The 64195-nt window shown below is 32.8% G+C and overlaps 6 protein-coding genes and 1 non-coding gene across 11 annotated transcripts; 3 read left to right on the top strand and 4 right to left on the bottom strand.

The window, feature by feature from the left end:
* The first annotated feature begins 14262 nt into the window (after nucleotides 1–14262).
* LOC127739689 (RNA polymerase II C-terminal domain phosphatase-like 3) lies at nucleotides 14263–15666 on the top strand. The gene is made up of 5 exons (XM_052261100.1): nucleotides 14263–14376; nucleotides 14461–14499; nucleotides 14708–15050; nucleotides 15162–15221; nucleotides 15440–15666. Exons 3-5 carry the CDS (start codon nucleotides 14788–14790, stop codon nucleotides 15528–15530), a joined length of 414 nt encoding a protein of 137 aa, XP_052117060.1. The 5' UTR covers nucleotides 14263–14376; nucleotides 14461–14499; nucleotides 14708–14787; the 3' UTR covers nucleotides 15531–15666.
* A 56-nt stretch (nucleotides 15667–15722) lies between these two features.
* Nucleotides 15723–18749, top strand: LOC107483499 (uncharacterized). Of its 3 annotated transcripts, XR_002373626.2 has the most exons (9): nucleotides 15723–15812; nucleotides 15975–16054; nucleotides 16629–16714; nucleotides 16914–17014; nucleotides 17127–17184; nucleotides 17307–17367; nucleotides 17456–17539; nucleotides 17627–17733; nucleotides 18433–18749. XR_002373626.2 is itself a non-coding variant. In XM_052261101.1 (4 exons), exons 1-4 carry the CDS (start codon nucleotides 17357–17359, stop codon nucleotides 18548–18550), a joined length of 312 nt encoding a protein of 103 aa, XP_052117061.1. In that variant the 5' UTR covers nucleotides 17200–17356; the 3' UTR covers nucleotides 18551–18749. The 3 variants fall into 3 exon arrangements, 1 of the variants encoding a protein (XP_052117061.1); XR_008008527.1 differs by having other exon boundaries at nucleotides 15766–16054; XM_052261101.1 differs by lacking the exons at nucleotides 15723–15812; nucleotides 15975–16054; nucleotides 16629–16714; nucleotides 16914–17014; nucleotides 17127–17184 and having other exon boundaries at nucleotides 17200–17359.
* A 6624-nt stretch (nucleotides 18750–25373) lies between these two features.
* LOC107483483 (uncharacterized) lies at nucleotides 25374–27813 on the bottom strand. The gene is made up of 4 exons (XM_016104099.3): nucleotides 27738–27813; nucleotides 27467–27645; nucleotides 26360–26582; nucleotides 25374–25513 (listed from the first exon to the last, which is right to left on the bottom strand). The coding sequence occupies exons 1-4, from the start codon at nucleotides 27811–27813 to the stop codon at nucleotides 25374–25376; spliced, it is 618 nt and encodes a 205-aa protein (XP_015959585.1).
* Nucleotides 27814–29672: 1859 nt separating this feature from the next.
* LOC107483484 (uncharacterized) lies at nucleotides 29673–30777 on the bottom strand. Of its 2 annotated transcripts, none has more exons than XM_052261226.1 (2): nucleotides 30656–30714; nucleotides 29673–30401 (listed from the first exon to the last, which is right to left on the bottom strand). In XM_052261226.1, exons 1-2 carry the CDS (start codon nucleotides 30701–30703, stop codon nucleotides 29775–29777), a joined length of 675 nt encoding a protein of 224 aa, XP_052117186.1. In that variant the 5' UTR covers nucleotides 30704–30714; the 3' UTR covers nucleotides 29673–29774. The 2 variants fall into 2 exon arrangements, with proteins under 2 accessions (XP_052117186.1, XP_015959586.1); XM_016104100.3 differs by having other exon boundaries at nucleotides 29676–30404; nucleotides 30656–30777.
* Nucleotides 30778–38709: 7932 nt separating this feature from the next.
* Nucleotides 38710–38781, top strand: TRNAP-UGG (transfer RNA proline (anticodon UGG)). Its single transcript has one exon. It is a non-coding gene; the product is annotated as a tRNA-Pro (tRNA).
* Nucleotides 38782–38900: 119 nt separating this feature from the next.
* Nucleotides 38901–40541, bottom strand: LOC107483489 (uncharacterized). Its single transcript, XM_016104105.3, has 4 exons — nucleotides 40424–40541; nucleotides 40105–40328; nucleotides 39555–39780; nucleotides 38901–39274 (listed from the first exon to the last, which is right to left on the bottom strand). Exons 1-4 carry the CDS (start codon nucleotides 40497–40499, stop codon nucleotides 39153–39155), a joined length of 648 nt encoding a protein of 215 aa, XP_015959591.1. The 5' UTR covers nucleotides 40500–40541; the 3' UTR covers nucleotides 38901–39152.
* Nucleotides 40542–50618: 10077 nt separating this feature from the next.
* On the bottom strand, nucleotides 50619–53544 carry LOC107483500 (uncharacterized). Of its 2 annotated transcripts, XM_021140130.2 has the most exons (6): nucleotides 53359–53544; nucleotides 53155–53187; nucleotides 52861–52920; nucleotides 51021–51083; nucleotides 50885–50932; nucleotides 50619–50745 (listed from the first exon to the last, which is right to left on the bottom strand). In XM_021140130.2, exons 1-6 carry the CDS (start codon nucleotides 53488–53490, stop codon nucleotides 50662–50664), a joined length of 420 nt encoding a protein of 139 aa, XP_020995789.1. In that variant the 5' UTR covers nucleotides 53491–53544; the 3' UTR covers nucleotides 50619–50661. The 2 variants fall into 2 exon arrangements, with proteins under 2 accessions (XP_020995789.1, XP_015959603.1); XM_016104117.3 differs by lacking the exon at nucleotides 53155–53187 and having other exon boundaries at nucleotides 53359–53522.
* Nucleotides 53545–64195: the final 10651 nt, after the last annotated feature.

Below are 64195 nucleotides of genomic sequence, written 5' to 3'. Positions count from 1 at the left end.
TTCGGTTTATAAATTTTAGGGGTTTGTACTAGTGACAAACAACTTTTTGTATGAAAGGATTATTGATTGGTTTAGAAACTATACTTGCTACGAGAATTCATTTGTGAAATTCTATACCATCAAAAATCTATTCATCAAAATGGCGCCGTTGCCGGGGAATTGCAATGGTGTTGTGTTATTGGTTATTGTATATATATGAATATTGTAAATATGTTTGCTTTTTGCCTCTTTGTTAGTTTTTAGTTTGTTCTCTTTATTTGTTACTATTTTTTTGTTTTTGCCCTCTCTTGCTATCATGAATTCTCACTTTGGCTATGAGTGTGATTACAACTATGTTGTAGGTAATGAGAGCTTCAATGAGAATGTGTATCAAGAATGGGACAACCAAAGGTGGGAGGAGCCATATGCATATGATCAATCCTCATGGCAACAACCCCCACCAATGCACTATGAAGAAGAGACATTCTATGACGCATATCAATCCAATGGCTATAATGGCTATGGTGAATCCCGTTGTAACTTTCAAGAACCACCACCATATGCCTATGAGTCATATCCTCAACATGACCCTCAACCACACTCACAAGCCTATTTTCAACAAACACCTCCATATGACCATGATCCTTACCCACCATACCAACCTCCTTTTGAACCATATGAGCCATACATGGAACCACAATTTCAAGATTACTACTCCCAAGAACCACCTCAACATACACCACCACCTTACCAAGAAGAACCACCTTCCTATAATGAGCCCTTTTCTCCAAGACAATGAACCTTCTTTTCCACCCCAATCCTCAATGGATGAAATCCTTAGCCTTATACTTCAAGGGCAAGGAGAAATGCAAAGGGAGACACTAGAATTTATGGTTACCTTGGCCAAGGTAGTAAGCATTTTAGCCTCCCAATGCTTGAGCACTCAAAGTACTCCCATGGTCACATGTGGGGAATCGATTAAAGAGCATAGCATGAAGGAGAGATTGGAAACTCCGAAGGAAAATGAGGAATGCCACTTTGTATTAGAACAATTGGAGAAGCCTATGATTATTGAAAAAAAGGAAGAAGTGGTTGAAGACTTAGGAGATGCGGAACTTCCATGGGAAGCAAAAATCAAAGAAAATCCCTCCAAGAAGAGTAAATTTGATGTTGAGGAGGAATGTGCACAACCTCCAAGGCATATTCTATATGAAGACCTGGAGAGAATGAAGCAAGAATTGAGTTCCCTTGGTGATGAAGATCATACATCCAATCTTCTTGGTGAAGAATTCTTTGAATTTGAAGAACCTTCTCCCAATGAATTTAAAAGTGATGTGGAGGTAGATTTCTCTTAACCTCCCATTTATGACTTGAGTGATGGAGAAGAGTTAGATGAAGTTGATGAACAAAGGATTGAGAATGAAGAAGTTTATGAAGAGGTGGAGATTAACGAGGAAGCAAACAAGGGAGTAGAGCTTGCAAGCACATTGGAGATACCTCTCCCCAAGCCACCACCATCCACTCCCTCATTCAAGTGGGTAAATTCCTTATACTCAAGCTTTATTATTCCCCTTGAATATGGTTTGCTTGAAACGGATGGTCAACTTAGATATATTTGTGGCTTTAAGAGTAAAAAGGAGATGGTTAGTGGTTGGAGGCATCATTCTAGGTTCATTATGGTCACATGTCAAAAGCTTGATAGCAAATGTTGGTGTATAACTAGAGTACATGGGTCTAGAAGGATGTTTGGTCACTTTGTTGAGAATTCACCTTGCTCACCACCCACATGGACTAATGATAATCAACTTGGAGATGGGTGTGAAAACAAAATATGGGATCCGGGAACACATGAGGATCAACTTTGGGCGCCCATGGTGTGTGTAGAACTCCATCAAGGCTTGGAAATATTAATTTTGAAGAATGGAGCTTATTGGAAGTCCAAGCATTGGTGGAAGTTCAAAGATGAATACAAGCACAAACCACCTTGATGAGGAGCTCCCCATAAGTCCAACTTAAGGACAATAAATAAAAGTGCTAGGTGGGAGACACCCCACCATGGTAATATCTTTTCATTTTTTTCTCTTTTGTACATATTGATAAAAGTAGTTTAATTTCATGTTTTGATTAGTTTGTTGAAGTTTAATTAGTATTTTATCATGGTAAATAAGGTTTTAGGGTGTTATGATAGCTGTTTGGAGGTTTGGAATGCTTGGATTGGTGCAAAAATATAGAAAAATTTTGAAAAACAGAGCACCATCCATGCGTACGCGCACTTCACGCGTACGCGTGCATCAAGCATTTTGGACCATCCACGCGCGCGCGCCATGCACGCGTACGCGTGGATTGAGAAGTTCCACATTCCATGCATTTTCCAGAGAGTTGTGCCTGCGCCGCGCCAACGTTGTGCCTTTGGCACAAACCTATTTGTGTGCTCGCGCACATGACGCGTACGCGCCACTCTCGGAATAAGCCATCGATGTGGACGCACCCTGTACGCGTACGCATCGCATCCATTACACAACCATCCGCGCTCGCGCGCCATTCGTGCCTACGCGTGGATGCCCTTTCTTCCAACCACATTTCTTTTCTTCTCCTCTTTCCATTTCTTTCTTTATCCTTACTTCTTCCCTCCTCCTACCATTCCTTCAACACTTCCAAACACCATCGATAACCATTTATTTTAGTTAGTTATTAGTTAGTTAGTTAGCTAATTAGTTAGTTAGTTAGTCGATTAGTTAGTTTTAGTTAGTTTTCATTTCATTTTTTCCTTTTCATTGTAAGTGTTGGATTGTTATTCTTGTTTACCATTAATTGTTGCTGAGTATTAAAATGGGATGTTTTCTTAACATCATTATGTTTATAGCCTTTGTTGGATTCTATGATTGAGGTTATATTTTACTACTTGGTTTTGAATTTTTCATGCTTACCTTTTGAAAATACAAAGTGATGAGAATTGCCTTCAAGCTTGTAACTCCTCTTGAATTACATGATTTGGCCACCATGTGGTTTGAGCCTTACTCTGTGATTAGGCAACCTCTTGATGGATGTTGTGCATTTACCTTAATGCATTGTATTTCATGATCATATGCATCCACATATGTTTGACTTGAATGCTTTCATGCTTCTCTAATGCTTGTCTTACCTTACAAGTTTACTTAAAGCATCTCAAGCACACTAGGATAAGTGATGTACATGCTTCTTTTGTGACATGACTTCTATGCTAATGTGTGTTCTAAAAGGCGCCCAATTTAGAATTCACAAACCTAATATTTCTCAATGTCACACTAATTCACTCACTTATTTCTAGTGATTTACCTCATTCCAACAATGTATGCTTCCTTGCTCTTATATCTTCTCCTCTTATGGTGTTATATTTTTGTTTTCCATGAACAATGCACCACAAGCAAATATGGAAGCAAGACTAAGAACACGCAGCAATCCGGAGGCTCGCTGTACCCCCTTGCTCATCCTTCAATGCACCGAGGACGGTGCAAACTTTTAAGTATGGGGAGGTCGTCCGACCGGTCGGCGATTTTGGGTGATGAATTTCTAATTCCAACACTTTTGCATTTCATATTTTCTTAGGTCTCTTAGGATTTTTGTTTCATTTTCTTATTTTTTGCATACATGTACACAATAGCTTAGTCAAAATAATGAAATTTTTTCAAGAATTCTATCTATAGGGCACCAATTGATTTGAGTGAAAACTTTTCATAGAACTTGCTTGAATTATATATATCTTGTGGATCATGTTTTGAGCTAAGAACACAAGATTGTGAGTTTTGAGCCTAATGGTGTGGTTACATCTTATAACCACTTATTTTCCTTCTTGTGTGCATTATTCTCTTTCTATGAATGTAATCTTTGATTTGTTTGATTCAATATGTCCATTATTTTGTGTATTCATGCATTTATATGATTGAGGCCATCATTTTATTTAGCTCACTTACCCAGATAGCCTTACCTTTTATCTTCCATTGTTAGCAAATTCGAGCCTACGCTTAACCCACTTGTTCTTTAATTTAGCACATTACAAGCCTTAAAGCGGAAAACAATAAAAGTCCTTATTTGGATCTTTGATTAGCTTAGGCTAGTGTGTGTGAGTATCATTCAAGTGTGGGAACCTTGGGATATTGGGTGAATAAAAGGGGTAGTTTTGTATTATTATTGGAAATATTGGGAATCGGGTATATGCTCATGTATTGATCAAATGTAAAACCGTATGCATTGATTTTCTTGTATATAGAAAGAAAAAAATGAGAAAAAGAAAAGAAAAAGAAAAAAAAATAAAAATAATATGAAAAAGAATAAAAAAAATAGAAAAAGAAAGAAAAGAAAAAAAAGAGAAAGAAATGAAAAAGGGGACAAAATGCCCCAAAGCAAAGTGTAGCTTAATAAAATCAATGCATATGTGTTGTGAAACGAAAATGGATACATGAGCATGTGAAAAAGTGAGAAATGGATAGTTAGGCTAGCTTTAAAATTGTATAGGATGTCATAGGTTAGGTAGAAAGTCTAAGCTTATCAAAGATTCAAACTTCAAGCTCACTTGACCAAATATGCATCCTACCTTGACCCTAACCCCATTACAACCTAAAAGAAAAGACCTCATGATAGATGTATGCATGCATGAAATATATGTTGATTGTTAGAAGAAGAACAAATCTTAGAAAGCATGATTAGGGGAGAATTAAGAGAATCAACCCTAAATACTTGAGTGAATAGAGTGCAAACACATCCGGTGAGGGTTTGATGCTCAATTACATGTCTCCACCTATGGTCATCTCCTTTCATGCAAGTTTGTAAAAATATTTAATAACTCAATTCAATTGCGGATTAGACTTGCTAGTCCTTAGCCCTTGTGCATATATGCTTCTTGGGAATTGATTTATTTTGACCAAGCAATTGCATTCATATAGATAGTTGCATATAGGTAGATTGTATTTAGTTAGTTTCCATTGAATAAACGCCATACCCTTACTTCATTCTTGGTTTAAGCATGAGGACATGCTTGGTTTAAGTGTGGGGAGGTTGATAAACCCTATTTGTAGGGTTTATCTTGTGCTTGATTTAGGAAATTTTTTTTGGATGACTGTAATAACTTTGAATACTGATGCACTTATGGTTGTTTAGTAAGTTATTTTAACTGTGCACTAACCTTTCTTGCAGGTTTTAGAGTACTGTTTTTTTGTTGCTTGGTCTTTATTGTCCACCCTTGATGACAAAAGGGGGAGTAAAAGCAATAGCGTTTGCAATAGTTTTTTTTATTTTAGCAATAATTTTTTTAGTAGTTTTTAGCTGTTTTTGGGTATGATTGATAAATCCCATTTGTAGGGTTTATCTTGTGCTTGATTTAGGGGATTTTATACCCTTTTATAACCTTTTTCCCCGACAACGGCGCCATTTTGATGATTAGATTTTTGACAGTTTAGAATTTCACAAATGAATTCTCGTTGCAAGTATAGTTTCTAAATCAACAATAATCCTTTCATACAAAAGATTGTTTGTCACAAGTAACAAACCCTTAAATTTATAAACCGAAGTATTGAACCTCGGGTCGTTCTCCTTAGGAATTACAATAAAGTGTCTTGTTATTGGTTAGAAATGTGTTTTGGGGTTTTGGATAAGAAGCATGAAAGTAAATGGCAATGAAAATAAACTAACAACTATAAAAGGCTCTTGGCAAGGTATGAAAATTAGAAGTCCTATCCTAGTTATCCTTCTCAATTGTGATGAGAATTGTTCATTGCTACCACTTAGTTAACCCTTACTAAATAAAGGAAAGTCAAGTGGATGAATTGACTTGAGCCACAAGTCCTAGCCAACTCCCAAGGAAAGACTAGCTTTAGTGCATTCCAAACCAATTAGCAATCTCTCCAATTACCAATCAACAAAGGAATTAGATAACTCAAGTGTCACTAATTACTCTACCTAGGCCAAGAGGAACAAAATCTATACTATATCTAGAAGAGGCATTTCAACAAACACATAAAAGGCAATAAAAGTAAACAACATAAATTGCAAGAATTAAAAAGAGATCCAACTACAAAGGCAAGAGATCAACAATAGAAAAGCAAAGAAGAACAATTATTATTAATTACCTCTTATTGAATTGAAAGAAAATGGAAGGAACAATAGTAGATCTACAACAAAGTATAAGAACAACATAAAGGAAATTACAACAAAGGAGTAGAAGAATGATGAATGTAACAACAAAGAATTGAGAAGTAAAAGTAGAAGAATACATGAATTGAAACCTAGATCTAAGAACTAAACCTAATCTTAATCCTAATCCTAGAGAGAAATGAGAGCTTCTCTCTCTAGAAACTAATTCTAACTACTAAACTAACCTAAACTAAACTAATGGTAACTAACTTTTTTCATCCCTCTTCAATAATTGGCTTAAATAGCATCAGAAATGAGTTGGATTGGGCCCACAAGGCTTGTAAATTCGCTAGCCACGAGTTTGCATGAAGTGAATCACGTGCACCAACGGCGTGTACGCGTATAGTGCGTGTACGCGTCCTTATACGTATTGCAACTATGGCAAATCTTATATCATTTCGAAGCCCCGGATGTTAGCTTTCCAACCCAACTAGAACCGCATCATTTGGACCTCTGTAGCTCAAGTTATGGTCGATTAAGTGCGAAGAGGTCAGCTTGACAGCTTTTGCGTTTTGGCATCTAATGGAATCAAGGTGAATTAAATTTAGCTATTTTAAGACCTAAAAAACATGTTTTCACTCTTAAGCACAATTAAAGGAGAATATACAAAACCATGCTATTTCATTGAATAAATGTGGGTAAAAGGTTATAAAATTCCCTAAATCAAGCACAAGATAAACCCTACAAATGGGGTTTATCAATGATTTCACTTGCTGATGATTTTAGCTTGGTTTTAGCTTAATGTATGTTGGGCTGACTATATAGTGTTGTTTGCTTGATATCCCTTAGCCAAGAAAATTGTGTACAGCTCTATATTGTGTTATCTTTAAGTACAATGTAAAATAGGAATAAAGAAGAAAGCATAAATCTAGGGGGAGCTAATCTTGAAAAGGAAAGGGGGAGCAACACTAAAGCAAGAAACATCAAAGGGAAGTTCTCTAATTTTTTCAAAATTTAATTCCTCTGATCATTGCTTGAATCATGTTTGTCATCAAGGGGGAGATTGTTGAGTTAAGAAATTAATTAATAGAATTGATGATGACAAACATTTGATTAGTGGGCTAATCACACAATTATTTTTTGATTATCTTTGATTAGTGGTGTAGGCTAAAAACAAGTGTTGCAGCAGCCCAACATCAAACAAATGAAATATGCTAATGGGCTGAATGGTAAGCAAAAATAAAGACAAGCCCAAATCATTCATCTCAAGCAAAAACTCTTCAAAGAAGCAAGGCATGGCACCAACGGGCTGAACTTGAGAAGAACCTAATCCAAGCCCGAATTGATTTTCAATTCCCACCATATTGCTCCAACCAAAGCAACATTCCTCTCCTCTCAAACCAAGTCAAATCAAATCTTCAGAAAAGTAAGAAAGAGAAAGAGCTTCTTCACCAAGCAAAATACCAAAGAAGCAAGAGAGAGAAAGGCTAAGCTTGACATATGAAAATCTAATCAGAAAATCCAAACCAAATCAAGCTTAGGTTAAAGGTAATCCATCTCATCTTGCTTGCATCAAATCTTCTTCTCTTCTCCCTAACTCTCTGCTCTATCCGAAAATGGCATTCAAGGAAAAGTTGTTCTCTACCCTATTCTGCTTCACATCTACGGTCACAAGTGATACTTGGGGACCAATTAGTTTTTTCAATGGCTAAAATCAAGTTGACCATGAGAAGATTTCCATGGTTACTGCTTTGTGGCTTTCGGTCAAGATGAGGAAGTCAGAGAGAAAGTTTCTACTCTGAGGATTAAAGAGGAAAAGTGAACATGTGGGTTGGTAAAGCTCAAGGCTCAAGGTGTTGACCTTGGAAGAAGAACCTAGCAACATGCAAGGAGATAAAAAGAAGCTTGCTGTTCATTAAAAGGCAAGGAGAGAAAAACCAGAGTTTGAGAGTTGTGTTCTGTGAAGTATTCCCTGTGAAGTTCCTCTACTTGGATAATGCTCTCTATCAAAGAAGCATTCGGCCAATACTGAAGAACTAAATCAGAGGTTTGCAAAGCTGGTTTTTCACATAGCAAAAGAGGCTGTTGATGAAGTCAATCTCCTTCATGTTTTACTAATTGTAATGTACTTTTCTATGTTTATCTCTCTGTAATTTCTATGAGAAAAGGCATTGTGAGAAAACTCAAGTAAAAGCCATGAGTGGAAAAAGGCTAAGTGAAACACTTGAGAGAAAAGCCTAGAGTTATTTTCTGATTTCTTTAGGTATGTTTATGTCTTGTATCTTGTACATGTTTGGTATCCCTTTCTTAGTTGGGTTAGCACTAAGAATGAATAGTTAGGTGTTAGCATAGCCAATGTCAAGTTAGGTTAGAACTTGAAAATGAAATTGGTGTATGTAATACTGTTAACTATAGTGAAAATTTTTCCATAGTTGTGGAGGAGACTGGATGTAGGTTGCATAGCACAAGGCAACCGAACCAGGATACATGCTGGTGTTCACTTTTCTCTTCTCTGCTGAGTTCTGTTTTCTAATTTTCATGAGACAAAAATAAATTGTCTCATAAATTTCCGCTGCTGAGTTCAAACAGAATCAGAATTGTAATTTTGATTAAAAAGGGTCAAAATAGCAACTTACTAGGAAGGCATAGATTCAACCCCCCTTCTCTAAGCCTACCACAACCTTCATATAGTACTGCTGACTTATTGTTACAAAATATCTTCAATAGCCTTTCAATGTCTTCTACTATACGAAATTCAGTGATAAAGTTTCGTAACCATATGCCATGAAATCGGAATAAGAGTATCCAATGATCTCCAAATTTTTTGATCTCCGATAAGTAAGCATGTAATCCTTTACTTTCTTCAGATAACGCATTACGCGTTTAACAGCTATCCAATGATCCATGTCCGGATTGCTCAAGTATCTACCCGACACTTCTACTGAACTTACGGTACACACATTCATCTATAATATTTACCTCAAAACCGTATGAGGTAATGACTTAATAAAACTTGTGATACCATTGACAGAAAATTTGTTTGAGATCATAGATGGATTTCTTTAACTTACAAACCATAGATTTTGAATCGCCTGATACAAAATTTGCTGGTTGTACCATATACATCGTATTAACAATGTCACCATTGAAAAACATTGTCTTCACATCTATCTGATGTAGCTCCAAGTCAAAATGGGCTACTAGTGCTATTATGATTCTAAAAGAGTCTTTCGATGATACCGGAGAGAAAGTCTCTTTGTAGTCTATGCCTTCCTTTTTAGTAAAGCTTTTAGCGACTAGATGAACTTTATATCTCTCGACATTACCCTTAGAATCCCTTTTGATTTTAAATATCCATTTACAACTAATTGGTTTCAACATTTAGGTAATTCTAAGAGGTTCTAAATGTCATTGTCTTCCATAAACTTCATCTCTTCTTTCATGGCATCGATCCACTTTTCAAAGTTAGAACTTTGCATGGCTTGAAGAAAATCGATTGAGTCATTTTCTGTCAAATCAATGACATCTTTATGTTCTTGGAGATAGACTACATATTCATCTGAAATTGCACTTTTTCTTTCTCTATTGGATTTCCTTAATGGCACTTCTTGAGGTTGTTGAGCTTGTTGTATGGATTAGGGGAGGATTCACATTATTTTCCTGTGCTATAGCAGCATCTTGAGCAATAACGATATTCTCATTGTACTCTTATACTATAACTGTATCTTGAATAATAATAGTTACAAAGACTTAATCATTATCAGTTACAGAATCCTCATCAAAAGGAATATTCTTAATATTTTCTTCCCCTCCAAACTCAATATCCTCAAGAAATCTCGCATTTTCCGTTTCAAAAAAAGACCTTGATGCAAGATTATAAAACTTGTACTCCCGTGAATGCTCGGCGTGACTAGCAAAGTAGCAACTAATTGTTCTTCAATCCAATTTTTTTTCATTCGGCCTATAAGGTCGCGCCTGAGCTGGACATCTTCAAATGTGCAAATACTTATACTGGACCTTTTTCCAGTCTAAATTTCATAAGGGGTTTTGTTAACTGCTTTGCTTGGCACCCTATTAAGGATGTACACTGCGGTCTTTAAGGCTTCTCCCCAGAGTGATTCAAGCAAAGAAAAATGACTAATCATACTTCTCACCATGTCCTTAAGAGTTCAGTTCCTTCGCTCTGCGACACTGTTCATGCTAGGTTTGCCTGGCATCGTGTGTTACGGAACAATACCGCACTCCTCTTGGAAAAGAGCGAAAGGCCCGAGACGTTACTCATCTAAACCGTCATATCTTCGATAGTATTCACCACCACGATCAGATTTGACAGCTTTAATTTTCTTTCCAAGTTGAAGTTCAACTTCAGCTTTGAAAGACTTCAAAGCATCAAAGGCTTGGGACTTTTCATGAATTAAATATAAATACCTATAACGAGAGTAATCATCTAATAAAATACTGTTGTCCATTCCAAGCGACAGTAAGGAATGGGCAACATATATCGGTATGTATCAGCTCTAAGACATCTTTAGCTCGCTCGGCACCTAATTTCCTTTCATTTGTACTTTTTTCCTTTTGGGTCCTAGAATTCTATCTGACAAAGCCTCTGAATTCTCTATTTAGATATGTGACCTAGACATTTGTGCCATAATGATGTCGAATTCTCATTTAGTTTTCGTTTTATGCCTGTTTGTAGTATTTCATTATTATAGGAATTCAAATCAAGGCTATATATATTATCCATCAAACGTCTAGAACAAATATTATTCAAATTATAAAAGAGATTGACTTTATTATTTTCGAACAAAAAAAAACCTTACTTGTCAAAACGAGAAATAAAAGCTAAATTCTGTCTAGATGACGGTACATTAAATGTCTCAAATAAATCCAAGTAAAATCCACTCGTGGAATATAATCTAAAGGTTCCTATAGCTTCAACTGCAACTATATTACCATCTGCCACATAGATGTATCTTTCAGTATCACTTGGCAATCGGCTCTACAGGCAACCTTGCATAGTAACACTTACATAAAATAGCAGCAAAATCTACCATCCAAGTATCAACAGGTGCATAACTTAAACTAGTCTCAGAACAAACGAAAGTAAGAATCATACCATTCTTTACACGCCAAGTAGCATATTTGGTACAATTCTTTTTCATGTGGTCCACCTTCTTACAAAAGAAATAGGTTGAAACTTGATCCTGTTTCTTAGCCTTTTTCTGCTTAGAAGGTGCATCCACAGTAGTATCACGCTTTCTTTTATACTGAGAAGATGAAACCATGTAAGCACTTTTAGTCTTATCTTATTGCAACCTCTCTTCTTCTTGCACACAGTGAGATATAAGATCATTTAGGGATCAAGTGTCTTTCAGAGTGTTATAACTCACTTTGAATTGCCCAAAGTGTGCAAGAAGGGAGATCAAAATAAAATGCACGAGTAAATCTTCAGAAAATTCTAATTTTAGTGCTTTCAATTTAGAAGCAAGATGAGGTATTGTCATAATGTACTCTCCTATGTTTCCTTTACCTTTATACCTCATGGAGACAAGTTTGCTCAAAAAGCTACTTGCCTCCACCTTTTCATTCTTAGCAAAGAATTTTTCTACATCTTTCAAGAACTATTTTGCATTTTTATCCTTGGTAATTGAGCCCCGAAATGTCTCAGGAATTGAGCGTTTCATGATCATAATGCTCATTAGATTGGATATCTCCCACTTCTCTATTTTAACCTCATTGAAATTTTCTAGAGTAAAAGTGAGTTTCTCCTCTCGAAGAGCTATATACAGATCCATAAAGTTTGAACCATTCAGCATAAGAATACTGCTAATTTGTGCAGAAACATTGATAGATGAAGTCATAGTTTTTGGATTAGAACAAAAAAATATGCAATAAATATTAGTTAAATAATGAAAAAAATCCATATTGAGATATCTAGAACGACATTAATTTTCAATCTTTGGATAGAAAAATTAACTGCAAGTGATACTCTCATTGCAGTAATCAAATATTGTCAAAATTCCTGTCACACATTAAGCCTTTCTTTGGATTGACTGAATGCGCACATGAAAACTTAAACTTCGCAACTTATTTATTACTGCATATTTTTTTATTAATTGGCCAAATAATAATCTTCCTTTGGACCGATTATTTATTGCATAATTAATAGAAAATACACAAAAGTGTGTAATACTTATTATTTGGCCAAACAATAAACTTCTTTTTGAGCCGATTACTATTTGCATAAATAATAAACATTATTTTTTATTACTCAAATATTATTAATGTGTATACATAATTCGGCCAAATTTAAATTTTTCTTTGGATAAATTAATATTTGCATAAATGATATATATTTTATTATATATTTAATAAAATCGGTTCAACCTCAGTTGGACCTTAGTTAGACCATTGAACTATTGAATCTGTCATCTGATCAGTTTAATGACCGATCCGGTTCTCGCAACTTTGATTGATGGTCTTAAAAAATACCTCAAAGGAGAACCATCACTAGGTCTGATGTTTCAGCAGAATTTGATCTTGAACCAACTAGATTTTCAGACAGTGTTTGAGGACATGCCCTGACACAAGAAGATCAATATCAGGATATTATTTTTTTATGGGAAATTCGATATATCATGAAAGAACAAAACACATAATACAGTTGCTTGTTCATCTAATGAACCTGAATATAGAGCTCTAGCTATGGCAACTTGAGAAGCACGATAGATCACCTACATTTTAGAAGACTTGAAAGTGAAATTGAGGAGGCCAATTGCAATTTTTTGTAATAATCAATCAGCTCTTCATATTGCAGCCAATTTAATGTTTTACGAAAGAACAAAACACATAGAGATAGATTATCATATTGTAAGGAATAAGTGGCAAGAACAAACAACTAAGTAGCAAATATTCTAATAAAGGCACTAAGCCCCAATCACTACTAGAAAACTAGTTATTACAGACGGATATTTCCGACGGATTTTATCCTACTGAAATACAGAGGGAATTTCAGAGGGATTTTTTGTCGGAAAACAAAAAAAATGAATTAGCATAAATTACAGACGGAAATGAGAATCCGTCGATAATTTCGTCGAAAAAATTATTTTTTTTCCATAAGAAATGGTTACAGACAGAAAATCCGTCTGTAATTAAATAGACAAAACGCTGCATTTTATTAAATTATTACAGACGGAAAAATCCGTCTGTAATTTAAAATTTTTCGTCTGAAAATTTTAACTTTCACCTAATCTATCCCCTCTCTCCTGAAATCCATTCACAAATAAACAGCTGCCAACTCCTACCTACCTTTATGTGCTTCTTCCTCTCTCCGTCGTACAATTGCTTCTTCTCTCCATCACACGAGCTGCTTCCGCCGCTGCCGGTTCCGCCGCCGCTGGCATCGCACGATCTCTCTCTATCATCCCTTGTGTCACACGAGCTCCCTCTGTCACTGTTCTCATCGTGTCTACTCCCATCGTCGCAGAGCTTTCTCCGCCGCCGCTCTCATCGCGTCTGCTCCCTCTGGCGCCTCTTCCATCTAATCTCAACAACTCGCTCTCTCGGTTCTTCTCGTAACCCTCACGAATTTCAGGTATATATATCCTGATTTTGTGATTCTGTTCTTCGTGATAAACCTTAGGGCTCAATTTTTCTGTGCCAGTTTTAGCTAGGTTTATCATACTCTGCTTTTGTGCTTCGTGAATCTATGGATTTACTCTGATTTTGATGAATTTTTTCTGCATTCGGAAGCTTTTTTGACCTAAATGCAATATTTTGTGTGATTCATGTGATTCATGTGATACTAGTGTGTAACTTTATTATATAATTGTTGATTGACAGAGTTGTTGAATATCAAGTCAAATCTGCAGCACAGCATTTGATTAAGGATATATATATTCCAAACTACCACTGTTTCATTATGCATATAACTAGTATTTTGTATCACTAATTAATCTCTTTGACAGTTTTAATTACCAATTCATATGTAAACTAATCTTGACTCTAACAACAGCAAGTTGAGAAATCTAGAGAAGGGTCTTCCACATTACAGAGCAGCACCTTTGTTTGATAAGGTATGCTTTAAACTTAATCAATACTTTACTAGCAAGATAGAAAACTCATGAAAGATTGAATTAAAAAGCGAATACATTATTGGTTTGAATAATTGGTAGACAAAACAAGCATTAGGTGGACGAGTTCGAATCTTGTTATCAGGAGCTGCTCCTTTGCCTAGACATGTTGAGGAGTTTATGAGGGCCACTAGTGGATCTACATTATCACAAGGATATGGTATCAACTTTGATATTTGATCTTTCAGTGTCTTTGAATAGAGATGAAATTGTTGATGATTGTGTATTCATTTTGATGTAACAGGTCTTACTGAAAGCTGTGCTGGGTGTTTCACAGCAATAGGTGATTTTTATCTCTGATTTTTGTTCTTGAGACAGTTACCAGAAACAAAACACAGAATTTCAAAATTCATAATTTGATATCAGCTTTAAGTTTGACTCATTCTGCACTGAACTTACTCATCTTAACGTCACATAGGTACCACTTTCTTTCTTTGTTAACCCCTTTTTTGTTTTGTTCTTTAAACCTTATGATTCTGTTTTTGTCTTAGAGTAATATCCACCGGGGAAGAATATATGAAATAGCATCTGTTTAGTTGATTCAAATGCAAATGTTAATGCCAGTGCTGCCATGTCTTCCAATCAATCATCTTCTGGGTCTGCTGGTGTTAAGGAGAATGCAAGCGAGGTGGTGATTGTGGATGATGATAAAGAGGAAGGAGAGTTGGAGGAGGGTGAGATTGATGATGATGGCGCTGACCCTGAAGCATCAGTAACAGAGAGGGTTCAGAGTGTTGCTGAATGTGGTGTAGTTGCTTCAGATACTGATTCCACATCTCATAAGCTCAGTGTTAGGGAGGTTCTGGAGGGTGTTACAGTTGCTAATGTGGAGGAGTAAGTGAAGAACTGTTGATGGGTTTTTGTTTGTTTCAACTAATTTGCTGACATTGGAGTTTATTCTCACTGAATCGATTTTGTTTTATTTGTGGCTATTTGTTCTTGTAGATCCTTTGAGGGGACTTGCTCTACTCATGGTGCCATCAGAAATGATTTCACTGACTTGACGTAAGCTTACATTGCATTGCTTTTCAATCTGCTCTCTTTACATTAGTTTCGGAACTTTGCACGGAACCTGTTTGTGATAATGCTCTTTTGTATTCGTTACTGAAATTCTTAATTGATATTTATCATTTGATAATTAAGTTAAAAGCTGCACTGGCATTGATATTGATTTTATCATTTTATGGTTCTGAAGCCTCATGATTGATTTTTGGTTGTTTTAGCTCCCCTCATACTTGGTATCCACCGGCCAGAAGGAAACATCGCAGGATTATCCTGCATGTTGGTCCCACAAATAGTGGTAAAACGCATTAGGCGTTGAAGCAACTTGAGTCAAGTGATTCTGGTAACTCCATTTTTACAGTGTAGGATGATAGCCAAGAAAGAGGGAGGATAAGAGCTTTGTAAATGGGTTAAGTATTTTTGCACTATGCAGGTTTTCCAGTTTTGTGATATAAACATAAATATATTTGTTCACCATAATAATATGAGTATGTCTTCAGGACAGTTTTCCAGTTCACGCGGCATGGATTCCAAGGACCTGCTTTTTGTTTCAAAACTAGGATCCCCACCAGTGAAGATGTTTCTAAATCCTATGTAACTTAATCTGATTTATGCAGGAGATTTCTTCATTAGTAAAATACGATTTTGGGTTCATTTCCCTCATTTCTGTATGTTCATTGAAAGGACAGATTAGGGTGACAGAGATTAGAATAAATAACTTAATAAATTATAACATCTTCTATTTTTATTCATCAGGTATCCAACTGAGCTGTCTAGAAGAGCCAAAATTAACTTAGTAATGGATTGGCAACATTCTAATTTACGAAATGGAGCAGGTAGATACATTCTAATTTCAATTTTGAACTCCTTTAAGTAATGTGACTAGCCATGAGCAGTTGATTTTTTTTATAGACTTGTATGCTAGTTAGCGATTAATTACTAGAAATGTCAAAGTAAAAAAATTGGAATTGAATGTTTGGAGTTTTTGGTGAAACTTTGGTGTATGTACACAAGGTTGAAGCATTTGGTGTTTTGGTCTTGATTGATTTTTAAGGTTTCGGCTAAACTAAGTAAGAAAAAGTGCTATGGCAATGCATTTTGTGTGCCAAAGAATTTTTGGTGTCTTTGATTGGTGCAGATGGGAAGTTCTTACCCTTGACTTGGGATAAGTTAGCTTGTAATGAGAGAGATTGGAACACTTTTTTGTATTGCTATTGTTAGTTTGGTTGTGACCTCTTGTGTCCTTTTCTTTGATTATCAGTTCAGAGCAATAGCTTACTTAGGAAAAGTATAATTACACGAACTTAATGCCTCATCATCGCACGTGGTTTGTATCTGTATTATTTCACCATGCCTCTAAAATAGTAATACAATATGATATGTCCTAGTGAAACTTTTGAACCGTGCCAGAGCCTGTTTCAAACCACATGGAGCTTCAGGGACTAGAATTTCTTCAGTTTGCTTTCTACTGATTCAACTGCCTTCTAATCCGCGAGGTTTACTCCGAGAACTACTATTTTGTCTTTATAAGTGCTTATTGATTATGAAAAGCTTCATAAATGAATCTTAAAGTGATTTAATATCAAGTCCCAAGCACTTCGAAGTCTGATGGTGAAAAACTAAAATTAATAAACTACACAAATTTTGCATGATTTAACGATTTTGCCTAATCTGATATCTGATTTATGTAACCAGATACCCTTCCACTTGTCACACGTCTCTGGGACACGTATCTAGTCGATGGAGATGCCTTACCAGATTTTCTTGTGTATATATTTGCCAGTTTTCTTCTAACGGTGAGCAACAATATGGGGTAGTTTTCTGTGTTCCATTCTTCTCTGCTATTATACGACAGGGAATTATTTGTATCCTGAACAACTTTATGGTCGTCATTGCATGTTATATTAGGTACTATCTATCTATATAACAACAATATGAGCCCGTTTCTATGTTGTTATTGAAACAGGTTAGAAAACTTGAATTCTTGATTGCATTTCTAGTATTTACAATTACTGCATGCTTTTTTTGTTGAGCTTGGATATGCAAAACCTGTTGCTAAAGAAGTTCTGAAGGGTCTTTTTGTGCCAGAACTAAAAGGAAGCGGTGCTACTGGTCTCGCGATTTCACTCTTAGGGGCTATGGTTATGTCGTGCGTTCTCCCTGTCTTCTACAGCCATTTGATTTTTCTTTCCTTTTGAAATGTATTCTCAAGCTTTGTTTCTTTGTGAATTCTGCAGATTATCCAGTATACCACTCACTGTATGATGATTTCATCTGGATGCAGAAATTTGGAGATCCTATGTTTCATAGGCATGTTGCAGGTTGGTGGCATTCAATTTCCTTTTTCAGTTTATGTCACATTAAACTCCATCTCAGTTGTAGTTGACCTCACATATGTCTTCGTTCAGAGCTCTGCAGCCATTGGAGCCAATGTCTTCTGTTTCATCCTCCCCACATATTCGATTAAATGCTCCTTTTGCTGGTCTTGTTATATGCGTTACTGGGCTATCCAAAGGTGAGAGTTTGTCTCAATTTCATCTTTAGTGTATTGAATTTGGTTTCAATTTTGTCCAGTTTTTTTTCAATTTCATGCATTTAATGAAAAAATAAATAAATAAACTAAGTGATCCATATTCTCTTCAGAGTCTGGCCTGATTCGTTGAGTTTTGGTAATAAGGTCTGGATACTGTTCCCTTGAGCAAAAGGAAAAGAATCATTTGTTCATTGAAGCAGTGAACAGGCTCTCTGTCCCTTTCCCTTTTGTTGTTTTGTGAAAGAGAGGAAGAGGTGAGAGAGAAGGGGATTAATGATTGTGCTTCTTGTAATATAAATTGTAAAATAGATGTCAAGTAAATCTGGAAGTCTTCCAACAGCGTATATGCAAATCAAGACTGCTGATATAAGCCGTTTCTATTGGAAAAAATGTTCATATATAACTTGTTCAGAAGGATTAACTTAAGTTGTTAAAACAAACATAAGTTCTTAAAATAACAACTATCATATAATAAAGTGTTTTCTTTTCTTTTCTTTTGTTTTTCTTTTTGTTTAGGAAATATAGAAGCAAGTAAAGGTTGGAGAACATGGAAAGAGTACCAAATGAAAGTGTTTTCTAGGCCAGTTCCCTCATTCTTCTTTTGACTTATAATATCACATAGTCTCATTAACAAATGCCATGTGAACATTAGATGAATTCTACTATTTTGAATGAAACCAGGGTTCTAACTTCTAAGAAAGATGAAATTGAAGAAACCAAGCAAGCAAAGCAGAGAAGAAACATCAAACATGGCTGCTACTGTTGGAATCACAGAATTTATTGGAGCAGAGATGATTGAGAAGGCAATTTCTTAGTAGATGAAGCTATTTTGTCCAAGCTAAATTCAAAGAAGGCAAAGGTCCTTGTTGAGGCAAATCTATATTGCGCCCTTCAATTGAAAGGCAAATTCAGTTGCCAAATATTAGTATAGTTGTGATGTGTGTGTGAAGACCATTTAGAAGGATGAATTTTTGAAACTCTGCTTTGTGACAGCTTCTATATCAGCAAACTCTATAAATAAAGAAGAGAGCTGTGTCAATACAAACTGTGTTTTCTTCCCTTTGCTGATTAAAATAAATAGAATATATAGAATATTATCTCAATATTTCCATTAATCAATGTCACAAGGATCTGGTTTTTAAGATTTCGCGAGTTGCCTTATAAGCCATGAAAGTAATTAGGTACCTTGAAATATATTCTTTTTCTGGTTGAATAAGCCATTAGATTTTCTTTGTGCCAGAATTTCTTGTGCCAAAAAGGGAAGCATCAGTGAGAATTTCTTTGTGCCAGAATTTCTTGTATATCAAGAATGCTGTTGTATCATCAAACTTAACTCCTTGAGGCACCAAATTTAAGAGAACAGTGGTTTTCTTTAGTTGATGATTTGCTACATTAGCTCCAACAATGCGAACCTGGTTGCGACTCAACAAAAGACTGGCTGCAATTTCCTTAGCTAGCTTGAAAACCAAAGGGAAGAACTTGTATATTGCAATGCTGATGTGGAGTTTAACTTGAAGTGGCCACACACAACCACAAGGAGATCCAGAAGGTATATTTGTCATTGGCTCTGAGCAAGTCACCATCATGCAATCTAAAAGGAATAGGATCAATATAAAATCTTGTTTGTTTAAATTGTTGAAAATGAAGGAACTAGTAGTGTCAATGAGTAATGTAAATAGTTATAGTTCTGTCAATGATTTATTTTTTTGGGTATCTTTTTATTGAGATAGTGAGATATTGGCCAATGATGTTGAAAAATAACATCCAATTTTATAGGTATCATGTAATGAATATTATGTTTATCTATATGATTTTTGGCCTCTTTTTTTTCAATTTACAGTGTGTTTGATGGAGGAAATTTAAAAAATAAACCTAAAGTATTCATTTTGCAATGGAAAAATTTTAAAAAAATTCTATTTTACTTTACCGACGGATTTACAGACAGATTTTCTGTCTGTAATTATAGTGTGAGATGATTTTCCAAGGTTCAAATTACAGACAGAAAATCCGTCTGTAATTACAGACGGAAAATTCGTCGAAAAATCCGTCTGTAATTACAGACGAAAAATCTGTCGAAAAATCCGTCTGTAATTACAGACGGAAAATCCGTCGGAAAGTTCGTCGCCTTTGGGAAATGGATAGAAAATTTACAGAGGAAAAATCCGTCGGTAACTGGTAAAAATCCGTCTGTAATTTTCCGACGGAAAAAAATCCGTCGGTGAATAATTTTCGACGGGGCTTTTACAGAAGGACAAAATTCGTCGGTAATTTCGTCGGTAACCAAAAATCCGTCTGTAATAAAGACTAAATCTGTCTATAAATCTGTCTGTATTAATCCATTTTCTAGTTGTGAATCTATTTCAAAAACGTCATTCCAAGCTGAGAATGATAAACAAAAATCATTCTAGTTTAAGAAAGGGTGTTACATGAGAAAGACTCTATCGTATTTACTGAATAACTAATTGTAGGTATTGAAATTGATGGTAAAGACTAATTGTAAAAAATTAGATTAATTGTAGTTAGTGATTAGTTAGGTTGACATAACAGGTTTGTTAGTAAATTAGAAAAGTGTATTTAAAAAGAAGTTACTCTCTAGTTTTTGGTATAGGAAAATTCTATAGTGCTGATGCTGGTTGTAAGCATGACATGTTTATATGTGGTGTCATGATAAAATAGAGACGCGTGGAGCTGAAGATAGATTTGGGTATGGAATTTGTGAAGTGACTCCGTTGTTTCTATTTTGTTACTTTGTAGGGATTAAACAATTAGAAAGTAAGCAATAAATTAGAGATGGTTAAGTAATGGGCCAATTGACAGACTGAGATCTGTGATGTTGATCTAAGATAAATGAAAAATAAGGAGGGTCTCAACAAAAATAAAGAAGGTCCCAAAAAATTTCAAGCCACTACATAAGGGACATGAACTTGCATTTTTAATAAATGTGGTATTCATTCCAAACATTTTTAATAAATATCTAAAAGAAATAAAAATATATATTATAAGAATAAGTAGTGAAAATTTTAAACTAAATCAAAAAGTAATGAAATATGTACATGATAATAATATAGTTTTTACTTGAATAATATTGTAGTATTATATTTTTAATTAAATTTACTTATAAATTAAAAACATCTAAAAAAATGAAAATATATATTATAAGATAAGCAGTAAAAATTTTAAATTAAATAAAAAATATTAAAATGTGTATATAACAACAATATATGTTTTATTTGAATAATATTGTAGCATTAACTTTTTAATTAAATTTACTTATAAATAGCCATGTATTTTTCATAGTGTTACAAAATTTATTCAAACTATATAATTTTATCAACTTTAGTTTTCGTGGAATATAAACGTACAGAGAAATATCAAATGAATGTCAGTATAGAGAGAAAGAGTCTATGTTTGATTACTATGTTTGATTTAATATACTCATAATTTATACTGTATCTACTTAAATAATTTATCATATATTATATTAATTAAAATTAATTTTTTAAAAATTTTAAAAAATCTAAAAATAAATACAAACTATTAATTACTACAAAAATAAAATATTTTTATAGAATATAAAATTCAAATATTAAAATAAAATAATTGCTGACTTTAAATTATTTCAAAAAGCATACATTTAGTTCATGTTCGGATGTCCCTCGTGTAGTTACTTAGAATTTTTGGGACTTTCTTTATTTTTTTTTTTTTGGAATTCTCCTTATTTTTCATTTATTTTTGCTCAATATTACACAGCTCAATCTATCAATTGACCCATTATTTAACCATCTCTAATTTAATGATTATCTCTTAATTATTTAATCTCTACAAAACAACAAAATAAAAGCAATGAAATCCCTTTACAAATCCGGTACTCAAATCTATTTTCAGCTCTAAGCGTCTTCATCTTATCATGACACCACATATAAGCATGTCATGCTTACACTCATCATCAACACCATAAAATCCCCTTTTGGTATAAGTAGTGGAAGTGACACTTATAATAATTAAACTTTCTAATATGAGAATTTATTGAATTAATATACTCAGATATAAGATTATTATCTCTAGCCACCAAATTTCAGTTTCGTGAAACTTCTCTCTTTCTTTATAGGGTGTCCATAAATCGGATCGTATCCGCAGATTTGTGATAAATATCTGCATCCGATTCAAAAATTGCGGATACGATCTGATCCGTAAATTGATCGGATCGGATCGTGGATATCTGCTCTACATCCGCGTATCCGATCCGCAGATCTGCAGATCCGCACAATAATAATTAAAAAAGAAATAAATATATATATATATGTTTGGTGTTATATTTACTTGTTTGTATGTTTTAGTTAGTAATTATTATTCATATATTGTATTATTTTATTTTGTTATTTAGAAAGAGTTTGATTAAAAATATTTTAAGAATAAATAAGTTTAAAAGTATAAAAAAATATTTTTATTGAATTTTTTTACATAGAAATATGATTAAAAAGAAAAGGTTTAATCATGCGGATATATCCGATATCTGATATCCGATCCGATCTGCACATTTGCAGATCGGATCAGATCATATCCGGCACTAAAAAATGTGGATATCATATCCGATCCGATCCAATGAAAATTGTGCGAATCGGATCAAATTTTCGACCATATCCGATCCGCGAACACCCCTGTTCCCTCGTAACTCTCCAAACTCACTTTTCAACATTGAATTTTTAAAATAAATAATTTTGTAATATAATATAGAGTTTTTATAATAAAAAAATAAAATTCAATTTTTATTATTTGAGAAAAAAATTTCAATAGCAGACAAATTAAAAAAATCATAAAATTCAAATTTTAAATTTAAAAGAGACTCTTGTATTAAAAGATAGATTGAATTGAGGATAAAATTGAAAAAAATTTTGACTAATTTTTTATTGTTAACATTTTAATAAAAAATTAAAATTTATTTCAAACCTTAAGAACATAATCAAATTAAATTAAATATTAGGAATAATTTTAAAAATTTTAAAACTGTTAAGAATAAAAACATATTTTACCCTTAGATATATTATTATTTTAAAATATATTATCATTTATGACAAAGAATATTGGTTAACAAAATATAAAATAAAAAATTGATTCCTTCAATTTATTATCAATGCATTTAATACGTTTAAAATGTAAGCGAGGTATTTATGGTATTTTAAATTAGTATTTTTGGTACACTTATTATTAGCAAAACTTGATAATATAAATCAATTTTCTCCAATACTATTAGTTCTTAGTAGGGTGTTTGCGGTATTGTGAATTGGTTGAGTTTTAAACTTTTGATAAAAAAAATTTTAATCTAATCATATACCGAATTTAATTGAATTGATTTTGTTGACTTTTTTCTTTGAGATTAACTCATCAATCAAATCAAACTGAATTTAATTGATTTAATTTGGTTTAGTTTTTCAATTTTTAAACTAGTAAAAAGAACTAGTACAATGTACTAAAAATCTGTTTTCAACAACGCATAAAAATAACAAATTTAATTTTACAAAATTACAAAACGCATACATACAACACATAATTGAAAGTTCAACTAACAAATCAAAATATAAATCTTAATTTAATTTTACTATGTAGACAACAGAAATTATAAACATTGTGAATAATAAATTACATTTTAAGTCCACTAAATATGAAAATAACATCCAATATAATTATTTCACTGTATTTTTAATTTTACCTTCTTTTTTAACTTAAACCCTGTTTTTACTTACTCTTAACATTAACGCTATTTTTTTACCGCATCATCTCACCACCGCTTTTTCTATCGCTGGAAACAAAGCTTTTCAATGCTGCCCTCACTCGCTGAGGAGAATCGCAGTTTTTTCATTGCGCGGACGCTGTACCATTGTCGCTATGTCATTGCCGGCAGTCGTGTCTTCTCCACATCCTTCGCCCGCTGCTGCTCTGCCCATTTCGAAGGCCACGAAGTTACGTCACACCGTCACCGAGCCAGAGGTTTTGTTTTACCGTTATTCCAATGTTGCACTTCTGCCCTTGCTTCCACACCGCTGCGTCATTTCTTTGTCACTTCCATCGCATGTTGCTTTGCTTCGTTCATCAAAATGTTATGACCCAAATAAACATCCACATCTTAATGAAAAGAACCATCCGCATACATAGTAAAATAAACATCCACCTTAGTTGATAAGAACAAACTAACAAGTTGACCAAAATACCATTCGTACACTATGTTTAAATGGCGTAACTCAAATCCAACTTGAATTCAAGCAAAATTAAACTAAATCTAATCTAAACCACATAACAAAATAAACCTACGAAACATGTGTATGCAGAATCAAGCAAATCAAGTAAAATACTATGGTATATCCAAATAAACTTCCGCTTTAGAATGAAAAGAACCATTTGAATACATAGTAAAATAAACATCTGACTTAATTGATAAGAAACAAATAATGAGATAGTAGCTGTGAGAGAAACCGAGACGACGACCGTGATACAGAGGCGGCGGTGGCACAAGATTGCGAGATAGCAGTTGCGACGACTGCATGTGTAACGCGATACAACGGCACTTGCGGCCGGGCAAGCACCTCGCGAACGGACGAATACCTCGCAACAGCTCTCCTTCCGGCGGCAGTAGAGATCTGTGTAGGCGGATCGGTGGCACACTATAAATGCCTAACAGCGAAGTTTTGAACAGCAAGTAGTTAGAAAAATTGGGAAGACAGCACAAAAAGATAAAAAGTGATTTCGTTTGAAAAAAATGATTTAAAAATAAAAAAATATAAAATTATGATTACACTTAATTAATTCAAAATTTAATTTTTAAAATTAAAATTAATTTTTTTTAACTTATTGTTTATGTTGTTAAAAAAAACATTATTCCTTTATACTTTTTCATCTTAATTTAAACACAACTTTATAATCAACAAACAAAAAAATATAGGGCTTGATTTAAACAACAATTCCAACTTCTACCAAGGGTAAACGAGATCCGTATATAAGACAAACATATAAGTTGTTATATTTTATTTTTGGAAATATTATTTATTTTTTATTTATTCATGAAATTTTTTTTAAAATTGTTCTAATTTTGATCGTCGCGATCCATTGGAATAAAACTTAGTGTTAGAATATAATTATGATCAATTAAAATTAATTAAAACTATTTAATATATTTAAATATTTATTATAAAATATTACGTTTTTATTATTACAATTCTTTTAACACCTATAAATATTTTTCTATATTAGATTATTTTAGACAACTTAAATATACTCAATAATACACAATTTTTTGTCTAATTTAATTTCTTATTTCTAATACTTAACTTAATATATCATCATTAGCTTAATAGTGTATGTAAGATCTTTGAGGATTGCAAGTCAATAACTTAATATAATAGTTCATTCCTCAAATTTAATAAAAATAAAAATCTACACACACCATGAAATCATGAATTCATGATTCATGCATGTGATCCACAGATACAACTTTTTCGACGACTCCAAGCTTTAAAACACTCTCACACTCATTTGGATAAGCAGTGGAATTATATTATTACCCTAATTAATTTAGTACTATCAAACTAAAATTAAAGTACAATTGATTTGCACTTATTATTTAATTATGATTAGAGTAATAGAGCAGGGGCCATTAGGATCAAAGCAAGCCCCATTAAAACATTGCAGGTTTTAGCACCCTTCAAACCTCTGTTTTCTTTTTCATCAGCTTCCTTCTCCATGTGCTTAATGACATTCAAGTCACGATCAGCTGCTTCAATGCAATACCAATTTATCATTATTAACAATTTCATATCATCTGGTTTTCTAATACGATATGGTTATATATATAAATTTATATTATTCTCGTTATCTTTTATCTGTTATTATTACTTTTTTTTATACATTATTGGATAAATGTATTTAAATTTATCCAAAAACGTCTATAACAGATCATTAAAATGTTCATATTTATTAGATACATTAACTCAAAATAAAAAATGTAACAGAAAGTGACAACAACGTAAACTTGAATATTTGTCTTTTGTTAGAAAGTTCACGTTAAAATCATTTTTTGAGAACTGAATCAGATCGAATTGGTAGTTAAGTAGGATTTATTGAATACTAAAATGCTCTAGTTATTAAAGATATAACTATTTATCTTATATCTTTTTAACTATTAGTCTAGTCTAAATCTTTTAGAGAAGTAATTTTATGATATGGTATCAGAATTTTATATAGGAAAAGTCAACCGTTCGATATTTGGTGAACTTTAAAAGAAAAAAGTTAGTATAAAACAAATAAAAAAAGAAAATAAGCCTTAGGCAAAAAAAAAAAGCAATCTCAATAGAAATTTTCGCATATTAGAGATATATAATTAGTCAAAAATAAAAAAAATAAAAATTAATTAATCAGTCAAATCGATTTAATTTTTAATTATTAACTGATTTAAAATAATAAAATAAAGAGATGACTTTATCCTAAAAAATTATATATTTTATATATAAATATATTATTTTATTTTTAAAATCTTGCTTAAAATATACTCTTTTTTTTTTTTGAATTTATACGTATGAAAATTCATGGGTGGTATATATGAAAGAATAGTAGTTATTACCTAAAAGGAAGCCAAAACAGCCATCATGAATTGTTTCTCTGATGTCTTGTATGGTTGCTTTGTTAGAAAATGTAAAGCGGCTGTATATCTTTTTGAGGCAACTAAGGACCAATCTAGTCTCAGACAAACATGGCCCTTCACAGAACTTATAAATCTTCTCTCTTGCTACATTCAAGTCTCCTTTCTCACTTAATCTATATGGCTCTTCACAACTTTTATAAATCTGAATGAACACACAATGCAATGAGGATTGGTTGAACTATTTAATTACCATCAATGTCTAGTACAAATAGATTAAACTGTAATGTTTAATTGTTATTAATATGTCATTTACTAACTTGGTTATTAATAATTTGATAACAAGAATGTTAAAAACAGTAAGTTTGCATAAATTAAAGAAGTTAAGACTTCTAAGGAAATTGAATTTTTACATTCCTCCAAGTTGGATGCAATTTTCTATTAAGTTTGAAGCAAAAGTGCAATTTTTATCAAATGATAAAAAAAAATTATAGTTTTGGCCGAAAATCAATTTAAAATCGTATTCTAAAAATTAATTATATTACGTACATTCTAAAAATCAACCACTAAATTAGTTTTGGTATAGATTAGATATTAAAAAATAAAATATACAATAAAAATAAATAAAAAACATATATGTTTATACATAAATATACTAAAACTAATTTTTGGTGCATACATATAATATTTTTAAACTACAAATAAGTAAGAATAAATCAAAATACTAAGGAGTATTTCTAATTCAAATAGAGAATCCAATTTAATTAAAAGCGGTTATTTAAGAAGAGAAAGTATAGAGAGTCAATGGAGTATATGTACAATATGTACAATAAGAGTTTAGGGATGTTCGATTCAGTAGGATATTAGATGTTTATTATCCCTGATATCTAGATGGTTATTCTGGATAATATGAGTGTATTATATTTGAGAAATTAGTAGTATTTTATTCTGAATATTCATTTTTTAACTCATATTGAGACAAATAAACAGTCCATTGTACACATTATACAAATATTTCATTAACTCTTTAACGAACTTCATTTAAGAAAGATAACAAAAAATAATGTGGGTAATATAGATGGTACTCACATCACTGAAACAAAGCAAGGATTTGGAGACAATTTGAGAAGGGTCACCAAGTATAACAAACCCAGCTCCTACTCTACCACCACCAACCCCTGTATTGCTACCGTTTCCAACTCCAGCACCACCAATTCCAGAACCTATCTGGTTCTCGGGATAATCATCATCACCATCATCAGCATTTCCTATCAAATTAAGACTCAACATGTGATTAAATTCAAATCCATTAATTTTGTTCACAAAATAATTAAATTAAAAAATATAATCCTAATCATACCTAATTTCCAAAATAGACAAACATAAAGCAAAGCAAAAGCTAAAACACGGCGTCTAAAACTATGTTTAAATGCCATAATTATCGAACCTTGAGAATATGGTTTGAATTAATTGAAACACATTATATAGCGAATGCAGTGTGTAGAGAGTATGGTTATGGAATCGGAACGAATCGATTGATTTAATTGGATTAACTAAGAATCGATTAATAAATTTAATTTAGACAAAGTGCTTGTTTCAGCGCTATTATTTTGTTAAAATTTTTTTTATTAAAAAAAAATATTTTTTTACTTTTTAATGTATTTGGTAAATTTCTAGTAGTAAAAGTAAAAGTATTAGTAAAATAAAAAAAATCTTTTTTGAGAATCTGTAATTTACATCTTTTTTTAAAAGATCTTTTTTCCTTAAAAAAAGATGTTTTTCGTGTAATAAATAAACAAAAAAGTACTTTTATATTGTTATACCCAAACATAATTGATAGATAAAAAGCCCTTTTTACATGAGATATCCAAATATAAAATTACTTTTACTTCTCTATAAGATCTTTTAAAAAAAGATAACTCAAAAAAAGATCTTTTCTTAAAAGCTCACCCAAACAAGCCCTAACACCAGAATTTTCAATATATATTTGTATTTTAGCATATATTTTATACTGGTGACTGACTTTAGTAGTTTATTTTAGTGTACACGTAGCACAACCCTTATATATAAATATATTATTTTATTATAACCGATTCAACTTCAGTTAAATTTTGATTGAATATTTAAATTCTTTAATTTTTAATTCTATCAATTTAATAATTTGTTCAATTTTTAGAATTTTAATAAAAAATGATTAAAATATTATTGGACCAAAAAAAGATAGAAGAAATTTTATTTTTAAATTAATTAAAAGCCAAAACAGGAAAAAAGAATACAAACTTAAAAGTAATTGGAAGGAATTTTGTGAAGCATCTAGCTTGAAAGAGGGAGACTTGTGTGGATTCAGCATCAAATCAGTTGAGGGAAAAACAATAAATAAAAGTGACTCTTCAGAACTAAATGTATTGGATGCTGTGTTAGCTGAATAATTTTGTGTTGAACAATATGACTTTAGGTTATATATATGAGTTGTTAAACAACCATTTCAAATTGTCTAATTATATTTCTATGTATAATGTCTTAAAATTGTTATACTATCTTATTGTGATACCAATAACCAATTAACCATATCATTATTACTGTGTATTTTTGGTCTTGTCGGCAAATTTGGATCTTGACGATAATGTGGCCCATAATCCGTCAACAAATTTCTTGGGCATTCTTTAGGCCGTATCAGGGTTCACACATAAAATTATATTTAATAGATTCGACATCTGTCAACATAAATAGAGATTTATATTCATCAACATTGAATTAATATATTTTGTGTTCATTTTAATAAAAAAATATAAAAATATTAACACAATAGATAATTTATTTTTTATTATTTTTATTAATTTTTTATAATACTGGAATAGACCTTCTATCTTAACTAATTAAGAAGCTTAATTTTTATTAATTAAATACATAAATGATTTTGTTAAAGTATTTTCAATTTCTTCTTTAATTCTGAGACTATATATATATTTATTTATTTGTTTCTTTTTGGAGAGAACTCGAAGAATTAAATTAAAAAAGACTAATAACAATGCATTTATTTCCGTCGTTAGATTTTGAGAATGATAAGAGGGATGAGATTCCTTTATCCCACACATAGCAGCATATTAATAATTGAACATATATATGCTTTCCCATTTTTATGCCCCCCAAAAAAAAATCTCTAATAGTGAATGACAAAGTTTGATGAGTTAAGCATCGTATCTTATACTTATTTATATTTGCTTACTTTTGTGTTTTGAGTAATTATTAAAACTCTAGACCCTTTAATAGGAAAAAAACAAAGAAGACTTTGAATCCTAAAATGAAACAAGAAGCATTACAACTTATGACAAATAGCTAGACTTAATAAATTTTGTTCTTTAAATCATAAACCCTAATATTTACACGCTATTGAATTTTAGATATACAAAAAATATAATTCCTCTTTAAATTTCATCCTTAACTCTTGAATCCTCATGAATATGGTCTTCTTTTCCTCCTCAAGCTTCTCCACTTCCCTCATGAATTTCTCCATATTCAAAGCAAACTCTACTTGGGGTGCAAGCCATGACAACTCAAACCCAAAGACTTGAACTTCATCCCACAACATTTGAAGGCACTCACATGCATCCACATTCATTTCTTCCAATTTTGTTGTCTCTAAAAAGTGCGATACCCTTCCAAGTGCATTAAAAGCCCAACCTGAATACTTATAAGTCCTTTTCCTTTGACACTCCAACAATGAAGGATGAATATTGCAAACTTTTTCTAACAAAGGAACATAAACATTGTCCACTAGTCCCTTCCCTTCAAAATCAACTTGTTCATAACAATCATGTACTTCAAAAGAACAATAATAATCAAATAATTCTGCGGAATCTGGTGGAATTGGAGGAGCTGAAGGTTGATATTGATCATATTGCTCTTGATAATAATGTTGAGGACTTTGTTCTTTTTTCTTCAATTTCTTGAACAATGCTAATATGTCCTCATAGGCACCTCTAAGAACAATTCTTTCAAATTTCTTTCCTATTGATAATATCATCTTCTATAGCAAGAATAAAAACAGAAAACCAATAAATGTTCAATTTGGCCAATTTAATTTAAACAAATAAAATAAAGTGAAAACTCATATGCAGATGACTTCACGTGAAGTTGATAGCTGAGAGCCGTTAGATAAAAATTTAGTCAAATCAGTCAATTATCTAACGACTCTCAGCTATCAATTTCACGTGAAGTAAGTTGCACCTAAGTTTCACCATAAAATAATATCAATAAAGTAGAGTATATATTTATTACCTCTACAATATCTTGTTCATGTATGGTGTGCTTGGAAATCTCCTCCATGGTGCGGTACAATCTAGGGATGTAAGTGATAAAATTTCAGAAATGTTTTGTGTGTCATATAATGGGGAGTTTTGGACAATGTCTTGCATATTCTAAGAGAGTAAATAATTTGGAAATAAAAATCAATTTAGTTGTTGTCTTTCTTAAGGAAAAACACAACCACCTTTTCATTACACAAATTCAATGGTTGTATTGAAAATGAAGCCCTAAAGAATTTTATCTTTACAGAGTCGTTTTAGATTTTGGGATTATTTTTAAGTTTTATTAGCCTAACCACTTGGGTATATGTAACATATAGTTCTAGAATTCTTAATTAATCCATCAAAGTCATACTTGTCCTACCTATACCGTATTATTGAGCGAACATCATTTAATTTATTAGTGGGATAAATCATTTTTCATTTAATTTATTAGTGGGATAAATTATTTTTTTTCCCTTTGTGAAAGATATTTACACAATGTTACTTTGAACGAAGAAACAGAAGTTAGAAAAGAAGATAAGAGAAGTTGATGAGTATATTCTGATATCAAAGAAAATAAAGAATGATTACTAAACTCAAGTTGTATTTACATTCTTAGCTAAGCAACTATATATATACATGAGAAGAATGAGTTTTGCTCTAATTGGCAAAACAGAATTTTCTCATTTGGTAATCAATTCTGTTTGGCTAATTAAATTTTGATGATTCTTTGACTCTGAATTACTATGCTCTCTATCATGCGTCCTCCTTCAAATTCAAGGACACTCTTAAAGTGATCTTGATTTTGTCCAAAAAAATTATTGAAAGTTATTACTGCAGATAGAGACTAAGTATAGATGTCAACAATTTGGTCAACACCTGGTATATGAACAATATGGAGTTGATGCTATAATTGACAAGGTCTCTCACAAAGTGAATGCTGAGATCAAAATGCTTGGTCCTATTATGCATTATAGGATTAGGAGATAGTTAGATTGTGCTAGCATTATCACAATAGATGGTAGATGTCCTAAAATATTGAAAACAAAGCTCAGATAAAAGATTTTGCAACAAAATGACTTCAGTAGTAGCAGATGCAACACTTCTATATTCAGATTCAGCACTGGAATAGTTAACCACCTGTTGTTTTTTACTAGACTATGCCATAAGGTTGCTGCCAAGAAAATTGCAATAGCCTAAATTGAATTTCTTATAATCAATATCAGAAGCCCCATCATCATCTCCAAAGCCAAAAAATAAAAAATTAGTCGAGGGATGGAAGAGAAGTCTATGCTTAGTTGTGCCAATCAAGAATCTAAGGCTGCGTTTGTTTATAGATACGGGACACTAAGAGAGGAACACAGAAATACAAAATTATATTTGAAAAATGAGAATATTGACAGAAATATTATATCCAGAGATACTAACAAGAAACACAACTTATGTTTTATTTTTTTTCTTTCATTATTCTTGTTAATTTTTCATAATTATATCTTTATTATTATATTTTTTTTTTCAAAATTTTTGAATAAAAAAATAGAATAAATTGGACTTTCATAATTTGTTCTAATTTATCACCAAATAAAATACAAAAATACTAATTTTTGTATCTATCATTTGTGTCTTGTTCTCGATATCTTGTATTATCCTATTCTCATAATCAAACGCGGCCCAAGTGTTGAGTTTGAGAGAAACAATACGTTTATTTGATAATGACAAACATTAGTAATTTGGGTTAAAATTCCAATAGTGTGTGTAAATTGTTTGGTTATTGTGTAGAAAATTAAACAAATCCAAAAGTCCCTTGGCAACACTCTTCTCTTCTCTTCTCTTCTCTTCTCTTGCTCGAAACAAATGTGCCCAAAAAATTTCTTTTCTTCTCTAATTTGAAACCCACGTGATTACCCAGAAATTAAAGATGAAAAGATGTTTCACAAGCTAAATAGTAAATTCAGATGGTTCAAGTAAAGTGAAAAAGGTAGATCACCTATCTTATACACAAAGAAAAAAAAGAGAAAAAAGTCAAAAGTTGAAGCTAAAAAGTAAAATCAAATCTAATTTGATGCAGAAAAAAATAAAAAAAAGATCATATCAAAGAAGATGAGTTATCATTTTTGTGCAACTATTCTGACTTGTTGAAATTACCATCTTTTTACTGTATACTTTCGGATAAGAAGAAGAAAATTGAGGTTATCGTTGTCTGTTATAACTCAAAGGTCACAATTAAAATTTGGAGTCAAAGAATAGATTAATGGTTCAGATCTTTGAAGTCAAGAGAAAAGGAAGAAAGAGAAGAAGTTAGGTAAGAATCCAAGCCAACTCTACTATCCATGAAATCACTGCTATTGTTCTATTTCTCCTATGCGTCTCTAATATGATTTATAAGGAAGAAGAACAAAGTCAAAGGTATTCAAGTAAGCTCAAGTTTTGGAAGCTTTACTTTTGCATAAAAGGGTAAACAACCAAAAATTGAAACAAAGAGAATGAACACAATGTTTAGGTCTTTATAACTTTTTAGCTAAATCTTCTTCTCCTTCATGGTTTTATTAAATTTTCTTTTCTTCAATTTTATCTTTCTTTGTTTCAATCAATGAAAAAAGACAAAGAGAATAATTTAAAAAAAAGTCAGAAATTATGTCAAATTGTTTTGTAATTAATTTTGTTTGTATTCATGAACTTGAGACGTTTTTCTTACTAAGTTGGGTGAGCACTTAGTGTTAAAAGTCTAGAGAATGAACCTAGCCAAATCAAACTTGGTTAGAAGTTTGGTTTGTCTCTGATAGGATTAGTTTGAATTTCTGAGAATTAGTGTTTATAAATCTTTAATAAAGATAGTAAAAATTCTACCATAGTTGTGGTGGAGAATGGATGTAGGCCACATTGCACATAGTGGTTAAATTAGGATATATGATTGTGTTATTTTTTCCTTCTCTATTTTTTCTGTTCAGCTCATTATGAGACAAAATAAAATTATCTCTTGTTTAATCAACTTCATAGAAGTTATAGCAAAATAGAGTGTTAACTTCTCATCTTTGCTTTGTTCCATCTTTTCTTTCTCATCTTTTAGTGAGACAAAATAAATTTATCTGTTGCATAATCAATGCTGTAGATTCCACAACAACAAGAAATTAAATTCTGGTTTGAAGTGTAAAGTGTACAAGATTAAAAAATACTATAGATTTAACCCTCTTCTCTAGGTCATTGAGAACCTTTGATTGGTATCAGGGGTTCAGTCTCAAAAAATCAAGCTTTACAGCTTGGACCAAAGATCTAATGGCCAATAACATAGATACAAATATTGTGGCTTACACACTCATTGAGAGGTAGTCTAACAACAGACCTCTCTTCTTTAATTGCAAGAACTACACTTATTGGAAGAAAAAAATGCAGATATTTGTGTAGTTCGTTGATTACAACATATGAAAAATCATTGTGGACGGTCCGCAAGTCCCAACAAAGACAAACGATGAAGAAGTGGTGACTCGCAAAGAAGAAGAAGAATGGAACGATGAAGATAAAAAGAAAGTTGAGCGAAACACCAAGGCAATAAACATGATGCATTGCGCCATTAGTTTCGAGGAATATCAAAAAGTGTCAAAATGCAAAACAGTAAAAGAAATTTAGGATAAACTCTAAGTCACTCATAAAAGCACTCAACATGTCAAGAAAACAAGAATTGATATGCTTAGAAAGGAATATGAAATGTTCACTATGAAAGAAGGAGAAACCATCAATAAGATGTTTAAAAGATTTTCGATTATCATGAATAGTTTGGATGCTATGGGGATGACTCATACTGAACAAGTGTTAGTGAAAAAAAATACTTAGAAGTCTCACTAAAGAGTAGAAAACAAAAATAACTGTTATTTTTTAGAGCAACAATCTAAATTAAATGACCTATGATGAGTTGAGAGAAAAGCTACTTGCTTATGAAACCACCCATATGAACTGTAACACAAAAAAAAATGAGTGATCTTGAAATTCAATATTGATTTATTGGAAGAATATTCTAATGATAGTTTTTTAGATAACGAAATTGTGTGTTTTTTTTAGGAGGTTGAGAAGACTCGTGAGAAGTAAAAAAAATAGTAAAGGCTCAAGTTCAAAAGAATACAAGAAAAATTTCAACAAAGTCATATGTCATCATCGTAAAGAGGTTGGCCATTTCAAATATGATTATCCTAAACTCAAGAAGGAAGATAGGATGAAGAAAGACAAGAAGAAGGGGATAATGAAATCATGGGAGGATCTAGAAGATGACTCTGATAATGAATAAGAATCTGAACACAAAGCACAAGCATGTCTCATAGCTAATCAAAGTCAACTAGAAGAGGTAAATTATTCTGACCTATCTAATGAGGACTTGCTTATATTAATGATGACTTAACTGCACATATTAGAAACATTCTTGAAAAATATGATAAATGCAAAGCTGAAAATAATTTCTTGAGAGTTAAAAACGATCTTATCAAAGAGAAAGCGAAGGAAATTGAAAGTGTAACCGATTTGGTTAAAGAAAACAAATTTTTTAAATCTGAAATTAAAAAATTTAAAGGCAAACAATCGGTTAATGCTTCACTTGATTTCATTGAAGAAAATGAACAATTGCATGAGGTTATTAAAGGTTTGAAACGTGATTTGACACTATTTTTTCTAAGTTTCAGCAATTTAGACAAAATGTTAGCTAGTCAAAAATCTATGTTTGAAAAATCTGGTTTAGATTATTTTGAGAAAAGTGATGCTTTTTTTGAAAAATCACTTCCTAAAAATGAAGCATCAACCGCAAGAACCTATAACCACAAAATGAATTAGGAATTTCACATAACTTTTTTTGTCCAAAAGCACCTCAACAAAATGGTGTTATTGAGCGAAGAAATAGAAGTCTTTAAAAAATGGATAGAGCCATGTTATGTGAAAGCAATGTCCCTAAATTTTTTTAGACCGAAGCAGTCAACACAACTTGTTACATTTTAAATAAAATAATCATTAAAAAGTTTTTAAAGAAAATACCTTATGAGTTATTGATAAACCCCATTTGTAGTGTTTATCTTGTGCTTGATTTAGGGGATTTTATAATCTTTTACCCCCATTTATCCATTGAAATAGCATGGTTTTATAACTTCTCCTTTAATTGTGCTTAAGAATGAAAACATGCTTTTTAGGTCTTAAAATAGCTAAATCTAATTCTCCTTGATTCCATTAGATGCCTTGATATGTTTGTTAAGTGATTTAAGGTTTAGGAGGCAAAGATTGGATCAAGGGAATGAAGAAAGAAGCATGAAAAGTTGGAGAACTCATGAAGAAATGAAAGAACAGGAAAGCTGTCAAGCCGACCTCTTCGCACTTAAACGACCATAACTTGAGCTACAGAGATCCAAATGATGCGGTTCCAGTTGGGTTAGAAAGCTAACATCCGGGGCTTCGAAACGATATAAGATTTGCCATAGTTGCTACACGTATGGTGGCGCGCACGTGCATAGTACGTGCACGCGCCGTTGCTGCCACCTGGTTCACTTAAAGCAAAACGTGACCAGCGAATTCTAAAGCCTTGTGGGCCCAATCCAACTCATTTCTGATGCTATTTAACCCAAGTAGTGAAGAGGGAAACAGAAGTTAGTTACCATTAGCTTAGTTTAGAAGTAGTTTCTAGAGAGAGAAGCTCTCACTTCTCTCTAGGATTAGTTCTTAGATCTAGGTTTTAATCTTTGCTTTCTTCTACTTCTATCCTCTTAATTCCTTGTTGTTTCATTCATCTTCCTCTATTCTTTTGTTGTAATTTCCTTTATGTTATTCTTATACTTTGTTGTAGATCTACTTTTGTTCCTCCTATTCTCTTTCAATTCAATTAGAGGTAATTCATAATAATTGTGTTCATTTGATTTGTTGTTGTTTAATTCCTTGCAATTGAGTAGTGTAGATTTACTTTTCTTGTAATTTTACTATGCTTTCCTTTTATGCCTTCCAAGTGTTTGATGAAATGCTTGGTTGGATTTTAGAGTAGAATATTATACTCTTGGCTTGGAAAGGTAACTTAGGAACTCTTGAATTACTAATGTCCAAGTAATTGATTATTGGTAGCCATTTACTCTAGTTCTCACTAATTGAATTAGTGGAGAGTTAGGACTTATGGACTAGGATTGATATAGCTCATTTGACTTTTCTTTACTACTAGTTAGAGGATGATTTAATGAGATTAATCCTTGCCAATTCTCATATTGTGGTTAGTGATAGGGATAGAGATCCTTGACCACTAAATCTTGCCAAGACCTTTCTAGCTATTAGTTTACTTCTCTTATCAAAACCCCAAAAATAACTCACAACCAATAACAAGACACTTTATTGTAATTCTTAGGGAGAACGACCTGAGGTTTAAATACTTCAGTTTATAGATTTTAGGGGTTTGTTACTTGTGACAAACAAATTTTTGTATGAAAGGATTAGTGTTGGTTTAGAAACTATACTTGCAACGAGATTTTATTTGAAAAATTCTAAACCGTCAAAAATCCAATCATCAGTTATGGAAAGAAACCTCTCCCAATCTAAAATATTTTCATGTCTTTGGATGTAAATGTTTTGTATTGAACACTAAAGATAACTTGAAAAAGTTTGATCCAAAGACATATGAATACATTTTTATTGGCTACTCCACATCTAGCAAAACTTATAGAGTTTATCATAAAGATTCTAGAGTTGTTGAGGAATTCATACACGTCACTTTTTGTGATTTTAATGTTATTTCAAGAATGAGAATCAAGTTCAAATAGATTCAGATCTGCAGCAGAATGTTCAACCTACCATGACAATAAATTCTGTAGAAGATAATTCTGTTTTATCTCTTGAAATTGCAAAAAATTCTGGAACTGACAGCCAAGCAAACCAAACTCTATTTGAACCTAATTTTAGGACTTTTAGACTAAGAAAATGAAAATTCTTAAAGAATTATCAACAAGAATTTATTAGAATTTATTATTGGAGATCCGTCATAAGGTGTCACTATTAGATCCTCAAGTAGAAAAAGATTGAAACAGAATAATTTTATATTTATTTCTTAAATCGAATCACAAAATGTGAATGAAGTTCTAAGAGATTTATCTTGAGTCAACACAATAAAAGAAAAACTGCATTAGTTTAAAAAAGAATGAAGTATGAGCACTTGTGCCAAACTCCAATAGAGGTAAATCTGATTAACAAATAGGGGATGATTTAGTTTCTTACTTCCGCAAGAAAACCTATTTTATTTTGGAAAAATTAAATAAATATTGAGTTACTTCAATCATGTTGGTGTCAACATTTTTTGATTTCGTAAAAATTAATATAAATACTCCAAATGAAATTTTTCTTATATTTATTATTGAGCAAACAACATTTAATTTATTAGTAGAATAAATCATTTTTTTTTCTTTGTGAAAGATATTTACCCATTGTTATTTTGCGCGAAGAAACAGAAATTAGAGAAGAAGATAAGGGAAGATATTGAATGGATTCTAATATTAATGGAAATGAAGAATGATTACAGAACTCAAGTTGTGTTTACATTCTTAGCTAAGCAACTATATATATACATGAGAGGAATGAGTTTTATTCTAATTGACAAAACAAAATTTTCTCATTTTGTAATTAATTCTGTTTAATTTGGTTAATAGAATCTTGATAATTCTTTGATTTTGAGTTGCTATGATCTCTATCATTGAAGTTTATTGTTAAACAAAAAATTTACAGGAGATAAAAAGATTGAATATTTGAAATTACATATACAAAATATCAAATAGTCCACGTATTAGTGTTTTTTAAATTAGTATATGTTATTAATTCACATGTAATTTTTCATGTAAAATGCTGCTTTATTAAAAATTATTATAACTTATAAATTAATTTTAATATAAAATTTTATGTCTAAACTCCTTTTTCAAAAGAATTTACTTAAATTGTTTATCTAAACTGACCTTGCTAAACTTATTATCAGTCATTGCATTTGCTGTTGATTTTTCAAAACGTGATGCATAATTATTTGTTAAAATTGTTAATGAACACTCGACTTTCAAATAAGGGCATTTGGTCTAGTGGTATGATTCTCGCTTTGGGTGCGAGAGGTCCCGAGTTCGATTCTCGGAATGCCCCATGTTTTTTTTAAAATTATATAATTTTGTTTTATCCTCTTATCCACTAAACACAATTCCAAGTGAAGCTTGAATAACCTCACATGTCATATCAATAGTTAATTGGTTAATTCACATGTATTAAACTAAAAGATCGAAATTGGGTAATTTGCAATATAATATAATAATTCATTCCTCAAATTTAATATAACAAAAGAAAAAATAAAAATCTGTACATATCATGCATGATTCATGAATGTGATCCACAGATACATTATGACTGCAAAGTTTAAAACACTCTCACACTCACTTGCATAAGCAGTGAAATCATATTATACTAACTTAGTACAAATCAAACTGAAAGTACAAATGATTAGCACTATTAAATTATGATTAGAGTAACAGAGCAGGCCCCATAAGGATCAAAGCAAGCCCCATTAGAACATTGCTAGTTTTAGTACCCTTCAAACCTCTGTTTCCTTCAGCCTGGATGTGCTCAGCAACATTAAAGTCACCTGCTTCAATGTCAATGCAAGTGGATTAATAAAAAGATGGATTAATAAACATGTTCCTCTTAATACACTAGTAATAGTAAAACCGTTGCATACGAAACAGACTTCAATATTTGTTTTTTAAAAAATTTATCGCTCTGAACATTTAGGTCATTTTGTGAAACAAATTTGATATTGTGAGGTTCATTTTATGAAAATCGAAATGTTTTGAATTTTAAGATGACTATTTAATCGAAAATTGATTTGCGCTATGTACGAAAGAGTGGTAGTTATTAGTTATTACCTCTTTGAGGGCCATAGCCACAGGCAGATTGAATTGTTTGTTTGATGTCTTGTATGGTTGCTTTGTTATAAAATATGAAGTGGCTGAAGATGTTGTCAAGACAACTAAGGACCAAGTCAGTCTCAGTCAAACATGGCCCTTCACAAAACTCATCCGTTTTCTCACTTGGTACGTTCAAGTCCCCTTTCTCACTCAATCTATATGACTCTTCACAACTTGTATAAATCTGAATCAAGCACAATGCAATCATCACAATTAAATTTGCCTCTGTTTTCAATAATGTCTAGTACACATGGATAAAAATTGTAATTGTTAATATGTCATTAGTAACTTGGTTATTAATACTTTGACGGTGGAAATTCACATGAAGTTGTTTTTATGTAAAGTTGCTAGTTAAGAATGGTTAGATAATAATTTAATCAAATATGTCAAATCATGCATACAAATGTCAATTTTTATTATATAGAAAAGGAACAATTCAATTAAAAGAGGCTATTTCACATAGATAACAAAAAAGAAAAATCTTGTGGGTAATATGTATGATACTCACATATTTATCATTGAAACAAAGTAAGGCTTTGGAGACAATTTGAGTAGGGTCACCAAATCCACCACCCCCAGCTCCTCCTCCACCTCCACCACCGCCAAATCCCCCACTACTTCCACCTCCACCTACCCCAGCCCCGGCGGCATTGCTGCCAATTCCAACTCCAGCACCACCAAATCCAGAACCTATCTGGTTCCCAGGTTGATCATCACCATAATCAGCATTTCCTATCAAATGAAGACTCAATATGTGATAAAATCCAAAGCACTAACAAATTTTGTCCTCAAAATAATTAAATTGAAAAATAAAATCCTAATCATACCTAATTTCCAAAATAGACAAACATAAAACAAAGCAAAAGTTAAAATCCAGCGTCTAAAACTAAGTTCAAATGCCATAATTACCGAAGAAGCTTTGAGAATATGGTTTGAATTAATTAGAGCAAGTTATATAGCCAATGTTGTGTTAGCACTATACTTTACCATCATAGTTAGTTGCTACGTATAACATGCTAATTCCAATTCCTATAGCAACTAACATTACCTACCATTAATTAGCCCATATTAATCACTTTTCTTAATCAACTTAGAAAAATGAACATGTGTATGAATATTCCTATCCAAAAAGAAGTACAAAGATAATTAATTAAACAAGCCAATGGGTTTAATTTGCTGTTAGTGGCGGTTACAAATTTGTGACAAAATAAAAAAAGTGATATATAAGAAGACTATCAAATTAAGGATGCAGCAGTTGAGGTACAAGCCACCAACTTTTCTCTCCTTTGAGTTCAATAAATCAAACCTAATTAAATCTCACTTGCTACTTTGTTATACTTTTCCTACAAGTTAAGGCCATGCTTTTAGCTGTGGAAAAATTCATGGATTTATATTCATTATCAACTACAACATTTTAATTTTCGGTTCCTATATGTTTTAATTAATTTTGCTATATTTTATAAAATAACAATGTCTTAGCTGGTTTATGAAACACGAACACTGTAACTAACCGATGTGTCAGTTTCTCACACTTATACGACACATGTCATATATATATACACATCTTTATTTATTAATTTAACTAATTATTTTTTTTCTAAATTTGTTGACACTTTATAAACATCATTTAGATATAGTGCTAATAAGTTCCAAAAATGCTAATACTAGTAGTAATGAATATATATTAATTTCTTAAAGATATAATTAAACATACTTAAAATATTAGAGACAAAGTTAAAACAAATTAAAATTGATTTTTTTTTAAATTTAAAAAATTTTAAGAATAAAAACTGTATTTTATCCTAAAAATTAAATATATCTGATGCCATGTGTTGTATTGTATTTTATATCCCTGTGGATGTTAATATATGATAGATCACAAGTATGCATATTAAAATTATATTTTGATTTTATAAAAAATAATATCATGCATTTTTGCTTTAATTTTAGCTCGGAATAAAAAAAAAAGCTTTTTTTAGCTTCTCATAGATGCTAATAATTTTATACAAAGAACTAAATGTCCTAGGCAGAAAGGTCCAAAACACAAATTAGTGGTTTTTTTTTCTTTTTGGTATATACATTGGTTCTTCCTTTATTAATTAGCCGTTGTTGTAGCTCACAAATTTAGCAAGAATGAACTAGAGAATAACCTACTATGCTTCCAAAAATACAAATTTAAGAAATATGATCCTCTAAAATAAAAGATGAGAGTTTAATTATTATTAATTTTGTAACTTCTACATCATATGTGAACTCTACTTTTTTTTATTATAATGATAACTAAAATCTTATTTTCTCCCTTTATTAATTTACTTTTTTTTTCTATGGTTTACAACAAAATTGATTTCTTGATAACGTAACTATGCAATCTAACTAAATTATGTGTTGTTACCCGAATTAACCGCTTTCCTTATTCCGATCCTGATCTCTAGTATCTACTCTATTAATATGGTTCTTCTTCTTCATTATTTTCTTCTTCCACTACTTCTCTCTAGCTCTGCCTTTTCTTACTTTGAAGTCTAGATGCAACCTTGAATAATCTGCCTCCTCTAATCACAATTTTGGGGACAAAGTGAGAATTATTTGCTTCTCCAAAATTTGGAAAAAAAATTTGTTAAAATCGGAAGGACTAGGTGAATTTGAAGTTGAAGACTTACCACAAAAATCAATTCTAAAAGTGGCTTCAAAATTAAGATCCGAGATTTTATGAAGTTGTGTATTTGGATAAATAATTTAATTAAGTTCTTCCAGAAAAAAAGTTTAACTCATAAGAATTTATATTATAAATAATTTATAAATAAATTATTTTATGTTTAATTTTTTAATCATAAAAATATTTATTTTAAAACGAGAGTAATACAAAAAAAAATATTATAGAAAAAATCATTTTTTTAAATTTTTTTTATAAACATTTTAAATAATTTTTTAAAAATTCATAAATTAATTTTAAAAATTATATCAAACATTAATACTATAATTTCTCGTAAGTTAAATAATAAAAAAATCACTTATAAATCTATTCAAACATCCTTAATTAATTATTGAAGTTTTTTTTATTCCAAAGGCAAAAAATTTTATTCATTAGGAATAGAATTGCAAAAAAAAGTCCAACTATTAGGCTAGTACAAATAGAATTGGGGTTCTCCCAAACGTACTCAAAAGAGTACAATAATAATATTTAATTTAAAATAGAAAATAGCACTTCAACGTGAGATTGCAGTAAGTTTTTGAAGAATTTTAATGCAGATGCAGTAATGGAGTCCAATGATGGAGATTCTTTCTCAAATACATAGCGATTACGAGCATTCAAGACGTACCAGCGCACAATAGCCAAAAGATGGAGGAAGTGAGCACCATTAACCCTTAACTAAAAAAACAATTTGAGGTGGTTCCAAACTTGATGAAAGTGTTCCTTTTCTCCAGCATTAAGGACCTCCTGTAAATTATATTTTTTCCATATTTCTTTTGAAATTGGACATCGAAAAAACAATAATTTATGAACTCTTCTTCTTTATTGCAGCGCCGGCACATAGGATGGATAGAGGTTATTCGATGGTGGAGGGCTTGCATTATCGGGATTGAGCCATGAAAGGATCTTCATAAGAAAAATTGAATTTTTTGGGGAAGACCCATCTTCCATAGGGCACAGCAGGTCTATGGGTAAATGGTGGAAAATGTAAGCTATTTGGTATCCTGAAGACACATGATATTTTTCATTCTTATTAAAAGACCAAATGATCTCATCTTCTCCATCACCAATATTGGTTGCAAGAATTATTTGTCTCATCGAGCTTCTGAAAAATTATGTTCAATTAAATTTTGGTTCCATATTTTGCCGAGTAACATCAAATCACGGACCCGAAAAAGAGGATGAGTTGGAATAGAATTAGCTTCAAAAAGAAGAACATAGTATGGATATGGAGGAAAAATCCAAAGATCTCCAAAAATTTTGATGTTATCACCGGTTCCAACTTTTCAGCGGAGACCCTTCTCTATCACTTTTCGACCTTCAAGAACACTCTGCCACCCCCAAGAAGGTAATATTTCGATCTCAACTTGCATTACATTACTGTGTCTAAAATATTTTTCTTTGAGCATTCTGGCTAGTAAAGATTGAGGTTGTTTGACTATTCTCCAACACGATTTTGCCAATAGAGCTAGGTTCTAAACTTCTAAATCTTTAAACCCCAAACCACCTTCTTTCTTAGCTCCCATCATAGTATCCCAGCTAACCCAAGTCATTTTTCGTTCTGAACCCTTTTAACCTCGCCAAAATTGAGCTAAAATACTGTGAATCTCTTTAATAAGAGTATCTGGGAGCTTGAACCAACATAACGAATAAATAGGCACTGCTTCTCCCACTGCCTTGATAAGTACATGTCTTTCAACTGATGATAAAAGACGTCTTTTTTACCCTTGCACTTTCTTGCTAACTTTCTCTTTAATCAGCCCAAAAGTAGTCTTTTTAGAGCGTTGGACAACAGAAAGTAGCCCCAGATACTTGTCTTGAACTCCTATGTGTCTAATATGCAGCTGGTTAGCAAGAGAGATTCGGATATCAGCAAGAGTGTTATTACTGGAAAAGATAGCTGATTTATCTAAAGTAATTTTTTGACCGCTAAACTTCTCATAAGACTCTAGAAGTTCCAAAATATGATCACAAGATCAAGGGTTAGCCTTGTAAAAGAGTATAGAGTCGTTAGCGAATAAAAAATGATTAACAATAGGACTTCTTCGATTGATCTGAATACCTTGAATGAGACTGTTTTGCTTTGTCTTGTGTAGCAAAAAGGATAATCCTTCTGCACAAAATAGAAATAGATATGGAGATAGAGGGTCACCTTATCAGATGCCTCTATTTGGCTTTAAAAAGCCAAAGGATTGACCTTCCACAACAACAGAGTAAGAAACTGTAGTCACCACCTCAGAAACCCAGTCAATCCATCTAGAATGAAAGCCCAACTTATCCACCATAAACCATAAGAAATGCCATTCAACTCTATCATATGCCTTACTCATATCTACTTTAATAGCCATCTCAGTCTCCAAGCTTTTCTTCTTGTTTTTTAAGTAATGCATACATTCATGGGCTATAAGGATATTATCATAAATTAGCCTTCCCTTTAAAAAAATACTTTGATTAGGGCTAATTAATTTGTTCATAATATCTTGTAGCCTATGAACCAAGACTTTAGAAATAATCTTGTAAACGCTGATATGTCTCACCTGAGTCATATTATTGGCATTTGAGACTTTTGGAATCAAGCAAATATGGGTATGGTTGAAACTCTTAAGAATTCTTCCACTAATAAAAAAAAACTCCTGACTACCCGAGTGACATCTTCTCCCACAATATTCCAGTAGAATTGAAAAAATTTGGCTGTAAATCCGTCTTCTCCTAGTGCACTTTGTGGGTGAAGGCTAAATGTTGTCCGCTTAATTTCCTCCCTCGACACCGGCCTTAATAAGCTTCTATTCATAGAGTTCATCACTTTAGGCAAAAAATCTTCAAACATCAGGTTCGGATCAGAAGTTTCTGAAACAGAGAAAATCCTCTTAAAATACTCTTCAGCCACTAAAGCAATCCCATCATGAGTAGTAGCTACTCCACCATCAGTCCTCTCTAGTCTCCAGATTTTATTATTCCGGTTTCTAGATTGAAAACATCGATGGAAGAATTTAGTATTTCTGTCACCTGCTTGTAGCCACTTAATACGAGATTTTTCTCTCCAGTAACTTTCTTCTTTATCGTAAGCCGACTCAATTTTCCTCTCTAGCTCGTCAATCACTTCCCCGCCATTAACTCCTGCTTCCCGTAGCACTTCAATTTCTCTCAAAAGATCTTCAATTTCTTTTCTTGAGTTTGACTTGCATTGCTGCTACCACTGCACTAGTTTATGCCTACAGATTTTTAGTTTTTGTACCAAAATAAATATAGCCGAGCCCTCTACTTACGTCCTCCAAGTCCTTGTAATAATATTTCTAACGTCCACTTGACTACACTATCTCTCTTAAAATTTAAACCTCCTTTTAGACTTCTCCATAATTGGATTAGTGTCTAAAAGGAGGGGACATGGTCAGAGCCATTGTCAGAGAGTCTATGAACTGTTGTCGAAGGATAAAAATTCAGCCACTCTTCTTTTGCCAACCCCCTGTCAATGCGTTCTTTGATAAGCTCTTGACCCCTTTCTTCTATTTGTCCATGTAAATGGTCTCCCAACCATACCCAAATCAACGAGTGCATTTTCATCAATAAAGTCAATAAACGCAGTAATAGAGGAAGGAGGTTTGTCTCTACCTCCCTCATTTTCTTGTTGGTTTACAATGGCGTTAAAATCACCTATCACCACTACCTCCTCTTGCATCTGGTTGATTATAGAAGAAAGCTCATTGAATTGTAACAGCCTAGTTTGTTCTAGGCTACTCAAGTGCACACCAACTAACACCCATATCTTATTAATTGCTAAATCTGTAACTTTTGCTGTAATGAAGTAGACCTCCTTTCGAATCACTTTCACTTCCGGTCCTTCCCTCCAAGCTAGTGCCAAACCTCCAGCGGTACCATTCGAATTCACCAAACTCCATTCATTAAAGCCACAACCTCCTATCTTCCTCTCAACCTGTCGAAATTGATTCTTAGTTTCACAAATGAACATAATTTTGGGGGAATGGGATCAGCAGATCCCTTTCAAGTTCTGGATTGTCAAGGGTCTCCCCAAACTCCGACAATGCTCAGGACCTTCATATCTATTTGGTGCCAATTGAAGGCAGGCACCCTCCACCATCATTCCAATGGTCTCTTCCTTGTTAGGACAGAATTTCTTCGCATCTCCTCCCATATCTTCCTCAGAGGCTCTCTTTTTTTATCCTGATTCTGGCTGATTTTTTCCAAAATTCTGTCTGGCCAATTTTTTAATTGAAGGCAATTTACCTGGCCCTCTTATCTTTACTTCTACATCTTGATTTTTCGACCGCATGACATCTTCAACAACAGCCGCTTCTTTTTGAGTTTTCATACCAGGATTTGTAATAGAAAGGTTTGTTACTTCTGCATTCACATTGTTCTCTGTCTTTTCATTCTCCATATTTGGCACTGAGTTATCTATCTTTTTAGAATTCTGCCCTCCCATATTCAATTTCGAAAAGCTGTCTAAAAAGCAAGCTGGGAGTGGTTTTTTTCTTGGAGTTAAGTAGTTTTCAGAGGTCTTATTTGTTGTTTCTTCTGAGCTTCTCTCCTTTAACGTCACTCTAGTCCCAACCTGGTCTGCCTTCACCCATTCACCTATAACATTTTATTTTGTAATCTCCTGCAGCGAGTCTTCTATAAAAAAAATTACACGTTTTAACTTCATGTCCAACGTGCGCACAATAAGTGCATACAGTACCTATTCGCTCATACCGCGCTCCGATTTCAATAGTTTTATTATTCGGGCCAATGATATTGAAACTATCTTTCTCCAAATTATCTCCAAAAATCATCACCTTTTCCTTCATAATTCTGGATTACTTCCCTTTCATGTCAAAGAAACCCACATCCATCACTTCACCAATGTTTTTCCCAATCATCCTACCAATCTCAATGGTTTTGTAGCTTTCTGGCAGACTCCAAAATTGGGTCCAAACTGAAAAGCCAGAAATTCGAATTTCCTCTTCATTCTCCTCTTTTGTCCACCATTAAACATGGAGGATAAAATCTTTAAAAAGCCAAGGGGATTCTCTTTCTATTCTTTTTACATCTAACTCTTTATCAAAGAAGAACTGAAAATGGTTACCTCATTTTTCTACAGTTCTGAATCCGTCAGGGTGGCACCATATTGCTCTGAGAGCACTGTTTACAGTACCTTTGAAAAAGGGCTTATCAGCAAATAGCTTGCCGAGTAAACTATTGTTGCAGGCATGTACTCCAGAGGCAATGTCTTCCTTTCTCAAGTGGATTGCACTTCCATTATTTCTACCCTCTTCTTTGGACTTTCTCCCATGTCTTCTGTTGTCATCTGCCATGAGGATCAGCCCGCCAAAAGGTTGTTTGAAATTCAGGTTAAAAGATTATGAGTGGTTACCGTAACGTTAAGGAGCAGTGTTGATGGCAGAGACCAAACTCTGTTAAAGGTAAAAACCCTAGCAGAGCACTAAACAACCCTATTGGGCACTTATTCTAATCAATCACTGACTCTCTTGATCGTTACTAATTAATTAGTTGAAGTTATCAGTAATGTGTTATAGAAATTAAATATCATTGTAAAGTATAAAAATTTTCTCTCAAACTATTGTACAGTTTTTGTTATTAGTTAAAAGTGTAATAGCCTTAATTTAAACTTGATTGTTAATCTATGTTAATTGTAAAAGGCTATTTTTTTTTTCAAAGGCAATAATATTTCATTAATAGAAATAGAAAGAAGCTAGTGTCCACATTACAATGACTTAAGAAAGCAAAAGGGGATCTCCCAAAAGACATCTGAACAGATCAAAGTGTGAAATCAAAAGGAAAAAATGAATATTAGTAATAAGAACTAAGAAGGAGAGTGACGCAGAAGATCTTGCAGTTCCTGGTATAGCTTCCTCTCCGATGCTACTACTTCTGTTGGGCTGCGGCGTTTGCCCTCGTCAAAGATCCAGCTATTCCGTTTCTTTTAGATCATTCAAAGAGTTATAGCAATCTGTTGAGCAACGATTTACCTCTTATTCTACCGTGCTCTTGAATTGCTGTCAACCACCATGAGTTGAATTCGAGGATATCTGAACTAGGTAAGCAACAATTGAATTGAGATTGTCCCCATTGAATTTCTCTGCATTTGATCAAGCAATGAAGCTGGGCTTCTTCTGCTTCATGACAATAAGGACAAATTTCACTAGTAGATGAAAATCAGTGATGGAGAAGAGAGGAGACTGATAGACGTTCATGACAAGTTTTCCAGAGGAAGATTTGTATTTTGTGGGGGACTGAGAGCTACCACAGGGATGTCCATAGGCTTCTCAGGCACAGAGTTGGAGGACAAAACTCTAAGGGCTCATGAAAAAAGTTGTAAGCCATCAGGTAGCCTGCAGCAACATTATAAGTGTTTGATCTGTGCAAGGCCCATTTAATTTTGTCTCTATCTCCTTCAATCGGTACTAACAAAATTCTGCTACCAATATCTTCGGTAAAAATATGTTGAATCATATTTATATTTCACTGGCCATTTGAAGTAATCAGATCATTAACCAAGAAAATTGTTGGATTTGTAGCTTGATGAGCTAATTGTTGAGGGACAAAGAAATGATAGAGAGGAGGAAGCCACGGGTTTTCAAAAATTTTGATTTCTAAGCCTGTACCAATGTTCCAGGAGAGCCCATTCTCAATCACTTTGTGTCCCTCTAACAAGCTGTGCCACCTCCGTGAAGGTGTGTTTTCAACTTCGGCTTTTAATGCATTACAATATGGATAATACTTTCCTTTTAGAACTCTAAATAGGAGTGAATTTGGTTGTGTTGTTATTCACCAAAACTGCTTCTCCAGTAAGGTTAGATTCTGAGCCCTAAGGTCCTTGATCCCAAGTCCCCCTTCCTTTTAGGTCTGGTCATGGTATTCCAGCTGATCCATACCATTTTTCTCTCTATACCTCTCTGTCTCCACCAGAATTGAGAGAGTATACTATGAGTTTTTGAGACGAGTGCATTAGGGAGCTTAAAATAGAAAAGTGTATATATAGGGATTGCTTCTCCTACTGCCTTGAGTAGAATATGTCGACCTCCCGCTGACAGTAGCTTTCCTTTCCAGCCTAGAATTTGCTTGCTGATCTTCTCCTTAACGAGGCTGAAGGTAGCTTTTGTAGATTTATTAACAATAGAAAGAAGGCCAAAATATTTGTCTGTAGCCCCAATGTGGTTAATATTTAATGCCGCTGTCCATTCATTTCTGAATAAATTCGGAGTATTACGACTAAAAAAGACTGAGAATTTGTTGAGATTCACTTTTTGTCTGCTAAAATCCTCGTATGTATGTAAGACTTCTAAAATATTCTCGCTCGAGTCCGTAAAAGCTTTGTAAAATAGGATTAAATCATCCACAAACAATAGATTATTGACTCTGAAGCATTTTCTTGACATTTGAATACTTTAAATTAGATTATTTTATTCTGCCTTGTGTAGCAAGAAGGAGAAACTAAAAATTTATACTAAACCTTTATTAATTATTACATTCCTATCTATTATATTTTTTATATAATTGTTTAATCATATTTGTTATTTTTATTTTAAATAACTATTTATGTGATTAATATAAAAATAGATAATTAATACGTAATTAAATAGATATATAAAACTATTTTAGAAATACGGTATATCAATACTAAATTTATTGTTTTAATCCTTGGCCAAACAAAGTGGAGAAAGCTAAATAATTTTTGCATTTTCGACGGAATTTTCCTTTGAAACCAAATTGTTGATTCCATTTCTCTTTTGAAATACATTCTAGTTACTCTCATTGTAATAATAATTGGTATATCCTGTGATATTCTTTATGGGAGCATGCTATCATGTGATGAGAATGAGATTCCATCCCTCCAATCTGATCCACACTATCCCCCAATTTTCATCACTCCTTTCGGTCTTTATATATATGATCATTGAAATAAACATTTTATTGAACTGCTAAATAATTGAAAGCATATAATTAAGCCAATCTTAGTAATATACATCATGAAGAGGTTCATGTGTAAGAAGGAGTAGTGAAACTCATTCACCAAATCCCTTAGCTTCTTGTTCCACTTATCAAAGAATGAATCTATTCTCCCTACATACAAAAATTGAGATTTGGAATTATTATTATTATTATTATTACAATAATAGAAGTGAGAGTAGCATGCATGCTATAATTAAATTAAAAAATTGTTCAAATAATAACTCACGAAATTATCTCCAACAACATCAACAAATTATTTTTGTTAAAAATTCAAATTTATTTGCTTGTCCAAAACATGCAATAATTGACTGACACTTTGTAGCTGTGATGTTTTTCTAACAAGCAGAGGACAAATAAATCATGATTTATTTTTGTAAACTCTAATTATGAATTGTTATTATAAAACTAAAACAAAAAGTTTACCTGTAGTTTTGGTCGAAGGGTTTCTACGGCTGCTGTATTTTGTTGATTATTGGCTCCAGCTCCTTGCTGCTCAGATACAAACAAATTATAATTATTACAAAAGAAAAAAATATTACATATGATCTTTATAATAATTATTAACATCTTACTATTTTTATTTATTACTTCAATTAAAATAAATATAAATATATAGACTATATAGTACCTTGCATAATGCCCAGTCTGCTGAATCAAAGAATGCCCTTTCATGATCCTTTTATATAAACACAAAAAAATAAAAAATATATTAAAATATAAAAAAAAAATTGGTATGAAAAGTATGGTATCTAGAATGGGCTTACTCTGGATATCAAAGGCTTCTTCTTTGGAACAAGCCCACCATACTTCTTTCCTCCGGTAGGTGACTGATATTATTATATATTTTTTTATTTTTAATTATTGAAATAAACAAAAAATTACAGTGAGGTTAAATTTTCACATTATAGTTAGAAAAACTAACAGATGCTCACTAGTTACTTTTAATTGTAGGGTCATATTTCTCACCAACCACCAAACAAATTTGTCTTCAATGAGGAATTTTTTTTATTCAATTATAAATTAACTGTGTTATGCATTTAAATTTTCAATTATAATGAATTGAAATTTAAATCCAATATAAAAATAAAAAATAAAACAAAAATATTTATTACGAACAAATAAATTAATTATTTGACCAACTTAAACTGGTTATAAAACAAAGACTTCTAATTACATATTTAATTCAACTAATTAATAAGACTTGGCCTTGATATAATGGTAATTTTTCCTTACACAAAAAATTGGTCTACATAAACAACCCAACATAACAACCAAATAGACTTCATGGGATGCTTAATTGCTTCATTTGACTATAATTCTATGTCCAACCTAACCGAAACCTAACTCAAAAGAAGTCTTAATGCAAAGGATAAAAAAGGATAAACCCAATTGAGTGGATAATAATTGAATAAAGAGAGGGATTGAGAGAATATTCGAGAAGACATTAATTTCATTCCCTTTTTTTATTTTTTTTCAAAAAAAGATGAATCAGTGTTAGCCATGGGAACCTCATGTTTCGAAGGAAAAGATGTTCGTCACATGAATTGCTTGACAGCCCAACGACCATTTAGGCTTTGTTTTTTTTTTTTTAAGGAATTTTGTAAAAAATATCGTCACATGGATCCCTTATTAAAATCTTGTAACCGACAATTTTATTTTGTACTCCAAAAAATATCTTCACGCTAGATTAAATTGATCTCCCTCAATTTCATGTGTATTTTTAAAAATAATAGAAGACACTCATTTTTATATATTTTTTATTTTCCACGTATATAAAAAGTGAAGAAGAAAAGTACATAGCGGATAGTATTCTATGTTGATTTCCCAGTTTGTTGTGAAATTAGACATCCAATGAAAACTCGAAACAATGCAACTTATACCAAAATGATTCACACAACTAAAGTACATGGTACCATAACCATGATGGAAAAAAATATAGTACCATACGAGTACAACAATGTAACGATATATCCAATAAGAGATTGACACGTGGACTCATGTCATTCAATCACATATAGACACCTAGATTTTGGTGTCCCGTTTCATTCCCCACTCCTTTGCTAAAATTATTGGGGACTTGTTATTATGATTTATGACCCCTTTGCAAATTATATGCATTTTGCAATGCCACGTTTACATCATATATACAAACATAAATCATCATCATTTTAGTAAAATAATGTTGTGCAATATTGCTATTTACTGAAATGCCAACTACTAATTAACCACAAATTACACTCTTTAAATATGTAGATAGAAGAAAATTTGGAACGAAGGAAAGATTTTTTTTTAATAAAAAAATTTGTATAGAAATTAGTAGTTATTGAGTCGTTGGCTTTGGCTATATAAAATTGAGTAAACTTAAATAGCATTTGTAAATGTTGTGAACTGTGATTAATATTTAATAGTTCTCATTTAATTTGAAAAAAAAATAATTATTGTCAGCAGCATGAAATTCAAATATAATTAAGAATTTCCTATTTCTAAATATAGTATATTATTTTTAATCCAAAATATCTAAATACAATATAATTTTCTTGAAAATATATTAAATTAAAGAAAGAAGAAGAAGAAGTAAATGTTGGGAAAGTTAGGTAAGGTTACCTCAACTTCTGCCGCAGCAAAATAGTCTTCTCTATTGCAATCTGCCATATCTCCTTTTACCTGTTCAACAAAACCAATTAATTCATCATCACACCATAAATAATTAATATTAATAATAAAACTAATGCTTCAACATTAATCCATGAAATGCAATTAACCGAAGAAAATTGAGTGCAAATTGTTGAAGACTATTATTATCGACTTAACAAGAAAAAAAAAAGGAGAAACAGAGGAAAAAGAAAACTCAAAGGAAGAAAGAAAGAAATTAAAGAAGAGATATAGATCAAAACTCACTCGCTCTAACAATGAAGCAAAGAATAATTGTTGCTGCAAAGTAAATGGTTAATGGGCATACCCAAATAAATAGGACAAGTGAAAAGTGAAAAAACACACACAAAAGATAAAAAGGTAGAAAAAAGAATAGGCATAAAGGGGAAAGGAAAATAACAAAAGAAAAGAGAATAGGCATAAAGGGAACCATATTTGAGACATAATTACCTTGTGATAAGAGCAAGGAAGAAGGAGAAAAGAAAAAGAAAAAAAAATAAAAGACAATAAGGTAACTAAAACTTTAGAAGATAGAGGAGTTTGAGTGAGAGGGTTAGATAAGAATCTGCATCCACAACACATGCCAAGATATCACATTTATATGGCAAGAGTGGGGAGCCTAACAAAGAAGGATTTAAATAAATAAATAATAAATAAGCATTTAAATTCGAATCCTATATATCAAGGATCCAATCCCATGACACTTTTCATGATGATGATATGGTGGCGGTTTTGTAATGGCTACTTACCATATAATTCTCTCTTAATTTGGATTTTTCTTTTCTCTTAATATTCCACTAAAGTAGGAAAGGGACAATAAATTATGACCAGATTCCATAAAACTATTATTCTAGTGTTATTATTTTAAGGGAAAAAAATGAAAGAAAAATCAAAGGTGGAAAATAAAGAAGTGGTAAGAGGTGTGTTGCTATTGGATGATGTAGTTTGAGACGTTAGGGTATCACAATCAATTGGTCCATCTAATAGACTCATACCCCCTATTGTACAATTTTCTCACGTGCCAATCATGCACACTACCGACACCCTCCAACCCTATGCATTGCTTCCTATATATATTCTACATTTATAAATATTGATTAATGATATTTATATATTTATTGTGTTCTTCAATATTCAAATCTTTGGTTATCATGTGCAAAATGATCATTCACAAATATCTTTGGATTTTGTCGTTTATTTTTAAGGTGTGTTTTCGAGTTTAAGATTTAAGATTTATAAAGATTTTAAGGAGGATGGAAAGATTTTGGAAAATTTACTTTTCAGAAATTTTATAATTTAGAGGATAATGATTTTAAATTTTTTTATTTCTAATATAATTTTTCAAGTTCTCAAATTAAGAGATTTTTATCGGATTTTAATTACTAAATAAATCTTACATATTTAGTTGTAGAGTATCTATGATTTGTCATGGTCAAAATTCATTATTTGGTTTTCCAACAATGTAGCAAGTGCGATAACTAATCTTTTTGTCATCAATAATCTATTTAGAGGCAAATGACTTGCCATATAAAAAATAATAAAATATTATTTGCATATTAAATATGAGATATGTTAAATTTTATGGGTAATTGACATAAATAAATTGTTACACCTTTAAAATTATGTAATTATATTGTTTTCAAAATGAAGACACAAATATATTATTTTATATATCTATATAAATTGCTATTGATAATAGCAGTTTACTGGCAGTAGCGATTTATGTATACATAGAATCTGCTGCTATCAACCGTAAATTACGTGCAAATGTGGCAGCACAGAAACTGCTAGAGCCTGTCGCGGTTTCTATTTGTTTGGGTTGGTCATAAATCGTTACTGACAGTAACGATTTATATAGATATATAAAACAATGTATTTATGTCTTCATTTTGGAAACAATGTAATTACATAATTTTAAAAGTGTAATAATTTATTTATATAAATTGTCCAATTTTATCTATATCTCTAATTAAAGTGTGAATTTCACTCAAAATAAATCTGGGTTTAAGAACAATTTGGATTAAAATTATTTATAAAATAATTAACAATAATTGATTAAATCATGATCATGGGCGCACACTTTTTTTTGGTAAGGGTCTTTTCATTCTTTAACTACTACTAAAAAAGCTTTATTGAACCTCATCTTAGATCAGGGGGTGTTAAATTTACTTAAAAAGAAATATTTTATGTATATTTTTAATTTTAAATAAAAAATAATTGTAACGATCGAGAAAAAATATATAATTATTTTTTTATTATAAAATAAAAAAAATTATTTATTTTTCGGAAAGAATTATTGAGACTTTATTTTTGGAATCCAATTTTTTGTTTTGGCATTTTGGATAAAGTCGTCGTAGCTCCGATGAACCTTGTTATTTTAATAGAGTTCGGTGTATCTCCAGTGAACTTCAAGTATTATATATATGAAGTTTATTGAATTCTCCGGCGAACTTTGAGCCGAATCCTCCATAAATATTCAGGTTGGTTTAAAACGAAACTCAATATTAATAGTTCATTCTTTTTTTTGATATTGATCTTTTAATTTGCTCTCTATAATGTCTGAAATTCTATTGTTATCCATTCATTATGTATGATAAAGAAGGTTCTATCGTGTTTAGATCTGGTCAACCAGTAATTGCATACGTGGTACCTGAAGTCATCAGTCTAACAGCATTGAAGAATTTGATATTACATTCCATTGGCCAACAACACACGAAAAGAGTGAAAAATTTTACTACATATATCCGTCCGAAGTAGATAACATTTTATTTTACAAAAAGAATATTATATATTATAGTTGTGATTGTTATTTTTGTGTTATTTTTATTAGAGTTTAGGATTTAAGAATATTTTGTATTTTTTGAATTAGGTATTGGTTATGCGATGATGAGGACATATGTCTTATAAAGGTATGGCACAACTGTTGGACAAATATCCATCTGTTAGAATTATTTGTTTTTCTAGTTGAGTTCAGTGGACGAGGATCATCTGCAGATACTGTTGACGATTCTCCTTTAAGTGAAGCAGTCAGAAGAAATATTAGAAGGGCGATGGTTGAACTAAATATGCCACCTGAAGGTAGACAAGAGGGGTCAAATGTTGAATATTCTAATGATGATACGATGCAATCTTATGTTGAAAGTCATAAGGGTTCTGTTATCAGGGACCCGATGACGGTGAAAATGTTGAGGCTGAACCAACGGAATTTCCTTATGAAGGTGAGAAAGAGGAAGAGATGAACTACTACGGTGACCTACAAATCGCAGTGACACAGCCTGCCATTTCTCGATCATATGACCGGTCGGATCACTTTTCACTTTAAATCTCAAAGCAATGACTTTAGATTGTTTATTTAGTTATGGAGGCCGTGATAAAAATCCCACAAATGAGTTTGAGATTGGACAACAATTTAAAAATAAGGAGGAAGTCATCTTGGTAGTTAAGACATACAACATTAGAAGGGCTGTGGAGTGTAAAATATTAAAGAGTGACCAGTTAAAGTACCATATACAATGTACCCAGTTTGGTCTGGTTGTCGATGGAACATACGTATATCTTATTGCCGAAAACATGAAAAATGGGAGGTGAGAAGATACAACGGTCCTTGCACTTGCATGCAAACATCGGTGGGCCAAGACCATCGAAGGTTAGATTCGAAGGTGATTGTGCAGCACATATTCACAATAGTCAAAACAAATCCAACCACCAGCATAAGGGTTCTGCAAGAAGGCATGGAGAATCACTTCGGTTATAAAGCATCCTACAGAAAAATTTGACTTGCAAAGCAGAAAGTCATTGTTAGGATATACAGAGACTAAGAAGAGTCATACAACGATCCTCCTCATTAGTTATTCGCTGTGCGGATGTACTTACCTCGTATAATTCAATACATTGTCTTTAGTTATGTATGCTTAATGTAGTCACCACATATATATTATAACATCTGGGGTTATGAAGATACTTGATTTTAACTTGTAACACAACCTTGGCCTGCTGTAGCTAATATTGTCATGTTTCATTGGGTATTCTAGACATTTTCTCCATGTGTTGAGAATTTCAAGCATTACAAACTACTTATTTCTATTGATAACACACACTTGTATGGTAAATATGTAGGCACGTTACTGATGGCCATTGCTCAAGATGGCAATTCAAACATATAGCCTTTTGTATTTGCTGTTGTCGATGGTGAGACGAAGGAGGCTTGGTCATCTTTTCTTTCGTATCTGAGGCAGCATGTCACATCTCATGCTAGCCTCCCAAGAACTCATGGTAACACTCGCCTCGGACGAACCACCCATCGTACCCATGCATCTCATCGATATTCAGTGGCCTAGTTGGAATGTGTTGGAGGTCACCAAACTAACGCACGACACGGTCAACCTGATGCCACTCGATGATGGTAAAGCACGAGAGCAGACATACTACCGCAGCAGAGGCTTCAGCCTCAGCTATTCCCTATGGAACTAGAGGCTGCAGTTCTGGGTCAGCATAAGGCATCCAGTCAACCTGTGCACACAACTCAAGAAGTATCATATAGAAATTCAAAAGTTATCTAATATACAATTATAATGCTTAAATGTTTATCACTTACGTTAAGGATGCCGAGTCCATTGAGGAGACGCCTATGATGTTGAAACATGTTGTCACCTCTGTCATTATCTAGCTACAACCTCGCCCACCTATAACATCACAAATATTTAGACACCACAAAACTATTTAAGTAACTTACGAAAAAGATGCAAAAAATTAATAATACCTTTCAACTAGGGGAAATCGATGCGTGACATATCCCTCCGGCCACACCAGTGGTATATAATTGATATGCCCAAGATAGATGCAAACTACTACATCCACCCAAGTTTCGTTGACGATAGTCCGTGGACCAACACATTTGGCGATAAAGCAACGCCAACACTGCTAAGTCCCATGATAACCTCCCACATCTATTAAGGTCCTCTAATAGAGGCAACTACCTAATGTGCACCCGAGAGTCAGAGGCATCCGAAAACAGAATGCTCTCGACCATCTTTATGATATATCCCCTGGTGTACGTAGCAGGCGCTCCTCCATCAGATGCTCTTCCAACTCCTTGCAAATAGTATTCCAAAACTAAGTAAATTTGATAGTTCACTTGGTCTGTGACTGTCTATCATCGGGGCCCAGAATAACACCTAGTAACTATTGACACAAGTCCTCAATAAATCGTCCCTGATGGAACTACTCCCATCCACCGATGCATCCACTGACTGGATCTCCATCAATATTGAGTCCCAATTGGTATGTCACGTCATGCAGGGTGATAGTCATCTCCCTACATGGCAGGTGAAATGTATGGGACTCAAGTCGCCATCTCTCGATCAAAGCTGAGACTAATGGTCAGTCATGCTCTCACTCTACCATGTATGAAACATGTTATGCATGTACATTAAAGTTACTTTTTTTTAGTTATATTTCATATAGAATAACCATGAATCTTGCTTAATAATGAAGTGTTCTATAGTTAATTTTCCTTTGTTATTGCATGTAGAGAATCCATGAATCTTGGTTAATAATGAAATATTTTATTATTACTTGAATTGTGCTTTGAGTACCTTAATTTAATGATCATTATAGGAAAGTGTCAAAAAAGAAAGAAAAGCAAAAACACAAGCCACCCAAGGTCCACTTTAAAGCCAAAGAAGCATTTCTCTGAGACACGCCTTCAATCTTCAAGGAATGAAGTCAACAAAGCATGCAACACGCTAACTTCGTGAAGCGTGTATGGCACACACGCCTTCGAGCTTTGATTCATTTCCTGGAGGAACCAATTCTCACTAACACAAGGCGTGTGAAATGCCACCATCCAAATCTGTCTTGACTTCTCTTTGGACTTAGTCTGTTTGTTCGTTCGCCTTTGATGATATTTTTATTAGGAAATAGATCATAAGTCCCCCGACTATCTGATTCTAGGGGCTCTGAAAGGTGTAGCGATGCACCCATTCAAATGGTTGCGTCTCAGAAGATAGAAGTGGGTGCAATTAATGTCTATGTACCTTCTTGCTTAAAGAGAAATTCTAGTGCCTTATGGCCTTACCGGATCATACACGCCAAAGAAATAATGAACCAAGGGACAAAGAAACATGTGACACACTAGTAAAAAGAAGTGTGTACAGAAATAATACGCCTTCGAGCTTCTCATTTCTCATCAATTGAAGCGTGCATGGCAATAACACCTTTGAGCTTCTCATTTCTCATCAATTAAAGCATGCAATACGTTAGAAGAGTGAGGTAGCCATTTCACTCTTTACATAATATTCAATGGTACCAAAGTCTCATGCTTCTTTATCCAGGAAGAGAAAAAAAAAAGCAACGTGAGAGTAAACTTTCAATATGATGAGACAAGATTTAAATCATAATTCTATGAACTCTAATTTTTTGGGTGGATGTCAAATAAGGGAGAAATACCGGAAACAGGATTTAAACTTAAAAAAGACACCTACTCAACAATTCGAAGAAAAATTCAGAGAAAAGGATGGAAGCTCCTGCGTGATCCACCCACCTATGTGAGTCTTGTTCAAGTTCAAAAATTCTATGCGAATGCTACTAAAAATGATCAAGGAGAGTAGCCCTTTTACATGAGCTTTGTAAGGGGAACACTAGTGAATTTCGGGCCAAATGCCATTCGAAGAGCCTCAAGTTAAGAGCACTCCTTTCCTCGTCCTCATAGACAATCTATGAAATGCGAATAAGTACTTATCCGATGTATGAGAAAATTATAAGTGACATTTGCATACTTAGGGTTGAATGGATCTATGATGCCAATGGAGTTATAAATCAATTGAAGAGAGGTGATCTAATACCAGTAACAAGAGGATGATTTAAAATTGTGAGGAGATCAATCTTACCCACTTCTAACAATTCTGAGGTGATTAGAGAGATGGACATCATGGTCAAAGGTATTATGATAGGAAAGGTGATGAACATAGAAAACATTATCCCTAAAAACCTCTAACGCATAGTAGAGAGCACTTTTCTAAACACAAAGCTTGGATATCCAAGTCTCATCTATCGTCTTTGTGAACAAGCAGAGGTGGTTTTTGAAGATGGAAATACCACCTGGGTGAAAATAGCCAAGCCAATCACTGCTAGAAGCATGGAGAGGGTTATATTGAGCCCAACTTGAAGAAGAGCACCAAGGAGGGAGCCGACAACCTCCAATATCTTCAACCCTTAATACTTTAATTCATATCACTATTCTCAGTTGTTTACTTGCTTACTTGTAATTCACGTTATTTAATAGTTTTTCTTTAATTCTTGTGATTTACTGCTTACCTTTAATTCTAGTCATTTAATTGCTTTCTTGATTTTCTATCCTTAATTCACTACAAAAAAAAAAGGCCTATGGTCACGGTAAAAAACCGTGACCATAGCTAGTGAAAAGGGTGACCATAGATCTATGGTCACGGTTTTGGACCTATGGTCACGGTTTTTTACCGTGGCCTATTCTCTCGTGGCCATAGGTCTATGGTCACGGTTTTTTTATCTATGGTCACGGTTTTTATGGTCACGGTTTTAATTTTTAAAATCTGACACTTTAGGCCACGTTTTTTTACCGTGACCATAGGTTAATCTATGGTCACGGTAAAAAACCGTGACCATAGCCCTACCTATGGTCACGGTTTTTACCGTGGCCATAGACTCTATGGTCACCCCACTTAAAACCGTGACCATAGCCCTGTCTATGGTCACGGTTTTTCACCGTGGCCATAGCCTCTATGGTCACCCCACGTAAAACCGTGACCATAGCCCTGTCTATGGTCACGGTTTTTCACCGTGGCCATAGCCTCTATGGTCACCCCACGTAAAACCGTGACCATAGCCCTGTCTATGGTCACGGTTTTTCACCGTGGCCATAGCCTCTATGGTCACCCCTCGTAAAACCGTGACCATAGCCCTGTCTATGGTCACGGTTTTTCACCGTGGCCATAGCCTCTATGGTCACCCCTCGTAAAACCGTGACCATAGCCCTGTCTATAGTCACGGTTTTTCACCGTGGCCATAGCCTCTATGGTCACCCCTCTTTAAAACCGTGACCATAGCCCTATCTATGGTCACGGTTTTCACCGTGGCCATAGCCTCTATGGTTACCCCTCTTTAAAACCGTGACCATAGCCTATCTATGGTCACGGTTTTTTACCATGGCCATAGGGCTATGGTCACGGATTTTCACCGTGGCCATAGCGTCTTATCCCTATCTATTGTCACGGTTTTTCACCGTGGCTATAGCCTCTATGGTCACCCCTCCCAGTTTTTTAAAACGGTGACTATAGCCTGTTGTTTATGAGATTCAATTTTTTTAAATTATAATCACATCCCAAAATGATAATAATCACAAAATAAATCTAAAAATAAGAAATTAAAGAAATCTAAATCATAAAAGTTTCATTATAAGATAGATATGTTTAATCTTTAGTCTAAACAACACAAATCCAAATAGTGTGAAAATTTTCCAATTACATGTAATACCTCAAAAAGTACATAACACATCAAAATATTACATTTACATAAGTAATTAAGGTCATTGTAAGACCCATCCCATGTGATATTTGTATGGAACATATTTTCTTCATCACATCATGTCTTCCTGCACGTAAAAGAAATAAACATCTTAGATATTTAGAAAAAATGGTTTTGATGATGCAATACATATGCAGCAAAAGAAGGGAAACACTCAAGAATTATTCACAATCATCATTCACTTCAAACAGCAGCTATTGCAAGAATGCTATTGATAGCTAACACTCAGAAATTCACTACTGCACAAATAATTCAGAATTTTTTCATTCCAGCAGCAACCTACACAAGAATAAGGCAGCAATAATACTATGCAGCAGCATCATATAAACCAGCTTAGCACAAAAATAAAACAATGAAATTCATGATATATCATTTACCAAAAGTACATTATTAATTTAACTACAAATTTTGAATAGTACTTACTCCCATATCCTTTGATACATGGTTCGATCTAAGTGAAGGTTGAATGCTATGCCGCGCATCATTTGGTGCACTACTCGCATCAGGCGGAGATTGTTGGGCAGCTTCTATCATTACTTGCACTTGTTCTGCACTCATACCAGGATTGACTTGTTGCAACAACGTCTTAATCAAGTTTGTTAAACCATCCAACTTGGAAGTTAAGTTATTTTGATTTTTCTCCATAGTTGAAACCACTTCATTATGTTGTTGCTGCATTTGTCGGATTTCCTTATCCTTTTTAAGAGAGGATTTTGTGACTGATCGACCATAGAAACGAACTCTTCCATGTCTCTCCTTTCCAAAAACTGTTTGAACTGCTTCATCATCATTGTATCCTGCTTCTTTCAAATTTTGAAGATGTTCCTATTACACACAAATAGGATCAAAATAAATGCATGCACCCAACATACAGCTTTAGAATAAATAAAAATAGCTAACACATTTCTTGTTTGGTGTACTTTTCTAAGAGACCAGAAAACTAACAATTGTCTCTTGTGTTCCCGAATCAGCCTCTCCTTTTTTGCTCGTACGAGTTACAACAAACATCTCAGATTGTGATGGATCTTCATTGTCCTCCTTCTTTGCACGCTACAAAAAAACAATAAAATATTAAATTAGCAAATTAGAAAACTTATATACTAAAACTATAAAAACCAGCCACATTTAAAAGGAGAATGTAATGGGAGACAAGCATGAATGTAATGGGAGACAAGCAAAAAAATTATGAAGAGAAAATAAGAAAAAATAAATAAATCTATTCCAGCAAACAATAACCTCAGAAAATCCAGCTACTCAGCAAATGAATTACTAACAAATTTCTAACAATAACCTAAGCTAATCCAGCTAATCAGAAAATCAACTTCTAAACCCTAAACCAGCAAGCAAACGCCGAGGAAATGGGTACAAAATTTGTGAACAAAGTATTACTTACCGATGGTGAGGAGGAAGGCGAGCAACGGCGACCGTAGAGGAGGCGACACCGGCGAACACAGAGAAGCCGAGCTCGGCGACGACAACGACGCAGTGGGGGCTGTGTTGGTCGAACCCGTCGCTGCGGTGGCTACAGGACGCAGCAGCTGCTCCAATCGTGGCTTCTATAGACTATGGTCCTCAGAGAAGAAGAGAGGAGCGATGGGGGCTGTGGTGGTCGAACCCATCGCTGCGGTGGCTATAGGACGCATGCAGCAGCTACTCGATTTGTGGCTCGATTTGAGAAGAAGAGAGGAGCGATGGATTTGTGTGTTTATGAAGAGAGGATCGGCGGCTTCTAATGGACGTGCATTGACTCTTCAAACATCTTACCATGCACATCAAATCCAGTATGCAAAACCCCAAAATAGAGTCAATTTATTTTCTCTACATCACAGAAAGCAGCAACGATTTAATATAAAAAACTCCCAGCTTAACCCTAAAATAGTATCACTTCAACAGGGAAGGGTAAGTAAGAATAACTTGGGACTATTAAACATCAATGTTGCAACAGCACTAGCATAGTCCAAAAAGGAAACCCCAATAAAGAAAGCTAAAATCCAAAATACATAATTTTTCCCAACAGAAAAGACTAACAAATAAATAAAAAATAGATTATCTTATATTATAGATCATAATAAGAGGAGCAACAGTTGAAGGAAACAAACAAGAAGCGAATAAGGGCAATTTAGAAAGAACTAACGAGAAATTAAAGTAAGCATTTAGGAGCGCAAAGAAAACTCAGCCAAGAAGTTAGAGAGATAAAAAAGACAGAGAGAGAGAAAGCTTACTGGAAATGGAGGGAAGAGATCTGAGAATTGAGATGGTTGATTAGGGACTTCGAAGTGCATTGGTGGTTCTCTTATTTCTTTTAACCCTAACTTAGGAACTTCGAAGATGATGAGGAGGGAATGGGGAAATTTGGGGAGGGAATGGGTAAATTTGGGGGGACACTCGTTTTTTGATGCACTCACTTTTTCAATTTGATAATAAAATTATAAGACAATACAAACATAAGTTAAAATGATATTGTACAGCTAAATACATTCCTTTTATTGATTTTTCTAAAATTAATCATTACATTATTAATAAGAAAAATTCACAACAAATTAAAGATGAAGATTTCATATTTTATATATATAGTAATAATATAAGGAAAATGCACACAAACAGACACACACGAAAGTGTTGATTACAAAAAAACTTAATTGGCTATCTAATTTTACTTCATGTATGTGAATGGAATTTATTAAAATTTATAAAAATAATAATTACTTAAGAGTTAAGAATGTAACTG

This window comes from Arachis duranensis, chromosome 4 (genome assembly GCF_000817695.3).
Source record: "Arachis duranensis cultivar V14167 chromosome 4, aradu.V14167.gnm2.J7QH, whole genome shotgun sequence".
Lineage (NCBI taxonomy): Eukaryota > Viridiplantae > Streptophyta > Magnoliopsida > Fabales > Fabaceae > Arachis > Arachis duranensis.
Note: the sequence above shows the minus strand (reverse complement) of the source record. Positions and strands in the feature narration are given on the sequence as shown.

Coding starts and splice junctions, on each gene's coding strand:
- LOC127739689 (XM_052261100.1), top strand. CDS start 14,788: ATGTCTTCCAATCAATCATCTTCTGGGTCTGCTGGTGTTAAGGAGAAT. Junction 15,051..15,161: donor ACAGTTGCTAATGTGGAGGA/GTAAGTGAAGAA, acceptor TTGTTCTTGTAG/ATCCTTTGAGGGGACTTGCT. Junction 15,222..15,439: donor AATGATTTCACTGACTTGAC/GTAAGCTTACAT, acceptor TGGTTGTTTTAG/CTCCCCTCATACTTGGTATC.
- LOC107483499 (XM_052261101.1), top strand. Junction 17,540..17,626: donor GTTTCATAGGCATGTTGCAG/GTTGGTGGCATT, acceptor GTCTTCGTTCAG/AGCTCTGCAGCCATTGGAGC. Junction 17,734..18,432: donor CGTTACTGGGCTATCCAAAG/GTGAGAGTTTGT, acceptor GAATGAAACCAG/GGTTCTAACTTCTAAGAAAG.
- LOC107483484 (XM_016104100.3), bottom strand. CDS start 30,703: ATGGAGGAGATTTCCAAGCACACCATACATGAACAAGATATTGTAGAG. Junction 30,405..30,655: donor ATGAACAAGATATTGTAGAG/GTAATAAATATA, acceptor TTCTTGCTATAG/AAGATGATATTATCAATAGG.
- LOC107483489 (XM_016104105.3), bottom strand. CDS start 40,499: ATGGCATTTGAACTTAGTTTTAGACGCTGGATTTTAACTTTTGCTTTG. Junction 40,329..40,423: donor TTGTCTATTTTGGAAATTAG/GTATGATTAGGA, acceptor TTCATTTGATAG/GAAATGCTGATTATGGTGAT. Junction 39,275..39,554: donor TGGCTATGGCCCTCAAAGAG/GTAATAACTAAT, acceptor ACATTGAAGCAG/GTGACTTTAATGTTGCTGAG.
- LOC107483500 (XM_021140130.2), bottom strand. CDS start 53,490: ATGTGTTGTGGATGCAGATTCTTATCTAACCCTCTCACTCAAACTCCT. Junction 52,921..53,154: donor TTGCTTCATTGTTAGAGCGA/GTGAGTTTTGAT, acceptor TTTGTTGAACAG/GTAAAAGGAGATATGGCAGA. Junction 50,746..50,884: donor CAGACTGGGCATTATGCAAG/GTACTATATAGT, acceptor GTATCTGAGCAG/CAAGGAGCTGGAGCCAATAA.
- LOC107483483 (XM_016104099.3), bottom strand. CDS start 27,813: ATGGCATTTAAACATAGTTTTAGACGCCGTGTTTTAGCTTTTGCTTTG. Junction 27,646..27,737: donor TTGTCTATTTTGGAAATTAG/GTATGATTAGGA, acceptor TTAATTTGATAG/GAAATGCTGATGATGGTGAT. Junction 26,583..27,466: donor CCTTGCTTTGTTTCAGTGAT/GTGAGTACCATC, acceptor GTGTTCATTCAG/ATTTATAAAAGTTGTGAAGA.